Here is a 71489-nt window from a genome sequence, read left to right as displayed (position 1 = left end):
CGTAGCTGCCTAGACTTGGGTCGGTGGTCCGATCGGGACCCCCCCCGGTACATACGGCGCTCGTTAATCATGTGGGAGCGATCCAGGATGAGGGGGCGGCTATTCGTTTCTAGCCACCCCCTCGCGATCGGTCCCCGGAGCTGAAGAACGGGGAAAACCATATGTAAACACGGCTTCCCCGTGCTTCACTATGGCGCTGCATCGATCGAGTGATCCCTTTTATAGGGAGACTCGATCGATGACGTCAGACCTACAGCCACACCCCCCTACAGTTGTAAACTAGGTGAAACTATCTCCTATTTTGTAAACGCTATAAATTTTGTGCAAACCAACCGATAAACGTAAACGCTTATTGCGATTTTTTTTACCAAAAATATGTAGAAGAATACGTATCGGCCTAAACTGAGGGGGAAAAAAAAGTTTTTTTATATATTTTTGGGGGATATTTATTATAGAAAAAAGTTAAAAATTTTGAATTTTTTTCAAAATTGTCGCTATATTTTTGTTTATAGCGCAAAAAATAAAAACCGCAGAGGTGATCAAATACCACCAAAAGAAAGCTCTATTTGTGGGGAAAAAAGGACGCCAATTTTGTTTGGGAGCCACGTCGCACGACCGCGCAATTGTCTGTTAAAGCGACGCAGTGCCGAATTGTAAAAACCCCTTGGGTCATTTAACAGCATATTGGTCCGGTCCTTAAGTGGTTAAGAGATATTTGCAAAAGATATGGGCGCCGTAGACATCAGCGCAGGCGCACTGCAGAAATGGCGATCGTGACGTTTCTAAAGGAGATGGTGCAGTGACTGGTGCCTCCCGCGCGCATGGATTTGTCTTTAGTAAATAACCCCCATAGTAACCCCATAGACTCAATCAACTAGTGGGAACTACATCAATGAGAGCCCTTCCTTCCTCTGAATAGATAAACATGTTTTTAGGATGGAGCCCCTTTAGTAACTAGTATCGTATTCCATTGTGACCACAAGCAAATACGACAATACCCAAACAAAAGACAAAAGCTTCGGTTTTTCACACCTCCGATTAAATATGGATTTTCTATATAACGTTGAGCCACGTAATTTTCCACTGGGATTTCATCTCTCTGGTCGTCGGCGCGACTCCCGTCCTGAGAAAAGGGAACAGCGTTTATGTAAAGTTCTCATTATCCAAACTGTCACTTCACCCTTCTCCATAAAATAGAGCAGTTACCTTCCTCCAGTCCATAATGTCCTTCAACTTCCGGAACAGGAAAATCCCCTTCCCTTGTGACCTCGCCACCTGCAAGAGGAAGGTTTTTTTGTTTTTATTTTTTTAAAGAACAGCTGAATAAAAAAAAAATACTGCAACTCAAAATACAGCCAATGAAAGAGCAATTTCAGGCAAAAAATAAAAAAGAAAAGTTCACTTTTGGGTACATGTTGCACCTGTTTTTAGGGTGGAACATGTAACATGTTCTCGCTCCTGCAGTTAGGGTGAACATGTAATGGTGGAGATCAGCGACTTATAGCGAAACTGTGATAGTGCGGCGGGCAGTCTGACACTAACTGACACTTTGTTGGAACCAGTGACACTAATACAGTGATCAGTGCTAAACATATGCACTGTCACTGTACCAGTGACACTGGCTGGGAAGGGCTTAAACATCAGGGGTGATCAAAGGATTAAATGTGTGCCTGACCAGTGTTTATGTGTTTACTATGTGGTGCTTTTACTAAGGGATGAGCTGGATTTTGTTCCCAGCTTTGCAGGGAAAGAAAATCCAGCACATCCCCGCTGGAAGTGCCAGATCACGTACTAGGTGCGCCCCAGACCTGGAAGTGCCAGATCACGTACTAGGTGCGCCCCAGAACTGGAAGTGCCAGATCACGTACTAGGTGCGCCCCAGAACTGGAAGTGCCAGATCACGTACTAGGTTCACCCCAGACCTGAAAGTGCCAGATCACGTACTAGGTGCGCCCCAGAACTAGAAGTGTCAGATCACGTACTAGGTGCGCCACATACCTGGAAGTGTCAGATCACGTACTAGGTGCGCCCCAGACTTGAAAGTCACCACATCACGTACTAAGTGTGCCCCAGAACTGAAGGTGCCAGACCACGTACTAGGTGCGCCCCAGAACTGAAAGTGCCAGATCACATACTAGGTGCGCCCCAGAACTGAAAGTGTCAGATCACGTACTAGGTGCGTCCCAGAACTGGAAGTGCCAGATCACGTACTAGGTGCGCCCCAGAACTGAAAGTGCCAGATCACGTACTAGGTGCGCCCCAGAACTGAAGGTGCCAGACCACGTACTAGGTGCGCCCCAGAACTGAAGGTGCCAGATCACATACTAGGTGCACCCCAGACTTGAAAGTCACCACATCACGTACTAGGTGCGCCCCAGAACTGAAGGTGCCAGACCACGTACTAGGTGCGCCCCAGAACTGGAAGTGCCAGATCACGTACTAGGTGCACCACATACCTGGAAGTGCCAGATCACGTACTAGGTGCGCCCCAGAACCGGAAGTGCCAGATCACGTACTAGGTGCTCCCCAGACCTGGAAGTGCCAGATCACGTACTAGGTGCGCCCCAGACTTGAAAGTCACCACATCACGTACTAAGTGAGCCCCAGAACTGAAGGTGCCAGATCACATACTAGGTGCACCCCAGACTTGAAAGTCACCACATCACGTACTAGGTGCGCCCCAGAACTGAAGGTGCCAGATCACATACTAGGTGCACCCCAGACTTGAAAGTCACCACATCACGTACTAGGTGCGCCCCAGAACTGAAGGTGCCAGATCACATACTAGGTGCGCCCCAGAACTGAAAGTGTCAGATCACGTACTAGGTGCGCCCCAGAACTGAAAGTGCCAGATCACATACTAGGTGCACCCCAGACCTGAAAGTTCCAGATCATGTACCTAGTAGTAGTAGTAGTACTACTAGGTACGTGATCTGGCTCAGGACAGCCATACTGCCGCTGCAGAAGAACGGCATTATGTGGTCAGCAAGCGGTTAAACCCACCTACCAAAACTTACAGGCTTCATGATCCAGGTGATTCCAGGATTTTTGCGAAATTCCTCAACAAACAGATGATATTCAGAGGGCAGCTCGAAGGTCTTCGGAAAGAAGTCACATTTTGCTGCTTCCAGCCTCCCCGACTCCCTCTCGAGAAGCTTACGGAAACGCTTCAGATTTTTTACCATGAAGTTTTTGCGGGTCAGCTGGAGAAAAAAACGCAAAAGGAAAAACTGTAAAAATCCATCCAGCCAAACCATAAATTAAAACTCAAGGGCCCAGATTCTCAAAGGGCTTACGACGGCGCAACGCAATGTATGACGTCGTAAGTCCTAATCTGGGCCGTCGTATCTATGCGTCTGATTCTTAGAATCAGTTACGCATAGATATCCATTAGATCCGACAGGCGTAAGGCTCTTACGCTGTCGGATCTTTTTTTTTTAACAGAAAGAGCGCTGTCGGATCTTAAATGCAATTTTTTTTTTTTGCCGCTAGGTGGCGCTTCCGTCGTTTTCCCCGTCGAGTATGCAAATTAGCAAAATACGCGAATTCCCGAACGTACGCACGGTCGATGCAGTTACGACGTTTACGTTAGATTTGCGACGCGTAAAGTTGCCCCTTCTATATGAGGGGCAACCAATGTTAAGTATGGCCGTCGTTCCTGCGTCGAAATTTAAAAATTTACGCCGTTTGCGTAAGTCGTCCGTGAATGGGGCTGGACGCCATTTACATTCACGTCGAAACCAATGACGTCCTTGCGACGTCATTTAGCGCAATGCACGTCGGGAAATTTTAGGGACGGCGCGGGAACGCGCCTAATTTAAATGATCCACGCCCCCTACCCGGCTCATTTGAATTAGGTGGGCTTGCACCGGGGGATTTACGCTACGCCGCTGCAACTTTACAGGCAAGTTCTTTGTGAATAAAGCACTTTCCTGTAAAACTTGCAGTGGCATAACGTAAATGACATATGTTACGCCGCCATAGTATTACACCCATCTACGAGAATCTGGGCCTCTCTGTATTTTTTATTTTTTTTTTTCTCTTACAATTTTATTTTTTAGAATTTTTTGTTGCATATTAGTTCTTCTGTCACATGACATTAGAAATAAATTATCGGTATCGGCGAGTACTTGGAAAAAAAAAAGTATCTGTACTTGTACTTAAAAAAGCGTTATCGGTGCAACCCTAGTTATTTAGCTCCGTACCGAAATTCGCCCTTTGCTTTAAAATCACACGAGTAGAAAAAGTTCAGTCACCTCATAGTGGTTGCGGAAGTGACAGATGCGGACGTGTTCTTCCATGTAAATATGGTCAAAGTTCTCCCGCAGCCAACCGACATCGCACCAATAAAAGTCCCATTCGCCATCACTGGGGAAATATTTTTAAGTGGAAATTATAATTACTTATTACATAATGTAATGTGCATTGGATACTCTGCATCAAACTAGGCAAAGTACAAAATTCTGTGAAAAAAACAAAAAACAATAACACAATACAAATTGATAGCAAAAGGTAAAGTAGCCAGTACACACAATGCAGTTCCAACCAGCAGTGATAACCCCCACATTTGTTCAAGGCGCTAATCACAGGGGGCAGGGGTCTCAAACTGGTGGCCCTCAAAACTACAAGTCCCATCATGCCTCTGCCTGTGGGAGTCATGCTTGTAACGGTCAGCCTTGCAATGCATCCTGGGACTTGTAGTTTTGCAACAGCTGGAGGGGCCGCCAGTTTGAGACCCCCCTGCGCTAATGTAAAACTAGCAAAACTTCAGGGAACCAATGTGTAACCTGCAGCACAGACACTTCTGCTACTCACCGTTCAAAGTGGAACACCAGACAGGATATCTTTTTCTAGTTTTGAATAAACTTTTTTTTTTTTACAGTTTGTGTCTCCTTTGGGGAGATGCCGGCCTGGGTTCTTGTCTGAGATGTAAAAAGGAAATCTCCCCAAAAAGGTACGGAGATTCTATTTCAGGGGTGCTCAACCTTTTGAAAGAGCGAGGGCCACTTAAGTGATTTGGCAACTGGCTGGGGGCCACAATGAACTATGGTGTTTTACCTCCCCCCAAACCGCAAATGTAAACAAGCCCCTACTGTCCTTAGCTACCCTATAAGGCTGCTTTCACACCGACGTGCTGCGGTTTTGTCTGCATGGGTGGGTTAGGGGTGCAGTGCACAGGGCAGGACTTAGGGAGGTGGGGGCCCCTGGGCTTGAGTGTTGATTGAAGGCCCCCCCCTGCCGAGAAGTGGGGGATCGAAGTTGTTGAGCGGGGGGGTGCCGCTGACCGACAACCGATCATAGTTGTTGAGCGGGAGGGGGGGGGGGGTTTCGATCAAAGTTGTTGAGCTGGGGGGGGTGGCCATCAGAGTTAAGTGGGGGGCGCGGCACGATCACAGTAGCTAAGCGGGGGTGCCAATCGTGGTTGTTGAGCAGGGGGGTTGCTACCGCTGGTCGGACTTCTTACCTTTTCATCCACAACTGCATGGCTCTTCCTGCTTCTTCCTCCTCCCATGCTGCATGGATCTTCCTGCTTCTTCCTCCTCCCATGCTGCATGGCTCTTCCTGCTTCTTCCTCCTCCCATGCTGCATGGCTCTTCCTGCTTCTTCCTCCTCCCATGCTGCATGGCTCTTCCTGCTTCTTCCTCCTCCCATGCTGCATGGCTCTTCCTGCTTCTTCCTCCTCCCATGCTGCATGGCTCTTCCTGCTTCTTCCTCCTCCCATGCTGCATGGCTCTTCCTGCTTCCTCCTCCTCCTCCCATGCTGCATGGCTCTTCCTGCTTCTTCCTCCTCCCATGCTGCATGGATCTTCCTGCTTCTTCCTCCTCCCATGATGCATGGCTCTTCCTGCTTCTTCCTCCTCCCATGCTGCATGGCTCTTCCTGCTTCTTCCTCCTCCCATGCTGCATGGCTCTTCCTGCTTCTTCCTCCTCCCATGCTGCATGGCTCTTCCTGCTTCTTCCTCCTCCCATGCTGCATGGCTCTTTCTGCTTCTTCCTCCTCCCATGCTGCATGGCTCTTCCTGCTTCTTCCTCCTCCCATGCTGCATGGCTCTTCCTGCTTCCTCCTCCTCCCATGCTGCATGGCTCTTCCTGCTTCTTCCTCCTCCCATGCTGCATGGATCTTCCTGCTTCCTCCTCCTCCCATGCTGCATGGCTCTTCCTGCTTCCTCCTCCTCCCATGCTGCATGGCTCTTCCTGCTTCTTCCTCCTCCCATGCTGCATGGCTCTTTCTGCTTCTTCCTCCTCCCATGCTGCATGGCTCTTCCTGCTTCTTCCTCCTCCCATGCTGCATGGCTCTTCCTGCTTCCTCCTCCCGGGGCACCCTATTGGCCGGGGCTCATGGGCTTGAGCCCAGCCAAGCCCAATGGTAAGTCCAGCCCTGGCAGTGCATCTGCGGCTTTCCTGTGGGTTAGCTGCACTGGGCCATAGACTTCCATTATATCTTGTGGGTGTTGTGCATTTTCTGAAAGCGCAGCAACACGCAGGATATAATGGAAATCTATGGGCTCAGTGCAGTGTATGTATTAATTAACCACTCAACAACGGCCTATAGCAGATTTACTGCTACAGGGCGGCCGCTCTGTGCAGAATCACATATATAGACGTGACTCTTCACTTCCCCCTAGGGGGCGTGTGCGAGTACCGCCAAAGTGCCACTTCTGCTGTGATTAGTCACAGCAGAAGAACATCAGCGGGTGGCAGCCAATGAATGTCTGCCGATCATCAGGAAGAGACACAGGACAGAGCTCTGCATATGTAAACAAAGCAGAGCTCTGTCCTGACAAGGGAAAAGTGATGGATTTTCTTTCCCTGCAAAGCAAGGAACGAAAATCCATCACATCCCTTAGTAAAAGCACCACACATAGTACACAAAAACACAGGCTAGGCACACATTTAACCCTTTGATCTCCCTAGATGTTCAATCTCTTCCCCCGTGTCACTAGTACAGTGAAAGTGCGTATTTTTAGCACTGATCACTGTATTGGTGTCACTGGTTCCCACAAAGTGTCAGTTAGTGTCTGATTGCCCGCCGAAATATCGCAGTTCCCGCTACAAGTTGCTGATCGCCGCCTTACTAGTCTAAAAAAATAAAGCTTTCAGTGTATATACCGTATTTATCGGCGTATACTGCGCACTTTTTTGCCCTTAAAATCAGGGCAAAATCGTGGGTGCGCTATATACGTCGATACCCGCGCCGTGTTTGAACCACTGCGCCGACATATACCGAGCGCAGTACACTCGGGTATAGTCGGGCAGGCTCGGCTCCTCTCGCGGTCACGTCCTGTGCGTCCTGTACGTCCTTTACGTGAGAGGAGCCGAGCCTGCCCGACTATACCCGAGTGTACTGCGCTCGGTATATGTCGGCGGAGTGGTTCAAACACAGCGCGGGAAGCGGGGATTCGACTCGGAGACAGCGCGGGAGGACACCACGATGGCCGCAGAAGGACGCCGGACCAGACAAGGCCGCCGATGGACGCCCTTGCAAGACACCAAAACTGTAGGTATAAAACATTTTTTTTCCAGGAATTTCAGGGCTACATTAGGGGTGCGCGCTATACGCCGGAGCGCGTAATAGGGCGATAAATACGGTACTCACCATAGCGTGTAGATGCTAAACAATATACGCTTATTGGGATTCCACCCCCCCCCCCCCAACAAAAATGTAGCAGAATAAATATTGGCCTAAATTTTATAAACAAATTTGATATTTTAAATTTTTTTATTGGATATGTTTTATAGCAGAAAGTAAACAATATATATTTTTTTTCTGTCTTTTTTTGTTTATAGCGCAAAAAAACCCCCAAAAAAACGCAGAGGTGACTAAATACCGCCGAAAGGAAGCTCTATTTGCAGAAAAGAGATCACATACCTTTTTTTTTGGGTACAACGTTGCACCACCGTGCAATTGTCAGTTAAAGAAACGCAGTGCCGTATCGCAAAAAATGGCCTGGTCAGGACTGGGGGGGGGGGGGGGTTAATCTTACGAAGGTCAAGTGGTTATAACACTGATCTTTCCTCTTCTATTTTCTGCTGGCATCTCTCTCCAGGCTGCTAGAAAGGTCCCAGGGGGAGGTCACTTGGTGTCACTCCGCCTGGGGAAGGGGCCGGCGCTACAGAGGAAGTATCGGCTTATGCGGCTCCCGCTTCCTCCATGGCCGCCTGCTCCCTCCTCTGCTGGCGCCGACTCCATGCCACCTGATGCTCTGGGATGGCGAGTTGGCAATCTGTTGATTGCGACCTCGGCTTGCCATTCCAGAGCATGGGCTTCCCTGGTTTGAGGTCGCGGGCCACATCAGAGGGCTCTACGGGCCACTACGGGTTGAGCCCCCCTGTCCTATTTGTTCCACTCTATTCTGAAAATGTAATAAAAAGTTTTGGTTGCAATCTTTTTTAGTAAAAGAAAATTTCAATCGTAGCAGAAAACGTACTCCTTCACTTCCGTCCAGCCTGGCCGCTGTCTCAGCACATCTGCGATGGTGTTGATGAGCGCACATCTGTATCGGACGCAGGATCGGGGCTCCCTTATAGGAAAACACAATGAGAGCGAGTGAATGACCCGCAAGACCCAGTCCTAATGATATCACATGATGCATTCCTCCTTACCGATCCTTGGAGCGCTGGTATCCATACTGAGCTCTGGCTGCAACAACCTAAACAATAACATGGCAGTTAGTGATGGGCCAATAAAAAACACCTTGTTTTAAAACTTCCTAATGTAGATGGAGATGAAGAGGAGAAAGAAGGAAGTAAAAGAAAAGGAAGAGGGAAAGAAGATGAATAAAAATGGAGGAAAGATACGGAAAGGAAGATGGAAACAGAATGGAAAGGAAAAGAAAAAGAAGAGGGAAAAAGAAAGAAGAAAGGAAGAGGAAAAAGGAAAGGAAGTGGGAAAATAAATAGAAGAAGGAAAGTGAATGAAAGCAGGGAGTAAAAAGAGGAGGAATAGGAAAAGAAGGTAGAAAGGAATGGAAGAGGGAAGGGGAAAGGAAAGCAAAGAAAGAAGCACAATTGTAGAAAGGGGGAGGTGAAAAAGATGTAAAAGATACACAGGAGGGAAGAGGGAAAAGAAAACAAAGAGGGAAGAGGGATAGGGAAAGGATAGGAAGAGGGAAGAGGGAAAAGAAAACAAAGACGGAGGAGGGGGAAAAGAAAAAAGTTAAAAGAAAGAAAGTAAGAGGGAAGGGGAACAAAATAGGGAAAAGAATAAAGGAAGGGGAAAGGGAAAAATAATAGGAATTATGGAAGGGGAAAGCATAGGGAGAGTGCAGGGATAGGAAGAGGGAAGAGGGAAGAGGAAAAGGATAGGAAGAGGGAAGAGGAAAGGGATAGGAAGAGGGAAGAGGAAAATGATTGGGAGAGGAAAGGATAAGGGAAGGGAGAGGAGAGGAAAGCATGAGGGTGAGCAAAGGGGAAAGGATAAGGAGGAGGGAAGAGAGAAGGGGAAAGGATAAGGGGGAGGGAAGAGGGAAGGGGAAAGGATAAGGGGGAGGGAAGAGGGAAGGGGAAAGGATAAGGGGGAGGGAAGAGGGAAGGGGAAAGGATAAGGGGGAGGGAAGAGGGAAGGGGAAAGGATAAGGGGGAGGGAAGAGGGAAGGGGAAAGGATGCGGAAAGCATAGGAAGGGAGAAGGGGAAAAGGATAGTTAGAGGGAAGAGGAAAAGGATAGAAAGAGGGAAGGGGAAAGGTATAGGAAGAGGGAAGGGGTAGGAAAAGGGAAGAGGAAGGGGTAGGAAGAGGGAAGAGGAAAAGGATAGGAAGAGGGAAGGGGAAAGGATGCGGAAAGCATAGGAAGGGAGAAGGGGAAAAGGATAGGAAGAGGAAAGAGGAAAAGGATAGAAAGAGGGAAGGGGAAAGGGATAGGAAGAGGGAAGGGGAAAGGGATAGGAAGAGGGAAGGGGAAAGGGATAGGAAGAGGGAAGGGGAAAGGGATAGGAAGAGGGAAAGGATAGAAAGAGGAAAAGGATAGGAAGAGGGAAAAGGAAAAGGATAGGAAGAGGGAAGAAGAAAGGGATAGGAAGAGTGAAGAGGGAAAGGATAGGAAGAGGAAAAGGATAGTGAGAGGGAAGAGGAAAATTATTGGGAGAGGAAAGGATAAGGGAAGAGAGAGGAGAGGAAAGGATAAGGGAAGGGAGAGGAGAGGTAAGGATAAGAGAAGGGAGAGGAGAGGAAAGCATAAGGGTGAGCGAAGGGGAAAGGATAAGGGGGAGGGAAGAGGGAAGTGGAAAGGATAAGGAGGAGGGAAGAGGGAAGGGGAAAGGATGCGGAAAGCATAGGAAGGGAGAAGGGGAAAAGGGAAGGAAGAGGGAAGAGGAAAAGGATATAAAGAGGGAAGGGGAAAAGGGAAGGAAGAGGGAAGAGGAAAAGGATATAAAGAGGGAAGGGGAAAGGGATAGGAAGAGGGAAGGGGAAAGGGATAGGAAGAGGGAAGGGGAAAGGGATAGGAAGAGGGAAGGGGAAAGGGATAGGAAGAGGGAAGGGGAAAGGGATAGGAAGAGGGAAGGGGAAAGGGATAGGAAGAGGGAAGAGGAAGGGGTAGGAAGAGGGAAGAGGAAAAGGATAGGAAAATGATTGGGAGAGGAAAGGATAAGGGAAGAGAGAGAAGAGGAAAGGATAAGGGAAGGGAGAGGAAAGGATAAGGGAAGGGAGAGGAGAGGAAAGCATAAGGGTGAGCGAAGGGGAAAGGAAGAGGGAAGGGGAAAGGATGCGGAAAGCATAGGAAGGGAGAAGGGGAAAAGGATAGGAAGAGGGAAGAGGAAAAGGATAGGAAGAGGGAAGGGGAAAAGGATAGGAAGAGGGAAGGGGAAAAGGATAGGAAGAGGGAAAGGGATAGGAAGAGAGAAGGGGAAAGGGATAGGAAGAGAGAAGGGGAAAGGGATAGGAAGAGGGAAAGGGATAGGAAGAGGGAAAAGGAAGGGGTAGGAAGAGGGAAAGGATAGGAAGAGGAAAGAGGAAAAGGATAGGAAGAGGGAAGAGTAAAAGGATAGGAAGAGGGAAGAGGAAAATTATTGGGAGAGGAAAGGATAAGGGAAGAGAGAGGAGAGGAAAAGATAAGGGAAGGGAGAGAAGAGGAAAGGATAAGGGAAGGAAGAGGAGAAGAAAGCATAAGGGTGAGCGAAGGTGAAAGGATAAGGGGGAGGGAAGAGGGAAGTGGAAAGGATGCGGAAAGCATAGGAAGGGAGAAGGGGAAAAGGATAGGAAGAGGGAAAAGGAAGGGAAAATGAAAAAATGGATATAAAGAAGCAAGGGAAAAGGTATAGAAAGTGGAAAGGGGAAAGGGACAGGAAGAGGAAAAAAAAGGATAAGAAACAAGAGAAAGGGGAAAAGAAGAAGAATACAAGGAAGGGGAGGATGAAACGAGGAAAGAAGGAAAAGGATTAATCTATTAATTGAGACCTTTCTGATTTCATATGTGGTCACTGGGACAGGAAGTGAGGGGAATCTCACCACAGGGGGACACAGACAGCGACGGTGCTCCCTTACTATTCTCCTCAATATCTAAAATTTTAAAAAACAAATGACTGAAGTTGCAGCCAAGAACATTTCGCTTACTAAATATTCTATTACTGTGCAAACCCACATCCTTATTTCACAGATGATCAACCTTGTTATTATATACGGTCACCTTAAAGAAACAGCTCAGAATTCCCATCAGAGGGACATTGTTCCATTGAACCTCAATAAACGACTGTTGCTCCCAGCGATCTACAGCACTTTAAGCTGGCCATACATTATACAATTTTCTTATTCGATTTCCTTTAGGATTTACCTTCCACTATGTAGTAGAAGGGCCCGTCTGATTGCACTTTGTATAATGTATGGCCAGCCTAACAATCAGTATTTGGGTCTGGGCCATAATACATTCATTGTAACATTGCTGCTAGTCAGATGTGCACTATGGGAAGTATTTATGTCATGATGATGATGATGATGAATACCCCAAGTGACATCATTTAAGCTGGTCACATGACCCCATACAGCCAGTCATGTGACTCGCTCGTACTCTCTCCACACTCACATGCTATCTGATAACAGAAGGTCCGCTCACCTTCCCCCTGGACATCTCTCTCCTCCCGGGGCTCCCCGCTTATAGGAAAACACAAGCCCGTGCACTAGCGTGGCTACCCGGCTGCCATGGAAACAAGCCCGGCCCACCGCTCCTACACGCTTCGTGATTGGAGTTATGCCGGAAGTACGTCTCTGCTGCGGAGTCGTCGCCGGAAAGGCCGCCGCCATTTTGTTGGTTTGCCTACAGGGCTGTTTTTGGTAGCATTGTATTTTGGTGAAATCGGTATGTCATCTATGGACTAGAACGTAATAATAACTGATATTATTACGACCATCATTATTATTATTATGGTTACAGTAAAAAAAAAAAATTATAATCATAGTATAAATTCATAAACATTTAATTAGAATACAATATTAATCATACTCATATGATAAAATAAATAGTCATAGAATTAAACATTTTAATTAGTATACATTATTGCCCTGGCACCCATTAAATATACATAGAGACTATGAGCTAGATTCAGGTAGCTCGGCGCATAGCTTTGCCGGCGTAGCGTATCGAATATACGCTGCGCAGAGAGCCCATAGCAGTATTCACAAAGCACTCGCCCCGTACGTTGCGGCGGCGTTGCGTAATATGGTCGGCGTAAGCCCGCCTAATTCAAAGTAGGCAGGTAGTGGGCGTGCTACATTTAAATTAACCGTGACCCCATGTAAATGAAGGGCCGATCGAACGGCGCATTCGCGCGCATGCTCAGAATAACGTCGCATATACTCCCTAAGATACGACGGCTCAATGTAAACGAAACCTACGCACAGTCCCATTCACGTACGACTTACGTAAACGACGTAAAAATTTGACGGCTGTTCCGACGTCCATACCTTTGCATGTGTTGCGCCACCTATAGCAGGGATAACTGTACACCTTACGTAAATGGCGTAGATTACAGCGACGGGCGCAAGTACGTTCGTGAATAGGCGTCTCTAGGTCATTTACATATTCGGCACGTAAATCGATGGAAGCGCCCCTTGCGGCCAGCGTAAATATGCGCCCAAGATCCGACGGCGTAGGAGACTTACGTCGGTCGGATGGAGGCCAAATTCAGGTGTATCTAGTTAAGAGAATAGGGCGCATAGATATAACGGCGCATTTGTTCACTTACGCTGCGTATCTGTAGATACGCCAGCGTAAGTGTTCTACGAATCTAGCCCTATATATATCCCTTTTTTTAAAGGAGTTCCGAATATAATTCCCCCCCTATATATATATATATATATATATATATATATATATATATATATATATATATATATATATATATATAATGGGTGCCAGGGCAATAATGTATACTAATATAATTAAAATGTTTAATTCTATGAATATATGATAAAGAGTAAGCCCCTGTGCGTCAAAGCGTTTCACCGCTAGGCTTCGTCAGGACACATTCAGGGATCGTTGGAAAGGGAATACGATCCAGAGTACGATCCCTGAATGTGTCCCGTCTCCCTTCTTATCTATCTATCTACGGATATGGCCATATGAGTGCTTTCCTTCAATTTGCGGCCTTTAACCACTAGGCTACCGCCTGCCGTCAAATGACGGCGGGACTATAAGCCTCTCGTTCTGGGAGAACATCCTCGCCTTCTCGAGCCACTAGGGTGCAGGCGTCGCGTCACCCGCCACGTCACTGGAAACCCGATGCGCGTGTGCCCCCGGCGGCCGCGATGTCCACCGGGCACCTGCGATTGCCCAGTAACTGAGCAGGGCCGTGGATCTCTGTGTGTAAACACAGAGCTCCACGTCCTGTCATGGAGAGGAGACCGATGGTGTGCCCCTTGTACATAGAGACACTGATCAGTCCCCTACCCCTACCAATAGAATCAATCCCTAGGACACAGTTAACCCCTTCCTCGCCCCCCTAGTGTTAACCCCTTCCCTGCCGGGCACATTTATACAGTAATCAGTGCATATTTATAGCACTATTCGCTGTATAAACGTGAATGGTCCCAAAATAGTGTCCGATGTGTCCGCCATAATGTTGCAGTCACGATAGAAATCACAGATCGCCACCATTACTAGTAATAATAAAAAAAAAAAATCTATCCCCTATTTTGTAGTTGCTATAACTTTTGCTCAAACCAATCAATAAACGCTTATTGCGATTTTTTTTTTACCAAAAATATGTAGAAGAATATGTATCGGCCAAAACTGAGGGAAAAAAAATATTAGCTTTTTTTTCAAAATTGTCGCTCTTCTTTTGTAAAAAATAAATAAAAACCGCAGAGGTAATCAAATACCGTCAAAAGAAAGCTCTATTTGTGGGGAAAAAATAATTAAAATGTCATTTGGGTACGGCGCCGCATGACCGCGCAATTGTCATTCAAATTATAACAGCGCTGAAAGCTGAAAAATGGCCTGGGCAGGAAGGGGATGACAGTGCCCGGTATTGAGGTGGTTAAACATAGATGTAGGTTGGCTTGCAATGAGTTGACGTGTTGAGGTTGTAAAGCTCTGCGCAATCTGTTGGCGCTATATAAATCCTGTATATAATAATAATTTCTCCCTCTATTAGATGCGTCGGTGTGGATTTTTCTTCCTCTTTCAGTTTCTGAATTCTCAAGCTCTGAAAGAGGACGTTGGCACACATCTGCTTCCACCAGATGTGGGAAAGTACTGATATTTTTGCTTATGTGACTCCTGTGTGAAGCGGTGCCAGCAGCAGCTGTTTGCATGAAGACATGACAGAGATCTGCAGATAAAACACACAAGGATTTACTATATAAGCAAAGAAATAGAAAGATAAAAGCTTGAACAGATTTGTTCTTTAGCACAGTGGCTAGAACTTCTAACTTTCAGTACTGGGGTCCTCCGTTCAAGTCCTGGTCAGGATATTATCTGCATGGAGTTTGCATGTTTCCTCCATGCTTGTGTGGGTTTCCTCCCACACTTCAAACCCCGGTGATCTGCCGTGCTGGTTCCATGTATCATGGAAGTTCCAGCGCATGCGCGAACTGAGGTGCAGAGATGGTTCCAGCCATCGGGAAAGTTCCTTCAAGCACTGCGCAGGTGCAAACTTGCTGACGGAAATCCCCGAACGGCGGCCGGCATCCAGGGCGACGTGGACTTAGAGGAAAGTGGCCAGTCGGCCTCACGTCCTCGCTGCGCTCGGACGGCTCGCTTCGCTCGCTCGGCCTCCTGGCTCTTTTTTTAACATCCTCCAATCCACGGGGATGTTAAAGAATGAGCCTGGATGCCGGGCGAGGTTCGGGGATTTCCGTCGGGAAGTTTGCGCCTGCGCAGTCAGTGCAGGAACTTCCCCCATAGTGGAACATTCAGGACAAGTCACCGGCTTGGTAGGTGTCAACTGGCTTCTGTCCAAACCTGGCCCTAGTATGATATTCTACTGAGCACACCCAAGAGAGCTTCCTCACCATCTGCTCCAACAGTAGATAAAGTGGTTGTAAACCTCAGACATGAGAAATTAACAAAGTATATCCCTCTTTAGCAGTGGTTCTCAACCTGGGGGTCGGGACCCCCTCGGGGGTCGAATGATGATTTGCCAGGGGTCACCGAATCCTGTGCTGTTCCTGAAGCCCGCACCGCCCTCCCAGCCTTTTTGCCCACTCAGCCTCTTCGCGGCTGCCCATTCAGTTCACGGCATGGCTGGGGGGCAGAGACTAGAGGTCAGCTGACTGGTGAGGAATATGAAGTGGGAGGGGCTGGAGGAGACCCTATCTCCCGATTTCGGCATAGGTGTCACTGCGCCGAGACACCACAAAGGGGTTTTAATATTGTACAAGTGGAAAGGAACTCAGGGAGCTCTAAATTTTCATGGTTCATGGGTGCAAATTACTTGTCTTGCATTGGGTGCTGAGAACCCACGCTACGAAAATTATTTTACTGTTAGGGGTCCCCACAACTTGGGAAATTTTATCAAGGCACTAGAAAGGTTGAGAACCACTGGGCTAGAGTGTGTACTTGTCTCAATTGTCTCATGGCATTTTGCCTTGTCATGTACTGGAATAAACTGCCCAGTGCAGTCCCACCACATCTGGTGTGAATGGCGACTCAGGAAAATCGACCACTATGTTCTTCCTTACTTTATGACTAAGCCCCCCCTCAACTGTCATTTCTGTATCCAGTGATAGTGCACTTACCTGCCACTGAGGGAAGGATGGCAAGTAGGCAGTCAGCTGTGAAGTCTGAAATCTAGTAACAAGTCAAACTAGTTTCAGAGAAGCTCACAGAAGATTTTATATCCAAGAACAAACCCTATGGTCCATGCCCATAGGCGTGCGCACAGGGTGTGCCAGGTGTGCCTTGGCACACCCTAATCACCATGTGCTGAACAGCTTCCCCCTCGTGCTTGGGGGCTGGGGAATCTCTGCCCTCTGTCCCTTTCTTTGTCTCATAGGTGAGACGTCAGGGGTGTGTTCAGACCCCCGATATTTCACCAAAGCCCCCCAATGGGGCTCTTAAAAAAAAAAAAAATGTAAAAAAAATTATATATTTATATATATATTTATATATATATATACACACATACATACCCTGTTTCCCCGAAAATAAGCCCTACCCCGAAAATAAAACCTAGCGTTATTTTTGGGGATGGCTGCAATATAAGCCCTACCCCGAAAATAAACCCTAGTTAAAGTCGTTGTGAGAACGAACGTAATTCGTTTTGTAAAAAGATTATATAATGTGCAGTGTGTCTCCTTTTTGTAACTTTGTTTTGGAAAATACCTTACTTACAGTGCCGCTGGGCGCTCACGTGACCGGCCGGAGATCTTATCCTATCCAACGTCAGTGGTCCCTTCCTCTGCAGTGCTCAGAGTGGAGAAGAGCTACGGCGGGTCACTGTGCTGGCTATCATGCTTTAAAGGATCAGGATATATTTTTTTTCTTTTTGGGGTTACAACCACTCTAAGATCGTCATGATGACATGACTGTATTTGAATAAATGTAGATTATTGTACATACCGTAAATAAATAAGACATCCCCTGAAAATAAGCCCTAGTGTGATTTTTGTAGCCAAAATTAATATAAGACCCGGTCTTATTTTCGGGGAAACACAGTATATACATCATACACACACACACATTTTATATATATATATATATATATATATATATATATATATATATATATATATATATATATATATATATATATATATATATATATATATATATATATATATATATATATATACATACATACATACATACACAGTGGAACCTTGGATTACGAGCATAATCTGTTTCAGGAGAATGCTCGTAATCCAAAGCACTTGCATATCAAAGCGAGTTTCCCCATAGAAGTCAATGGAAAGGAAAATAATTTGTTCCGCATTGACTTCAATGGCATGCAATACCGCATTCGGCCAGAGGCGGGGGGGGGGGGGCTGAGAGCTTCGGAAACAGCTGCAAAGGCCCTTAGCCTGCTCGGCTGACCTTGGGAACGTAGTATTTCCGAACGGTATAGAACAGCTACGATTGGCGTCGCTCGGCTCTGGCGCACCCCCACCTTAGGCCAAACGCGGTACTGCACACCACTTTGGCCTGAATCCTGCTCGTTTTGCGAGACAACACTCGCAGACCAAGTTAGGATTTTTCCAAATACAGTGCTTGTATTGCGAAACGCTCGTTGACCGCGTTACTCGCAATCCGAGGTTCCACTGTGTATACATATATATATATAATAAAGAATTATTGTAAAATAAAATTGTCAGAAATAATAAAAAAATCAATTGCAAAAAAAATCTATTGTAAAAAAGTAATAATAAAAATAAATACTGACACCGTCCATTGCCCTACTGCCCTATATACACACACTATCTCACAAAAGTAAGTACACCCTTACATTTTTGTAAATATTTTTTTCTGTCTTTTCATGTGACACTTTGCTACAATGTTGTGTAGTGAGTGTATAGCTTGTATAACGGTGTAAATTTGCTGTCCCCTCAAAATAACTCAACACACAGCCATTAATGTGTAAACCGCTGGCAACAAAAGTGAGTACACCCCTAAGTGAAAATGTCCCAATTGGGTCCAAAGTGTCAATATTTTGTGTGGCCGCCATTAGTTTCCAGCACTGCCTTAACCCTCTTGGGCATGGAGTTCACCAGAGCTTCACAGGTTGTCACTAGAGTCCTCTTCCCCTCCTTCATGACGACATCACGGAGCTGGTGGATGTTAGAGACCTTGCGCTCCTCCGCCTTCCGTTTGAGGATGTCTCCCAGATGCTCAATAGGGTTAAGGTCTGGAGACATGCTTGGCCAGTCCATCACCTTTACCCTCAGCTTCTTTAGCAAGGCAGTGGTCATCTTAGTGGTGTGTTTGGGGTCGTTATCATGTTGGAATACTGCCCTGCGGCCCAGTGTCTGAAGGGAGGGGATCATGCTCTGCTTCAGGATGTCACAGTACATGTCGGCATTCATGGTTCCCTCAATGATCTGTAGCTCCCCAGTGCCGGCAGCACTCATGCAGCCCCAGACCCTGACACTCCCACCACCATGCCTGACTGTAGGCAAGACACACTTGTCTTTGTACTCCTCACCTGGTTCCCCACACACGCCTGACACCATCTGACACCAAATAAGTTTATCTTGGTCTCATCAGACCGCAGGATGTGGTTCTAGTAATCCATGTCATTAGTCTGCTTGTGGGATTTCTTTTGCATCTTCTTTAGAAGAGTCTTTCTTTTATTCAGTCCCAGGGAGTGTAAAGAGGACACGGGGCCACACAATGGCCCAGATTCAAGAAGCTATTGCGCCCGCGCAACCATAGGTTGCGCGGCGCAATAGCTGTTTTGCTCCCGCGTAGCGAATGCCCCTGATTCAGGAACATCGCTACGCGGACTGCAGCCTAGGATATGACAGACATAAGCCTCCTTATGCCTTCATATCTCAGGCTGCATTCTTGCGTTGGCCGCTAGGGGGCGCAGCCATTGTGATCGGCGTATAGTATGCAAATTGCATACTACCACCGATTCACAAAAGTTGCGCGGGCCCTGCGCACGCAAGGTACGGAGTTTCCGTACGGCGACTTTAGCGTAAGGCTGCTCCTTCTCATAGCAGGGGCAGCCAATGCTAAAGTATAGCCGCCCTTCCCGCTCGTGAAATTTAAATTTCACGTCGTTTACGTAAGTGATTCGTGAATGGCACTGGACGCCATTCACGTTCACTTAGAAGCAAATGACGTCCTTGCGACGTCATTTGCCGCAATGCACGTCGGGAAAGTTTCCCGACGGAGCATGCGCTGTTCGCTCGGCGCGGGAGCACGCCTAATTTAAATGATTCCCGCCCCCGGCGGGATCATTTACATTAGGCAGCCTTACGCCCGGCTATTTAGCATATCGCCCGCGCAATTTACGGAGCTACTGCTCCGTGAATCGCGGGCATATCAAAATATTTGCGTGGGCGCAGAGCAAAAATCGTTGCCCTTTGCCCACGCAAATATTGCACGAATCTACCTGAATCTGGGCCAATGAGATTGGAGGAGAAGCGGTTTGTGTGATTGGCTCACTGATTTTCCCAGAAGTCTGCACTAAGATACATGTCAGATTTTTGGCATCCCCCTGCAACAAAAATATCATTTTCTGTGAGATACTGCCAAAGGGGAACCACTTCTAAAGGGATGCAGACCCGACCACTTTCCTCATTAGAGCCCTGCAGGTGCAGCAGCTGATTGATAACTATAAAATCACACATGGACAGACTAACAGCTCTTCCTTCAGAATAACAAAAAGGTAGGAGTATGCAACACCGATTTTTTACAACCCCTGCAATGTACACAGGTCAACCAGAGGGGAATATTTTTTTTCTCAACAAAAGTGGAGTTACTCTAACAAAAATTTAAAAAGCAGTGGGGTAGATTCAGGTACCGCTGCGCACTCCTTACGGAGGCGCAGCGTCCCGTTTTTGCCCTGCGCCCCCGCAAATTATTTGCGCTAAGCTTCATTCACGAAGCAGTAGCCACGTAATTTGCGTGGGCGCTCCTCAAAAATGCCCGGCGTAAGGGCGCGTAATCTAAATGATCCCGTAGGGGGCGTGGATCATTTAAATTAGGCTCGTTCCCGCGCCAGACGTAGTGCGCATGCTCCGTCAGGAAACTTTCACGACGTGCATTGCGGCAAATGACGTCGCAAGGACGTCATTTGCTTCAAAGTGAACGTGAATGGCGTCCAGCGCCATTCATGATTCACTTACGCAAACAACGTAAAATTTAAACTTCGCGACGCGGGAACGACGGGTATACGCAGCATTGGCTGCCCCTGCTATTAGCAGGAGCAGCCTTACGCGAAACCCGACGTACGCAAACGACGTAAACTGCGTACGCAGGGCTCGCGTAGGGTTGTGAATCGGCGTTAGTATGCAATTTGCATACTATACGCTGACCACAACGGGAACGCCCCCTAGCGGCCAACGTAAGAATGCAGCCTACGATATGACTGGCGTAAGAGCCTTATGCCAATCATTTCTTAGGCTGCAGTCGGCGTAACGAGGTTCCTGTATCAGGAGCATTCGTAACGCCGGCGCAGGTAAGCAATTGCGCTGCGTAACTATGGTTACGCAGACGCAATTGCTCTTTGAATCTACCCCAAGGTTTTTTTCACCTTTAATCTAACCATTTTAATTTCCAGGTCCAGCGGACCTTTTAAGCCCTTCTACCAGCTACTTGCATAGAGGCTACGGAGACGTCCCTGGCGCTAAATTATCTGGTGATCTATTATATGATGCAAAACTAAAACCTTTCAAACTTTATTTAAACACAATGAATTAGGTTGTCACAATGACTGACTTGTTACCTGGCAGTGCTTGGCGTAAGTATGTTTGTATTGGCATTATTTATAACGGCAAGATTCCTCATGAGAATGGATTTCCCCAGGACTCCGCTAGTGTGAACTTCCTTGTTATTATCTACCCCCCCGGCTGTATAAAGCCACAGCCACCCCCCGGCTGTATGAAGCCACACCCCCCCGACTGTATAAAGCCACCCCCCCGGCTGTATAAAGCCACACCCCCCCAGATTAAACAAGGTAGGGGCCATGGTAAAATATTTGCACAGCACTCAGGTCATTGATACAATTTATTGATCATTGTAGCACATATGTGCAACTTTCTGAGATGGGAATAAGGGACACTTATTAGCAAAAGTATGTAGGCATGGGACACACCCCCCTGTCACGCCCTCTTAAAGGAGAATTGTACAAAAACAAAAAATAGTTAACCAGGCCTATTCTGGCACTTCTCCCCTACAATCATCATTTATTTGCTAGAAAATTAATCAGAACCCCCAAACATTACACACACACACACATATATATATAAACAGCTAAAAATAGCCACTGATTACTGTATTAAATGTCACTGGCAGGGAACGGGTTAACAATAGGGGGGGGGATCAATGGGTTAAGTGTGTGTTCTAACTGTGGGGGGATGGGAGTGACTGGAGGAGGAGACATATTGCTGTTCCTAACTCATAGGAACACACTATCTTTCTCTCCTCTCCTGACAGATCCCCATTCTGTCTCTCTTGCCCGTGTCATCTCTTGCCCGGCCACGCACATTGGGCCTCCCGCCGCGCAGCGGGCACGTCTGCCAAGGCTCTTAAAAGGGTGTTCCGGGCAAAAAACATAAATAAAAGCCAGCAGCTACACATACTGCAGCTGCTGGATTTTAATAAATGGAGACTCACCTGTCCTGGTGTCCCTCGATGTCGGCACCGCAGCTGATGTTTCCCATCAGCTGTCAGTTGCTGTCATCGCCATTGCGGGTAAGGGAACCCCTGCAGTGTAGCCTTTCGGCTTCTCGCAGGGAACCCTACTGCGCATGCCAGGCCCGGCGGCCAGGGGAGGAGGAGGAGGAGGAGGAGGGAGCCCTGCAGTGATGTCATGGCCGCGGCCGGACTCCCGGAAGTGGGGAAGGATACCTGTCTTTGACAGGTATCCTGTCCCCCTCCACCCCCCTGAAAGGTGCCAATTGTGGCACCGGAGGAGGGGGAGTAATGCGATGAGTGGAAGTTCCACTTTAGAGTGGAACTCCGCTTTAAAAAGACCCAACGTACCTGTACGTCGTTTTGCGCTGGAGAGCCAACCTGCCGACGTATATGTATGTGAGGCGGCCGGGAAGTGGTTAAAAATTTAAGGACGGTTGGGAGGTATGCTCTGATTGGACAGTGAAGGAGTGGCAGAAGGCTGATGATGTAATTTCTTTGCTCTTGTCAGCATGTTCTTTGTCAGTCCATGTGAATGCATACCTCCCAACTGTCCCCGATTTCGAGGGACTGTCCCTGATTTGCTGCAATGTCCCCCTGTCCCTCATTTCCTCCGCATTTGTCCCTCATTTTGGTCTGATCTATAGAGTTCTATATAAAATGCACTTTTTATCTATCAAAAAGTGTTTTCCAGTGCTAAACTCTTCGGGCCATATCCACGAAGATGTTACGACGGCGTATCTATTGATACGCCGCGTAACTTCTAGGTTGCTCCGGCATATCTTTGTTTTGTATCCACAAAACAAGATACGCCTGAAGCTGGGCCAGATCCGACTGGCGTACGTCTTAGTACGCCGTCGGATCTAAGGTGCATATTTATGCTGGCCGCTAGGTGGCGCTTCCGTCGATTTTCGTGTCGAGTATGCAAATTAGCTAGATACGCCAAACCACAAACGTACATCCGGCCGGCGCATTTTTTTTACGTTGTTTCCGTAAGGCATTTTCCGGCGTAAAGTTACCCCTGCTATATGAGGCGTACTCAATGTTAAGTATGGACGTCGTTCCCGCGTCGAATTTTTTAAATGTTACCGTTAAAAAAAAACATAATTTACGTTGGGTCAAAACGTATTAACATAAAATGCGCCCTTACGCCGACACAGTTACACTACGCCGCCATAACTTATGGCGCAAATTCTATCAGGATATGGAAAATACGATGAAAGTTACGGCAGGGTAGTGTATCTGAGATACGCTACGCCGGACGGAAAAATGCGCGGAGGTACGTGGATCTGGCCCTTCATCTGATTTCTAAATTTCTGCATTTGTAAATTCCAAAAGCCAATATAAAGGAATAGTAGTGTTAAAAAAAAAAAGCACTTGTGGGTGTTAACCAATCTTGTTTTTTTTTTTATTTGTACAATTCTCCTTTAAGGGGGCGTGACAAGGGGTGTGTCCTATGCCTGCATACTTTTGCTGATAGGTGTCCCTCATTCCCATCTCAAAAAGTTGGGAGGTGTGAGAATGGCCCCAATTACTGCCTCGCCCCCTCTCTCCTTGTGTAATTGCTGCTGTATTGAATGCAAGAGGCAAGAGGCGAGTCCATTTCAGGTCGTTTATTTTAAGTAAATAGGGTACAAGTCAAATAGCAGAGGAGCAAGAAAGTCATAAAAGTAAAATATATATATTTTTTTAAAAGGTTATAAAAGTTAAATATTTACCTACCTATATATATATATATATATATATATATATATATATATATATATATATATATATATATATATATATTTTTTTTTTTTTTTTTTTTTTATTATTACTATCTTTTTTTTTTTTTTTTTTAAGTATACTGTTGGTCGTAATTTTATTTAGCGCAACACGCAACTTTATTTCCCTGACTGTCTTTTTTTTTTTTCTGTGCAGAGAACTTGCTATGCGAAGATGGAAACTGAAAGCAAATTGCAGACGTAAGTATCAGTTTCACTCTTCGTCATAAGCGGGGGGGGGGGGGAGAAGACAGAAACTGATCGAGAACGTGAAAAAGGTAAGCAGAAAATAACTACAGGACCACAGGACATAATCTAATGGGAGTCAGTGAGGGGGGGCTGAGCACAAGGCGTTCGGGTTAAGGTGGAGTATAATAAGGGGGCCATGAATGGAGAGAAGCTGTGAGGATCAGAGGAAGAAGAGGAGGAGGAGGAGGAGGTCCAGTGCAAACTTCATTCCTGTTCAGACATGTGGAGACGAATTATTACCGACAGGTAAGTCATGGGAGAATATTCCCAACCCTGATCAGAACCTGTGTAATCAATATGTGTTTCAGGTTTAAAGGGCTGAGGTGGCAACCCTACGACTACACCCCCCCCACATAAACCACACAGCATGGGGGAAGCAGACTCACCCACGTGCCCTACGTGAAAAGTTGAAGTTGGTGAGGTTATACACGTGGTATGGGAGTGCCTGCACTATATCACCAAAAGTATTGGGACACCTGCCTTTACACGCACATTAAGGGCCAGATCCACAAACGAATTACGCCGGCGTATCTATTGATACGCCGCGTAATTTCGAAGTTCCCCCGTCGTATCTTTGTTTTGTATCCACAAAACAAGATACGACGGAATGAGGGATCGATCCGACTGGCGTACGTCTTAGTACGCCGTCGGATCGTAGGTGCATATTTACGCTGGCCGCTAGGTGGCGCTTCCGTCGATTTCCGCATCGAGTATGCAAATTAGCTAGATACGGCGATCCAAGAACGTACGTCCGGCCGGCGCATCTTTTTACGTCGTTTCCGTAAGGCTTTTTTCGGCGTATAGTTACCCCTGCTATATGAGGCGTATACTATATTAAAGCGGGGGTTCACCCTTAGAGGGCACTTTTCCCCCTTAGATTCCTGCTCGTTATTACTAGGGGAATCGGCTATTTATTTTAAAATATGTGCAGTACTTACCCGTTTACGAGACGCATCCTCTCCGTCGCTTCCGGGTATGGGCTTCGGGAATGGGCGTTCCTTCTTGATTGACAGTCATCCGAGAGGCTTCCGACGGTCGCATCCATCGCGTCACGATTTTCCGAAAGAAGCCGAACGTCGGTGCGCAGGCGCAGTATAGAGCCACACCGACGTTCGGCTTCTTTCGGCTACGAGTGACGCGATGGATGCGACCGTCGGAAGCCTCTCGGAAGACTGTCAATCAAGAAGGAACGCCCGCTCCCGAAGACCCATACCCGGAAGCGACGGAAGAAGATGCAGCTCGAAAACGGGTAAGTAATGCTCATATTTTAATATAAATAGCCGATTCCCCTAGACCGAACGAGCAGGAAGCTAAGGGGAGAATTTTTTTTTTTTTTAAATGGGTGAACTCCCGCTTTAAGTATGGATGCTGTTCCCGCGTCGAGTTTTGAAAATTTGACGTCGTTTGCGTAAGTCATTCGCGAATAGGGCTTTGCGTAAATTACGTTCACGTCGAAAGCATTGACTATTTGCGACGTGATTAGGACCATGCACACTGGCATACGTTCACGGACGGCGCATGCGCCGTTCGTTAGAGACGTCATTTACGTGAGGTCATGTTTTATTTCCATAAAACACGCCCACCTCTTCTCAATTTGAATTCGGTGCGCTTACGATGACAGATTTACGCTACGCCGCCGTAACTTAGGGCGCTGGTTCTTTGTGAATCCAGCCCCAGCCTCACTAAGTTACGGCAGCGTAGCGTATCTCAGATATGCTACGCCCGCACAAACTTACGGCGGGCTTTCTGAATCTAGCCCAACCTTTTTAGGCATGCCAGTCTTAGTCCGTAGGGTTCAATATTGAGTTGGCCCACCCTTCGCAGCTATAACAGCTTCAACTCTTCTGGGAAGGCTGTCCACAAGGTTTAGGAGTGTGTCTATGGTAGTACACAGGTTCTGTGGCTGATTAAAGAGGAAGTAAACCCTCTGAAAGTATTCCTAAAAAAAAACCCTGCAAGAGAAAGGCATAATGAGCTAGTATGCATAGCATATGCACCCACTTCCGGCCACACAGTCTCGGGCAGACTGCGGGCATGACGTCACCTCCCCCCCCCAATGTGTTCTGGGAACACTCGGCTCCCAGTACACAGCGGGAGCCAATCAGCAGGCGTTGCGCGACTCGCGCATGCGCCATAGGGCAGTGTTTTCCAACTCCAGTCCTCAAGGCACACCAACAGGTCATGTTTTCAGGCTTTCCATTATTTTGCACAGGTGATTTGATCAGTTTTACTGCCTTAGTAATTACCACAGCCGTTTCATCTGAGGGAAATCCTGAAAACATGACCTGTTGGTGTGCCTTGAGGACTGGAGTTGGGAAACACTGCCGTAGGGAACCGAGCAGTGAAGCCCGAGCGCTTCACTTCCTGGTTCCCTCACCGAGAAAGCCAGGGGGGGCAGCAGAGTGACGAGCGATCGCTCATCCTCTGCTGCGGACGGCGCTGGACTCCAGGACAGGTAAGTGTCCTAATATTAAAAGTCAGCCGCTGCAGTATTTGTATCTGCTGGCTTTTAATATTTTTTTTTTCAGCGGACGTCCGCTTTAACTTCTGTCCTTAACTTATTGGAGTCGCCGGCTATTTTTCTATTTTATCTTCTGTCCTAAAATAATATAGTTTGTAGTGACATTGTATTCATATTTTAAAAGTAATCTAAACTTATAAAAAAATAAAGTACATTTAAAGCAGGGATAGGTAACCTTGGCACTCCAGTTGCGATGAAACTACAAATCCCATCATGCTACTGGCTCTGGGAGTCATGCTGTTGCATAGCAGAGTGTTCAGGTAGATTTGCGCCCTCTTACAGAGGCGCAGCGTACCGTTTTTACGCTACGCCTCCGTAAATCATGTGCGCTACCCTTCATTCACGAAGCAGAAGCTCCGTAATTTGCGGGCGCGCTCCGTAAAAATGGCCGGCGTAAGCGCGCGTAATTTAAATGATCCCGTAGGGGGCGTGGATCATTTAAATTAGGCGCGTTCCCACGCCGAACGTAGTGCGCATGCCCTGTCGGGAAACTTTCCCGACGTGCATTGCGGTAAATGACGTCGCAAGGACGTCATTTGCTTCAACATGAACGTAAATGGCGTCCAGCGCCATTCACGATTCACTTACGCAAATGACGTAATTTTTAAAAATCGCGACGCGGGAACGACGGGTATACTTAGCATTGGCTTCCCCTGCTAATAGCAGGAGCAGCCGTACGCAGAAACCGACGAACGCAAACGAAGTAATATGCGTACGCAGGGCGCGCGTATGGTTGTGAATCGGCGTGAGTATGCAATTTGCATACTCTACGCTGACCACTACGGGAACGCCACCTAGCGGCCATCGTAAGAATGCAGCCTACGATACGACGTCATAAGAGCCTTATGTCAGTCATATCTTAGGCTGCAGTCGGCGTATCGAGCTTTCTGAATACAGGAAAGTCGATACGCCGGCGCAACTAAGCAATTGCGCTGCGTAACTATGGATACGCAGACGCAATTGCTTACTGAATCCACCCCAGAGTCTTTTTACAGCTACATTCAGCAAACTAGAACATTTATTACCGGTAACTACCCAAATTACGATTGTATTGCACAGTTTATGGCTTGGTGCTTGTACACGTAGGCCCGGATTCACAAAGGATTTACGACGGCGTATCTCCAGATACGCCGTCGTAACTCTGAGTGCGGGCCGTCGCAATTCGGCGCCTGATTCATAGAATCAGATACGCCTCACAGTTGCCTAGATACGAGCGGCGTAAATCTCCTACGCCGTTGTATCTTAGGGTGCATATTTACGCTGGCCGCTAGGTGGCGCTTCCGTATATTTCAGCGTTGAATATGCTAATTAGCTAGATACGCTGATTCACGAACGTACGTGCGCCCGGTGTATCAAGATACGTCGTTTACGTAAGACATACGCCGGCGTAAAGTTACCCCTCATAAAGCAAGGGTAAGTCATGTTAGGTATGGACGTCGGAAACGTACGAACAGCGTCGTATTTTACGTCGTTTGCGTAAGTCGTCCGTGAATGGGGCTGTGCGTAGGTTACGTTCACGTCGACTAAGCATTGAGCGGGCGTAATTTACTTTGAAAATTCGACGTGATACTGAGCATGCGCCGTTCGTAAAAAGAGTCATTTACGTGGGGTCACAACACATTTACATACAACACGCCCCCTAACAGACTAGTTTGAATTAGGCGGGCTTACGCCGTGTCAGATACACTACGCCGCCGTAACTTATAGGTAGATTCAGTAAGAGTTAGGCCGGCTTATCAGTAGATAAGCCGACCTAACAGAATCTACGCCGCCATATGTTTAAGTGTATTCTCAAACAGAGATACGCTTAAACATATCTAAGATAGGACGGCTTGCACCGTCCTATCTTAGGTTGCAATATTTCGGATGGACGCTAGGTGGCGCTTCCATTGCGGTCGGCGTAGAATATGTAAATTAGTAGATACGCCGATTCACGAACGTACGCCCGGCCTCCGCAGTACATTTACGCCGTTTCCGTAAGCCATTATCAGGCCTAAAGTTATTCCATCTATTAGATGGAATAGCAATGTTAAAGTATGGCCGCCGTTCCCGCTTCGAGATTCGAAATTTTTACGTTGTTTGCGTAAGTCGTCCGCGAATAGCGATTTACGTAGTTTACGTCCACGTCAAAATCAATAGGCCCGTGCGGCGTACTTAGCCGCAATGCACACTGGGAAATGTAGGCGCCCGGCGCATGCGCAGTAGAAAAAAAACCTCAAAAACGTAAGGTCAAGCCTTATTAACATAAAACACGCCCCCCTTACACACATTTGAATTCGGCGCCCTTACGCCCGCACGCTTTAGGCTACGCCGCCGTAACATAGCAGGCAAGTACATTGTGAATCATGAACTTGCCTAGCTAACTTCCGGCGGCGTAGCCTAAACATGCTAAGCTACGCCGCCGCAAGTTTAGGCCAATGTTACTGAATCTAGCTATTAGAGCGCAAGTTGTTTCTGAATACAGGACATGGCGCGCTAAGTTACGGCGGCGTAGTGTATCTGAGATACGATACGCCCGCCTAAAGATAGGCGTTTGTATGTGAATCTGGGCCGTAGAGTTCAACTAGACAGAAGCAAACCTAGATTTGTAAATCTGCAAATGTGATGAATGGAAAAAAAAAAAATCTGCATTTTCCATGACATATGTGACTTGCAACTCATCAATATGGTGTCAGTGACACTTAGGTTGAAAGAAACTTGCATAGATTTTTTTTCTACCCATTGTTCATGGAAACGAATGTTAAAATTCAGGACAGTATCAAATTTGGAAAAAATATACCGTATACACTCGAGTATAAGCCGAGGCACCTAATTTTACCACAAAAAATGGGAAAACGTATTGATTCGAGTATAAGCCGAGGGTGTCCATCTGCATGCCTTACTGTCCCTCACTGTGTCCATGTCCATGCCTCACTGTGCCCATGTCCATCCCTCACTGTGCCCATGTCCATGCCTCACTGTGTCCATGCCTCACTGTGCCCATGTCCATGCCTCACTGTGCCCATGTCCATGCCTCACTGTGCCCATGTCTATGCCTCACTGTGCCCATGTCCATGCCTCACTGTGTCCATGCCTCACTGTGCCCATGTCCATGCCTCACTGTGCCCATGTCCATGCCTCACTGTGCCCATGTCTATGCCTCACTGTGCCCATGTCCATGCTTCACTGTGCCCATGTCCATGCCTCACTGTGTCTATGACTAGACTTGTGTTTAACATTGGAGTCTATGGAAGTGGTGCCAAACTTTGAAAAATTGGTGCTCCCCGGCCATAGGTCCCCCAGACAACAAACTTTGCATACTTTTAGAGGAGAACTGGGGCTACATGTGTGCTGAGTCCCCAAAGTTACCAGAGAAATGACCGTTTAACATGGGAGTCTATGGAAGGGGTGCCCGACTTTGAAAAATTGTTGCTCCCCGGCCATAGATCCCCCGAACAACAAACTTGTAGAGGAAGAGTGGGGCAAGTTTGGGGTCGGCCGGTACCGGGTCCCCAAAGTCTGGAAAATCAGGCGCAAAAAGGTGACTCGAGTATAAGCCGAGGGGGGCATTTTCAGCATGAAAAAATGTGCTGAAAAACTCGGCTTATATTCGATATATATACACACACACATATATATTATTATTATTATTTTGATTATTTTTTTGATTTTTTTATTGAATTTTTTACGTCGTTTGCGTAAGTCGTTCGCGAATACGGATGGACGTAATTTACGTTCACGTCGAAACCAATGACGTCCTTGCGACGTCATTTAGAGCAATGCACACTGGGATATTTTACGGCAACACATACGTTACACCGCCGTAACTAAGGGCGCAAGTTCTTTCTGAATAAAGAACTCGCGCCCAAAGTTAGAGCGGCGTAACGTATCGGAGATACGTTACACGGGCCAGGCAGATACGCTCAGGTATCTGAATCCGGCCCAGTATATTTTGCTAGAAAATTACTTAGAACCCCCAAACATTATATATATATATATTTTTAGCAGAGACCATAGAGAATTAAAATGGCGGCCATTCCAATATTTTATGTCACACTTATCCACTTTTAAAGGGGCAGTTCACTCATTAACCACTTAAGCCCCAGACCATTTTGTTGCCAAAGGACCAGGCCCCTTTTTGCGATTCGGCACTGCGTCGCTTTAACTGACAATTGCGCGGTCGTGAGACGTGGCTCCCGAAAAAAAATGTAAGTTCTTTTTTTCCCACAAATAGAGCTTTCTTTTGGTGGATAAATTGCTGAACACTTCCTTGAGAAGGGTAAATAGTGTGTTTTGTGTGAAATGTGCCTGCCCTGTATGAGAGGGTTTGTGGGATGAATGAAAACAAGTGTCCCCCCCCCAGTGCTGCTTAATGGAAGTCTCTCGTTCCATTAAAAATTGATAAGGTACAAACTGCTATACAAGGCACTTAGTCATTTAAAGCTCGCTTCCAGACAAAATTCTTTTTTTTTCTTTTTATTGTGAGCAAAGTGATGTAAAGAGTTATAGCCCCTGTCAGGTTTTTAATGCTGTCTGGGTCTCTGGTGGGAAGATTTTTTTTCCTGCCACTTCCTGCCCCGGTTATTAATATTGCAGGCAGGAATGTGTGTGGAAACAGCAACCAAAGTCTAACCCCCCACCTACCACGATGTAAAAAGATCTTCCGATGTCAGCCTGCAGCCAGCCACAAGGGCCACAGGTTCCCCCTGTCCCCCTCTTTCAGAGGAAGTGCACAGAGCATGAGGTGAGGTTATAGACAGCCTGTGCCATGCACAGTGGCGGCTGGTGCTCAAAATTTTTGGGGGGCGCAAACGAAAAAAAAAAAAAAGAAAAAAATTGCAGCCTCACTGTGCCCATCAAATGCAGCCACTGTGCCATCAATTGTCACCACTGTGCCATGCCATCAAACGCAGCCACTGCGGCATCAATTGTCACCACTGTGCCATGCCATCAAATGCAGTCACTGTGCCATACCATCAAACGCAGCCACTGTGCCATCAATTGTCACCACTGTGCCATGCCATCAAATGCAGTCACTGTGCCATGCCATCAAACGCAGCCACTGCGGCATCAATTGTCACCACTGTGCCATGCCATCAAACGCAGCCACTGTGCCATCAATTGTCACCACTGTGCCATGCCATCAAACGCAGTCACTATGCCATCAATTCGCACTACTGTGCCATGCCATCAAACGCAGCCACTGTGCCATGCCATCAAACGCAGTCACTGTGCCATGCCATCAAACGCAGCCACTGTGCCATCAATTGTCACCACTGTGCCATGCCATCAAACGCAGCCACTGTGCCCCTCAATTGTCGCCACTGTGCCAATTGTCACCACTGTGCCCTTTAATTGTCGCCACTGTGCCCATTGTTGCCACTGTGCATGTCACTGTGCCCATTGTCACCACTGTGCCCATTGATGCCACTGTGCCCTTTGTCGCTCCAGCGCCCTCTGTGCCCTGTGGCGCTCCAGCGCCCTCTATAGACGCACCGCCACTGGCCATGCACTATAGCTTCCCCCCTATAAGGTATACAGCACTGATTGCTTTTTCTTTTAACATGCACTAAAATGTCTAAAGTTACACCACTAATGCAATGAATACTACTGCAGCAATGGCCCCGACCACTGAAGGCCTAATGGTGACCTCCAGAGTTAGGGACAGCTGACATCCGTCTTTGTAGAGAGGGTTACAAGGCATGGTGGGTGTAATGCAAGATGGAGTGATGGGCGCCAGATGCTTTTTAAATGCAAAAGAGATTTATTGTCTCTTACCAGATCTGTGGGAGAGAGGGTTAGGGCCAAGACACCCTTCAGTAGATGCAATGATAAAGACTCCAAGACTTGCTATACAGGGCAAGGCCTCCAGCCTGGATAGGTAGGACCGCTGCCTCCTATGGCAGCAAATCTTGTAACAGTCGCAAACGGTAGTCGTACCCAACGATTGGCGACACAGAATAGTTCTTCTCTTACACTACAGTCTCCCACTGTAGGTTTTCACTCACCGAGCTCCTAGTCTCTCACTAGACTTCCAGATCCGATCACCACAAAATCTCCTGAGCTCTTCTACAGCTAACACGCTGTATACCCCTCAAGTGTCACCCCTGCTGTCCTGCTGGGTCCCTGGCTTGGCACTTGATGCTCTTCAAGCGTCACCCCCGCTGTCCTGCTGGGTCCCTGGCTTGGCACTTGATGCTCTTCAAGCGTCACCCCCGCTGTCCTGCTGGGTCCCTGGCTTGGCACTTGATGCTCTTCAAGCGTCACCCCCGCTGTCCTGCTGGGTCCCTGGCTTGGCACTTGATGCTCTTCAAGCGTCACCCCCGCTGTCCTGCTGGGTCCCTGGCTTGGCACTTGATGCTCTTCAAGCGTCACCCCTGCTGTCCTGCTGGGTCCCTGGCTTGGCACTTGATGCTCTTCATGCGTCACTCCTGCTGTCCTGCTGAGTCCCTGTCTTGGCACTTGATGCTCTTCAAGCGTCACCCCTGCTGTCCTGCTGGGTCCCTGGCTTGGCACTTGATGCTCTTCAAGCGTCACCCCCGCTGTCCTGCTGGGTCCCTGGCTTGGCACTTGATGCTCTTCAAGCGTCACCCCTGCTGTCCTGCTGGGTCCCTGGCTTGGCACTTGATGCTCTTCAAGCGTCACCCCTGCTGTCCTGCTGGGTCCCTGGCTTGGCACTTGATGCTCTTCATGCGTCACTCCTGCTGTCCTGCTGAGTCCCTGTCTTGGCACTTGATGCTCTTCAAGCGTCACCCCTGCTGTCCTGCTGGGTCCCTGGCTTGGCACTTGATGCTCTTCAAGCGTCACCCCTGCTGTCCTGCTGAGTCCCTGTCTTGGCACTTGATGCTCCTCAAGAGTCACCCCTGCTGTCCTGCTGGGTCCTTGGCTTGGCACTTGATGCTCTTCAAGCGTCACCCCTGCTGTCCTGCTGGGTCCCTGGCTTGGCACTTGATGCTCCTCAAGAGTCACCCCTGCTGTCCTGCTGGGTCCCTGGCTTGGCACTTGATGCTCCTCAAGCATCACCCCTGCTGGGTCCCTGGCTTGGCACTTGATGCTCCTCAAGTGTCACCCCTGCTGTCCTGCTGGGTCCCTGTCTTGGCACTTGATGCTCCTCAAGCGTCACCCCCGCTGTCCTGCTGGGTCCCTATCTTGGCACTTGATGCTCCTCAGGCGTCACCTCCGCTGTCCTGCTGGGTCCCTATCTTGGCACTTGATGCTCCTCAAGCGTCACCCCCACTGTCCTGCTGGGTCCCTATCTTGGTACTTGATGCTCTTCAAGTGTCACCCCTGCTGTCCTGCTGGGTCCCTGTCTTGGCACTTGATGCTCCTCAGGCGTCACCCCCGCTGTCCTGCTGGGTCCCTGTCTTGGCACTTGATGCTCCTCAAGGGTCACCCCTGCTGTCCTGCTGGGTCCCTGTCTTGGCAGTTGATGCTGCTCAAGCGCCATCCCTGCTGTCCTGCTGGGTCCCTGGCTTGGCACTTGCTAAAGCTTTCCCACTTCTTCACCGTCCTCTGCTGGTGAGAGACTGCTCTGGGACTCAGTTTCCCAGCAGACACTGTGTTCAGTGTTGCGCTAATCTTTCATCCTCGGACAAGAGGACGTCCATGATAGGCGGAACACTGCTGGGAAAGTGCGAGGATGAGAGGACCTCCGTGATAGGCGGTGGCGGAACACAGTGTCAAACGCCTATCATGGACCAGGAGGAAGCCGCGAGTTTTGAAAAATGGACGCCCGCGACCTGACAGGTACACTGACTATCACGGAAGGAACAGGACCGGCAGGAGCTCCAGAGTATAAAAGAGAAGAGAGGCGCCTCTATGTGTAGCAATGTGTTGCTAAATGTATGCACCCGTCACAGGTTTTTGTTGCACCTCCTTATGTGTGTGCACTTTTTCCCTGCACCGGGTGAAGTTTTTGGGTTGTGTTTTGCACGCCACAGGCTTTTCAATAAAAAAAAAAAAAAAAATGTGTTGCTAAATGTTGTACCTTCAATACATGTAACCATATTGCTACACTTAGAGGCGCCTCTCTTCTCTTTTTATACTCAGTTGTGACATGACACTACTCTTATATCAAGTAACATTTTATCAAAAAATTTTGCTCGTCTTGCAAAATGCTCTCAAACCAAGTTACTCTCAAACCAAGGTTTTATTGTACTTTGGGACCATTCACATTTATACAGCGATCAGAGCTATAAAAATGCACTGATTAGTGTGTAAATGTGAATGGCAGGAAAGGGGTTAACACTGGGGGGCGAGGAAGGGGTTAAATGTGTATCCTAGGGAGTGATTCTAAGGGAGGGGACTCACAAGAGGGAGACCGATCGGTGTTCCTCTGTACTGGGAACACACCATCAGTCTCCTCTCCCCTAACAGGACATCTACGGTCCTGCTGTGTTCATGGGCAATCGCGGCCGCCGGGCACACGCATCGGGTGCCGAGTAACGTGGCGGTGTGCTCTCCCTAGAGGCTCGGGAAGAAAAAGACGTCATATGACGGCGGCCCGGAGGGACAAAAGGGTTCCTGCCGGCGTCATATCACGATGCGCGGTAGGGAAGTGGTGAAGCCAGAGGTTTGGCACTATAGCCAGGCAACTGGATTTTTCAGGTTCAGTTATTCAAGTCACCAACGGCAGCTTCCATGTTTCTTTCAGAATTTTTTTAAAATAAGAATTAATTTGTCCTTGTCCATCAAATTTTTTATGCTGAGGTAACACAATGGGCAAGAATGCCGGGCTATAGAAATACCGCTTTTACTTGCTAGTATAGGCTTGCATGTCATTATATAGCATCTAAAGGCTCGACAAACCCCGGGCGCCAGGACGCATTTGTGACTAGAATTAGGACGGGTTTGAACTTCTTTAGCTGGCTCCTAGATTCCAAGCAAATTGTCAAGCCGTCATAGACCTTACTGCATGAGAAAATCAAGGCTTCCAGAAGAAAAGTCAGCTGATTTAAGGCTGGTCGGTATAGGGTGAAGGACTGCTGGGGGGAAGGGCTATAGGATTCTAGATTACCTCCACAATCCTTCTTCTTTTTGTCTTTTCAGTGTCTTAAACGAGTAAAGCTGAAGAATTCAGACGCTTTGTCCAGATGTATCAGAAGCCTGCCCATCCTCTAAGACTAAAAGAGTGGCTGATACTTCAGATCGACAGCGGCAAGTACCCCGGACTTCACTGGGAGGATGGGCAGAAGACACGGTTCCGAATCCCATGGAAGCACGCTGCCAAACAGAACTATAGTGAGGAAGAAGATGCAGCTTTATTTAAGGTAGACCAACCCCCGGAACTTTAGAAATACCAGACTTACCTGGTCACCACAAATAGTAAAAGGTGAACCATGAGTCACATGATGTATGCCAATGACAGAATCAGAGATAGATCATGTGATCGGTGCTCCAGCACGGGGCCGCTGATAAGGGGGTAGCACCAGTCCTCCTGCACGGGACCCAGGCTCTATATCACCGTTCACCAAACTGAGGGCCTTTGCATGCCTTTATCCAGCTCTTGGGGCACCATTTCATCCACTGGCACCAACAATGGGGCCCTTTTCCTTCCTTTGACACCATCAAAAAGGCACAATTCCTCCCATTGACACCAACGATGGGGCATTACTCCTTCCACTAATGGGCCACTATTCCTCCCACTGACACCAACAATGGGGCACTATTGCTTTCACCAACACCAACACAATTCTTCCCACTGACACCAATGATGAGGCATAATTCTTCCCAACTGACACCAACAATGGGACACTATTCCTCCCACTGACACCAACAATGGGGCACTATTCCTTTTACCAACACCAACACAATTCTTCCCACTGACACCAATGATGAGGCATAATTCTTTCCATTGACACCAATGACTGAGCACTATTCCTCCCACTGACACAAACAATGGGCTACTATTACTTTCACCAACACAATTCCTCTCACTGACACCAACGATGAGGCATAATTCTTTCTATTGACACCAACAACGGGGGGCACTATTCTTCCAACTGACACCAACAATGGGGCACTATTTCTTTCACCAACACAATTCTTCCCACTGACACCAACAATGAGGCATAATTCTTTCCATTGACACCAACGACTGAGCACTATTCCTCCAACTGACACCAACAATGGGGCACTATTCCTTTCACCAACACAATTCTTCCCACTAACACCAACAATGAGGCATAATTCTTTCCATTGACACCAACGATAGGGCACTATTCCTCCCACTGACACCAACAATGGGGAACTATTCCTCCCACTGACACCAACAATGGGGAACTATTCCTCCCACTGACACCAACAATGGGGAACTATTCCTCCCACTGACACCAACAATGGGGAACTATTCCTCCCACTGACACCAACAATGGGGCACTATTCCTCCCTACTGACACCAACAATGGGGCACTATTCCTTTCATCAACACCAACACAATTCCTTCTGCTGATATCAACGGCATAAGCCTTCTCACTAACAAAGATAGGGCACAGTTTACTCCCACTGGATGCCAACATATATGTTGTGAATACATTTTTAGGATGCACTGTATGTCCTCAATCTCTTGGTACTCATGCAGCTAGAGCCACCTGTTACTCTACAGGGACGCATCTGGACAGGTATGCAGGTGTGGTTATGCAGTCCATTTGCACACTTGTCTGTGCTTGGTGCTGCACCCACATACCTGGAGGGGGCTGTCAGCTAGGCCGTACGGGGGCCCCATGATTTCTAAGAGCAGCCCTGCTCCAGAATTTCATCCTAAAAGGTTGAATACTAAAGCTATTAAAGGGACACTAAAAGTTCCTGTTTTAAAAAATTAAAATAAAATAACAAACATGTATACTTACCTCCACTGTGAAGCAGTGTCGGCAGCTGTCTCGGCTCCTCCACCCCAAGAACTAACCCCCTTCATGGGAGCTCTCTCCCATGGGGGTTAGTTCTTGCGGGCGTGCTACCGTGATACAGCCAGCTGCTATAGCCGCAGACTGTATCACTCAGCCCCTCCCCCCCTGCACGCCGCGTCATTGGATGTGATTGACAGCAGCACAAGCCAATGGCTGCGCTGCTATCAATCCATCCAATCTAGCCAATCAATGGCCAGACTGAGTGGAGAAGAGGACGTCGGGGACGAGCGCAGCTCAGGTAAGTAAAACAGGGGACTGGGAGGGGGCGTGAAAAAAAAAAACCCTTTACAACCCCTTTAATGATGCAACCGAGTGCTAAACATATTGCAGCCTTTTCAGCATATGAAATTATTTTTTAATACAAATCTCTCAAAACATAAAAAAAAAGTCCCCAGACAGACAGTGTTGATTTCACCACTGTTATACTTACAGGTCATGTCTCTATTGCTTCTACAGGCCTGGGCGGTGTATAAGGGAAAGTTTCGAGAAGGGTCTTCAAAGGCAGATCCTTCTGTATGGAAGACCAGACTCAGATGTGCACTAAACAAGAGCCCCGATTTCCAGGAGGTCCCGGAGAGCTGTCAGGATGCAGGGGAACCCTGCAAAATCTACAGGATCGTGGCCGAGCAGCAAGACAGTAGCAGTAAGTCATTTATGTGGACAAGAGGAAGGTCCTGTGATCTCATGTGGCCAACCTGGAGTCGTCGGGGGGAGCATAGAGTTAGGCTGCACTTCCAAAAATCCTTTCATTGAAGCTTCATATGACAAGTGGTTGACAGATGAAGCAGGGGACAAAGAGGTAGACGCGTCTACCTCTTTGTCCCCTGCTCCATCTGTCAACCACTTGTCATATGAAGCTTCAATAAAAGGATTTTTGGAAGTGCAGCCACCCAAAACTATTTCTTCATGTTACACAGCATGCGAGCTGGGCTAGCACCTGACTAGCATGTGTGTGGGGATTAAACAGAGACCCACTCACCTGGAGCAGCTTTTCTTGTTTCATAGAGTCGGGCTATAACTTGCACAAGCCTATCTCAGATAATGCCGAACTACGACTCAATAGCTGCATACACAATATTGTGATTCTGTTCATCCAGTTCTGCGATTCCCTGATCCCTGACACAGCAGATAACCATGAGAGTATCACCAGCTTTCTCAAGTACTGTTCATATTGTATTCCAGTCTTTATATTCTATACAGCGGGGAAGGGTTAGAACCACTGTCAGGATTTTAATATTGTTCATGACCTGGTTGGATAGATTCAGAGGCGGCTCTAGGCTTTGTGAGGCCTAAGGCAAAACTTGACATGGGGCCGCACTCACGCCCATGATGGGAAAAATAATTAAAGGACACGAGCCTCTTCACCACAACCCTGGCCGGTGGTTGTGGAGGTCTGTGGGCAGGAGGCTTATTGGAAACTGGAAGCCCCCTTTAACAAGGTGCCCCCCCAGATCCAGCTCTTTAATAACTAAGGGGCGTGCTGGGTCATTGATGTCACAAGGGGTGGTGTCACCGATATTCACTGGTTGTTAGGGACGCTGTCGGCCCCGCTCCTGAGTCAGGGCTCTTAACGCTGCCTGAGCACAGCAGCGTGGAGGTCCCCTGTCTCTCAAAACTGGGGTGATGCACTGGGTAAGTTAGGCGGCCGTAAGGCCCCTGTGAGTGCGAGGCCTTAGGCAACCGCCTAATTTAAGAGCCGCCTCTGGATAGATACCTCTCACTCATTATTTTGTCTGAAATACATCACCTGGACAGAAAGTGAGGGAATATCTCTGTGGTGGAGGGAGGGGCAATGAAAACCCTTCCCCCACTCTACAAAGGCTGTTCTTAGTGCTTTCTGCATTCCCAAAGGGGAGATCTCCCTCGTTCCCGTTTCGTCTGACACCCATTAGAAAGACAGGAAGTGATTATGGTTACAGGTAGGCTGGGCAAAGGGATTATCAGTGCGCTACACCTTCATTTTCCAAGCACAAGCTGGACCTAAAGTCTACAAGGAGGTCTATGCACAAGCTGGACCTGGAGCTCTAGTAAAGTCTACAAGGAGGTCTATGCACAAGCTGGACCTGGAGCTCTAGTAAAGTCTACAAGGAGGTCTATGCACAAGCTGGACCTGGAGCTCTAGTAAAGTCTACAAGGAGGTCTATGCACAAGCTGGACCTGGAGCTCTAGTAAAGTCTACAAGGAGGTCTATGCACAAGCTGGACCTGGAGCTCTATTAAAGTCTACAAGGAGGTCTATGCACAAGCTGGACCTGGAGCTCTAGTAAAGTCTACAAGGAGGTCTAGGCACAAGCTGGACCTAGAGCTCTAGTAAAGTCTACAAAGAGGTCTAGGCACAAGCTGGACCTGGAGCTCTAGTAAAGTCTACAAGGAGGTCTATGCACAAGCTGGACCTGGAGCTCTAGTAAAGTCTACAAGGAGGTCTATGCACAAGCTGGACCTGGAGCTCTAGTAAAGTCTACAAGGAGGTCTATGCACAAGCTGGACCTGGAGCTCTAGTAAAGTCTGCAAGGAGGTCTATGCACAAGCTGGACCTGGAGCTCTAGTAAAGTCTGCAAGGAGGTCTATGCACAAGCTGGACCTGGAGCTCTAGTAAAGTCTACGAGGTCTATGCACAAGCTGGACCTGGAGCTCTAGTAAAGTCTACAAGGAGGTCTATGCACAAGCTGGACCTCTAGTAAAGTCTACAAGGAGGTCTATGCACAAGCTGGACTTGGAGCTCTAGTAAAGTCTACAAGGAGGTCTATGCACAAGCTGGACCTGGAGCTCTAGTAAAGTCTACAAGGAGGTCTATGCACAAGCTGGACCTGGAGCTCTAGTAAAGTCTACAAGGAGGTCTATGACCAGTCTACCACTGGTCTTGACAGTGGTGCCTAGATCACAAGACTGGCTGAACAAAATTTCAAATGATTTGGCCCTAAAATTCAGCTTACATATGTTTTTACATTTTCTCTATTATTAAACCTATCATAGTAGAGTGGTGTTGTGATGGCTCCTTTGTATTGCAGATGATCCATACAAAGAAAGGTCTATGAGCCCCAGTAATGAATGCCCTCCAAGCTCTCCAGAAGACAAACTTCAGGTGATAATTCCACTACAATTACATTAATAATATTCTGTACAATTTGGCATTTCCTTTAAAGAATATTTGTCTTATAGATTGTGGAAGTGAGGAGAGAAGGATTTTCAGACAGAGATACTCCACCCAAACTACTGAAGTTGGAAAGCCACCAAATCTCAACAGATACAGGTTTGTAGGGATTTGTATTTATTTTTATTTTTTGATGCTTGTCTAAAGATTTGACCAATATCACACTGAAACAATAGGAACTCCATAATATGTCCTTGCTTGTATGTGAAAGTCTCTTGTTCTCTTTACCAATCAAGACGCTTCTTCTGGAACTTCTCATTTGTACTTTCATTAATTCTGTTACTTTTGTTCCCCTGAGAAGGGGCATCAGGTGTAGCCATTGTGAAAGACCCCCATAGTGACCATAAAGTGGCAGAAATATCAGAGCAAGAAGCATTTGTGCAACTGTCAACCTCGTCTTCAGGTGAGTACACCACCTTTGTTGTCATTGGCTGTTGGCATGCTTGTGGGCCTGACATATCTGAATATTCACAGCTGTTGTAAAGCAGCATCTTTATCTATGTTTGAACAGGTACAGCAAATTGGTCATTGCATTTCTGATTGGCTGGCTGAATGTGTCAAGAGTTTTGTTTGATGGAAAACCCTCATAGGAGCCATTTGACAACTTCTTGGATAGTTAAAGTGGTAGTAAAGTAAATTGTTTAAATTTAACCTACAGGTAGGCCTACACTTGCTTCGGCTTCAACAAGGCTCCGGAAAGGCTTTATTAAAGCTCTGTGAACACATATCAAAGCCCGTTATTAAATACAATGGTTAGCTTACAGTCCTGTTTACACCTTGCTTTTGCTCTGCTTTGGCGTTGCTTCAAAACAATACCCCATGTAGCTTCAGTAGTGCTTCAAAGCATCTTCAAAGCCTCCATAGAAGTCTATGGCAAAGCTGAAGCCCCACTGAAGCCTGATCAAAGCCCCACTGAAGCCTGATCAAAACCCCACTGAAGCCTGATCAAAGCCCCACTGAAGACTGATCAAAGCCCCACTGAAGCCTAATAAAAACCCCACTGAAGCCTAATAAAAACCCCACTGAAGCCTGATCAAAGCCCCACTGAAGCCTGATCAAAGCCCCACTGAAGCCTGATCAAAGCCCCACTGAAGCCTGATCAAAGCCCCACTGAAGCCTGATCAAAGCCCCACTGAAGCCTGATCGAAGCCCCACTGAAGCCTGATCGAAGCCCCACTGAAGCCTGATCGAAGCCCCACTGAAGCCTGATCGAAGCCCCACTGAAGCTCCACCGAAGCCCCACTGAAGCTCCATCGAAGCCCCACCAAAGCTCCATTAAAGCTCCACCAAAGCGGCACTGAAGCCCCACCAAAGCCTCATCGAAGCACCAAGCAAAAGCAAGGTGTAAACAGGACTGTAAACTAACCATTTTATTTAATGACAGGAGCTTTGACCGGCGGGTAGAGAGCTTTACCAAAGCGTGTCCAAAGCCTTGTTTTGAAGCAAATGTAAACTAGCCCTAAGGCTTATTCACATGGGGTGCTGCTGGTGGCGTCACTGCCACATGTGCTGTGAGGGGATGGCAAACCCGTGCTGTACCTTCAGAGGTCCGGTGAAGGTGGAAGCCATAACAGCGCTGCGCTGGAAGGCTCTGTGTGCAGGTAAGTCTGTCATCATGTGCTAGTATGCAGTGCATACTAGCACATTATGGCATAACGCTGCAGGGGGAGGTTTACTACTGCTTTAAGGTTTATGTAAATCCAATCACTTAATCTTATATAAGCTTTAATATGTTTAAAGGAGCAGTACAGCCAAAGCTTGTTTAGCTGTACTTCTCCTATGGATCACAGGAGTGCAGTTTGTTTTGCATTCCTGTGACCCGTTTTCACCAGAGACTGAGCTGAAGTCCGCTCTCTGCTGACGTCACAGAAGTCGGTCCACGCACCGCGTCATCACGACCACGGATCCCTGGACTGACACCCAGCTCAGCCTCTCAGTGAGCCGCTCAGAGCCTGAGCCGGCCGCCCAGTACTCCAGTGAGCAAGGAGGGGGCAGAACGGAGAGCGGTGACTGACAGTCAGCAGCTCTCTGCTCAGGGAGCTCTGAGAACAGAGTGATTGGCGGTGTTCAATCGCTCTGTGCTCTGTGCTCAGTGTTAGAGTCGACGGGGGACAGATGCAGTATTATTGGACCGATGCTGCATCCACTTAGGCAAGTATGATTTAAAAAAAAAAAAAAAAGGCCCATACATCTCTTTTAAGACATTTCAAAAGTTATACTCAATAGACATGCTGGTAGGTTAATTGGCTCCTGTCTAAATTGGCCCTCATATGTGTATGAATGTGAGTTAGGGACCTTAGACTGTAATCTCCTTGAGGGCAGGGGCTGATGCGAATGCACAATATATGTGTAAAGCGCTGCTTAAATTGACGGTGCTATATAAGTACCTGTAATAAATAAATACATTTTTAAATCCGTAGCTTTCATTGTGGCTATATAGCTAGATTCAGAGAGAGTTACGGCGGCGTATCAGTAGATACGCTGTCATAACTCTGAATCTACGCCGTCGTAAATTTAAGCATATTCTGCAAACCAGATACGCTTAAATTAGGCTAAGATACGAGCAGCGTAAGTCTCCTACGCCGTCGTATCTTAGGGTGCATATTTACGCTGGCCCCTAGGTGGCGCTTCCGTTGTTTTCCGCGTCGAATATGCAAATGAGCAAGATACTCCGATTCACGAACGTACGTACGCCCGTCGCAATTAGTTACGCCGTTTACGTAAGAGATACGGCGGCGTAAAGATAAAGCTGCTCCCTAGGTGGTGCAGCCCATGCAAGGTATGGACGTCGGAATAAGCCTATCTTTTTACGTTGTTTGCGTAAGTCGTACGCGAATAAAGAGATTTTTAATACAGCTTACCTGTAAAATCTTTTTCTTGGAGTACATCACGGGACACAGAGCGGCATTCATTACTATATGGGTTATATGGAGTACCTTCAGGTGTAGACACTGGCAATCTCAAACAGGAAATGCCCCTCCCTATATAACCCCCTCCCACAGGAGGAGTACCTCAGTTTTGTAGCAAGCAGTATGCCTCCCAAAATGGTCCTCAAAAAAAGAGGGGTGGGAGCTCTGTGTCCCGTGATGTACTCCAAGAAAAAGATTTTACAGGTAAGCTGTATTAAAAATCTCTTTTTCTTTATCGTACATCACGGGACACAGAGCGGCATTCATTACTATATGGGATGTCCCAAAGCAATGCTTACAATGAGGGGAGGGAGAACATCTCCAAGACAAAAGGATTTAATTTAGAGATATACTCAAATCATAATAAATCCAACTTAGTTGAGAAAAATAAAAATTTTTAAATTTAACTCGAACAAGAGGAGCCCCCGGAATCCGAGGGTCTCAAACTGCAGCCTGCAGCACTGCCTGCCCGAAGGCAGTATCAGTATTCCTTCTTACGTCCAACTTGTAGAATTTTGTAAACGTGTGGACAGAAGACCAGGTTGCCGCCTTGCAAACTTGAGCCATAGAGATCTGGTGGTGTGCTGCCCAGGAGGCGCCCATGGCTCTAGTAGAATGAGCCTTTAATGATACTGGAGGAGGCAACCCTTTCAAGCCGTAGGCCTGAGTGATTAATTGCTTAATCCACCTAGAAATGGTGGACTTTGCAGCTGCCTGCCCCTTCTTGGGCCCATCCGGTAGAATGAACAGCACATCTGTCTTCCGGATCTTCTTTGTAGCTTTAAGATAGGCCTTCATGGCCCTGACAATATCCAAGGTATGCAGCAACCCTTCCTTTCTGGAAGTAGGTTTAGGGAAGAAGGATGGTAATACCAAATCCTGGTTCAAATGAAAACTGGATATGACCTTCGGAAGGAAGGAAGGATGAGGGCGGAGAACGACCCTGTCCTTATGAAAAACAAGATATGGTTCCTTACAGGATAAGGCTGCCAGCTCCGAAACTCTTCTTGCGGAAACTATGGCAACCAAAAATACTAACTTCCTTGTCAGTAGAACCAAAGGAATATCAGCCAACGGCTCAAACGGTTGTTTCTGTAAACTTTGACAGAACAAGATTTAAATCCCACGGACAAAGCGGGGATTTAACTGGAGGTCTAATACGTAAGACCCCTTGAAGGAAGGTCTTAACCAGCGAGTGGGTGGCCAGCGGCCGCTGAAACCACACTGACAGAGCAGAAATCTGTCCTTTGATTGTGCTTAATGCCAATCCTTTATCCACTCCTAGCTGGAGAAAACTTAATACTCTATCGATGGTAAATTTGCGAGAAAGCCATCGCTTGGACTCACACCAGCCTACATAGGCCTTCCAGACCCTGTAATAAATCACCCTAGAGACCGGTTTCCTGGCTCTGATTAGGGTAGAGATTACTTTCTGAGACAGACCTCTACCCCTGAGAATCAGGGATTCAGCTTCCAGGCCGTCAAATTTAGATGCCGTAAGGCAGGGTGGAGGATCGGACCTTGCGATAGCAGGTCTGGCCGTAGAGGAAGAGTCCAAGGGTCTCCCACTACCATCCTTAAGATTAGTGAGTACCATGCCCTTCTGGGCCATGCTGGAGCTACCAGGATGACTGGTATGTGCTCCACCCGGATCCTGCGCAGCAGGCGGGGTAGTAACTGGAGCGGGGGAAACGCATAAAGAAGTTTGAACTGATGCCAAGGGCAAACCAACGCATCGGTTCCGCAGGCCATCGGATCCCTTGAGCGGGACATGAACCTGTCTAGTTTCTTGTTGAGTCTCGATGCCATGATATCCACGTCCGGCACTCCCCATCTTTGGCAGAGTGCTTGAAAGACTAGTGGATGCAGAGACCATTCCCCCGGCCATAGAGTCTGGCGGCTTAAGAAGTCCGCCTGAAAGTTGTCCACTCCTGGAATGAATATTGCCGATATGCAGGGCACATGAGCCTCTGCCCATAGAAGAATCAAGCTCACCTCTCTCTGAGCGGTTTGATTTATGTGTGCCACGGCCGTGGCATTGTCTGATTGAATTCTCACCGGGAACCCCTGCAATTTTGACGTCCAAGCCCTGAGGGCTAGTCGAGCAGCTCTGAGCTCCAAGATGTTGATGGGCAACTGCTTCTCTGGCTTTGCCCAAGTACCTTGGCGAGTGCAACCATCCAAAATTGCTCCCCAGCCCGTCAGGCTGGCGTCTGTGGTCACTATCTTCCAAGCCACTGGGCTGAAAGACCTCCCCTTCAGTAGATTCTGAGGGTCTAACCACCAACACAGACTTTGTCGGACTCTTGATGAGAGCGGCAACGGGATATCCAAGGCCTGTGGCCTTCTGCTCCATGCTGACAGGATGGCTGCCTGTAGGATGCGAGTGTGGCTCTGGGCGTATGGTACCGCCTCGAATGTGGCCACCATCTTGCCTAGTAACCTCATACATAGGCGAATAGTCGGTTCTTTCTTGCTTAGAACCAGTAGGATTAATTCCTTGATGGCTTTTACCTTCCTCAGAGGTAGGAACACTCCTTGTTGTTCTGTGTCTAATCTCATGCCGAGATATTCCAACTGCTTTGTGGGCTGGAAAGCTGACTTTTCTCGATTTAGGACCCAGCCGAACCTCTCGAGGTATTGGACCGTGAGGGCCACTGCTCGCTCCAAGCCGGGAGACGAGTGATCTATGACTAGGAGGTCGTCCAGGTATGCTAGGATCGTGACCCCTTGGATCCTTAGTTTGGCTAGGATTGGAGCTAGGACCTTCGTGAACACCCGGGGGGCCGTAGCCAACCCGAAGGGAAGCGCCACGAATTGGAAGTGACGCGAAGCCACCATGAAGCGTAGATATCTTTGATGTGGCTGATAAATTGGAACATGAAGGTAGGCATCCTTTATGTCTATGGACGCCATGAAGTCGTCCTTCTGGAGTGTGGCAGCTGCTGACCGCACGGATTCCATCCGAAATGAGCGGATCTTTAGATATGCATTTACCATCTTTAGGTCCAAAATTGGCCTGACATCTCCATTGGATTTTGGGATGATGAATAGGTTGGAGTAGAAACCCAGCCCCTGTTCCAGGACTGGTACCTCTACTATTACTTCCTGGGAAAGTAGATGATCTAATGCCGATCTTAATGCGGCTCCCTTTTCCGGATCGTTTGGAATCCTCGACTTCTGGAAATGAGGAGGAGGAAACCTTAGGAAATCTAATTTGTAGCCTGTGGCCACGGAAGACCGTACCCACTCGTCGGGAATGCTGGCTTCCCAAATCTCTGAAAAGAGTCGCAGCCTTCCCCCCACCTTCGTGGGTGGGGGCGCCCCTTCATAAGGTTGGCTTGGGGGCTGGTTTTGCTGGTTTGCGAAACCACTGCCTTTTGCCTCTAACAGCCTGTCCTTGTGATCTGCTGTTGAAGCCGAAGTTTGCTTTTGCAGGAGGCCGTCGATACTGCTTGGCATTAGAGGGCCCCTGCCCAGGGGAATACTGTCGTTTAAACGCAGGTCCCTGAACCTTCTTCTTAGTTGGCAAGAGAGTACTCTTGCCGTTTGAAATGGTCTGAATGTATTTATCTAGGTCTTCTCCGAAGAGTCGTCCTCCATGGAAGGGGAACCCTACCAGGAGCTTCTTGCATGGGGGCTCAGCCTCCCAGCTTTTTAACCATAAGAGTCTTCTCATATGGATAAGGGATAACGATAAACGTGACGCTTGCTGGATAGAATCCTTGATTGCGTCTACCGTAAAACATATGGCCTTAGGGACATCCGAAAATTTTTCTGCCTGCTGGGCCGGAATAAGTTTAAGCATCTGCTTAAATTGATCCGATAATGCTTGAGCGACCCCAATCGCAGCCACAGCTGGCTGTACTACTGCCCCTGCAGTAGTGAAGGAGTTCTTAAGTAGTGCTTCCAAGCGCTTATCAACTGGATCCTTGAACACCTGTATGTTTTCTACAGGGCATGTTAACGATCTGTTAACACATGAGATGGCTGCGTCCACTGCAGGAGTAGCCCATCTTTTGGAAAATTTTTCTTCCATAGGATATAGGACAGAGAACCTTTTAGGTGGTAAGAAGATCTTATCTGGCTTGTTCCAATCTTGGAACAAAATTCCCTCTAATAGAGGATGGATCGGAAACACAGCATTGCTTTGAGGCGCCCTCAGTGAGCCCAAAGCTGAAACCGTCGATACCTGGAGATCTGGTACTGGCAAGTTGAATGTCCTATGGACCAAGTCCGACAATCCTTGAATCCACCAGCTCTCCCTCAGGGAGACTGCCCCAGACTCCTCTGTATCCGGGTCTTCGATCCCTGAACCTACTTGGTCCGTGTCCAAGAGGTCGTCCAATTCCCCTGAGGAAAGGACCTCCTCTTCTGAGGGTCCGCGCTCGGGCGACGGAGATCTATTCCGCTTACTGCCCCGCATAGCTGCGGATATCATTTTTCCCATGCTTTTCTGCATCTCTTTTAAAGAGGTGAGTAATACCTCCTCCGTGACCATCTTAGGGTTGGACTGACCCGCGTCAGCTCCAGCCCCAGATCCCGATGGCCCCAAGGCTCCCTGTAGGGAAAACAGCGGCATACCATGGTACAATACCGAGGTACACCTGCTACCTATTGGTATTTGGAACTATAAAAGTTAATTGTCCAAACACCTGTTTGGGGGATAAAAAAAAATGCTTCCTCTCCCCTAGATGACTTTTTTTTTTTTTTTTTTTTTTTTTTTGTTTCAAATCCAGGAAAGAAAAAACATTCTGTCCCCCTGAGTAGTATTGCAAAGAAAAAACTATGAGATGGAAAAGAAACAGCCTATTTCTAGGCTTGACAAAACAGTCCTCTGAAGACTGCAATATCCTTTCTGGCCACTGTGTGTCCTCGGCGCCCCGTGCTGCCACTCTGGTCTATGTCCTCAGTTCCAAAGTATTGATGGAACAAACAAGGAAGGGCCGCCCCTTCCTTTAAGCCACTGACCCGCCCTTCCCCCCCAGCAACCTCAAACAGGAAATGCCCCTCCCGACAGGGGGAGGGGGGGGGATTTTGGGAGGAAGGGACCTCTCTGTTCCAGCAAACTGCGGCCTGCAGCCTGGAACCATGAGGAGGCCAGCGTTTTGCCTGCTTGCAGGCTCTGAGGAGGAAGACTGAATGGAGCATCGCCTGGAGGCCTGCAGGTAAGCAAAGCTCTCTGACACACACATATATTTTTATATAACACAGGACTACAAGGGAGGTCACATCTTATGGGGAATAATACATATAGAGCCATCCTATCTTTATGATATGTGACTAGTTTGCCAGATGCAGTGCATAACTTTAGGCATGTCCCCTGTGACCCCCCAGAAAAAAACCTGCTAAGAACCAAGTTCCGCAAGTTTTCCCCTCACTTACCTGCTCCATGCCGCAGGACTTTGCCAAGCAAGAGGCCCAATCTTCTAGACCTTCAGGCCCTGGGTTCCTATGAAGGATCCACTGTCCTGGGCCCATATAGCACCCTGGCAACAGAAAACTTTAGGTACCCAAAGGTTTCTAAGTTCTGGGCCCAGGGTCCAGCTCTCTAAAAAGAAAAGCATTATGGGCTATACCCCAAGGGTTTGGGGTCCGGTTACTGACCACTTTAGCGCTGAGGCTTTTTTGGACAGAACCGGTAGCTCACCTAATCCCAAGGATGCGGAGGCAAGCTAAACCATGACTAACACCTAAGACACTGGCGTAAAAACTGAGGTACTCCTCCTGTGGGAGGGGGTTATATAGGGAGGGGCATTTCCTGTTTGAGATTGCCAGTGTCTACACCTGAAGGTACTCCATATAACCCATATAGTAATGAATGCCGCTCTGTGTCCCGTGATGTACGATAAAGAAAGGGCTGTGCGTAAGTTACGTTCACGTCGTAGGCAGTGTTCGACGTATCTTAGGCATTCTATCCGACGCATGTGCACTGGGATACGTCCACGGACGGCGCATATGCCGTTCGTTGATAACGTCATTTACGTGGGGTCATGCTTAATTTCCCTAAAACACGCCCACCTCTTCCTCATTTGAATTAGGCGCGCTTACGCCGGCCCATTTACGTTATGCCGCCGTAACTTAGCACGCAAGTGAATACAGCACTTGCCTCTCTAACTTGCGGCGGCGTAGCGTAAATACCATACGCTACGCCCGCACAAAGTTACGCTGCCCTACCTGAATCTGGCTAATAGTCACACTAGCCAGCATGGTAAAGTACAGTGTTCACCATGTGGGCAACTGACAATATGAGCCTTGGCAGGGAGCACATCGCACTGCTTACTTTTTTTTACTTTGAGTGATACTGAGATGTAATAAAAGGATGAAAAGAAAGGAAAATAACTATTATATTTGAAATAAAGAAAAATAGGAGTTTATGTTACAAAGTGATTTGGCAAACTACCGTAACTGTTGTTCATTAAGGGTGTACATGTACTTTAAATCTTAGATTTTTTTTTTTATGGTTTACTTTGTATCTTTTTTTTTATGGCAGATTTCTGGCTTCACATACGCCTGTACTACCAGGGCAAACTGGTGAACGAGGTCACCACACAAACGGCTGAAGGTTGCCGCATTGCCTCCCAGTCATCATGCCAGTGGGAATACAACTCATATTCACCTATGCTGTTAGAGGAAATCCCTTTCCCTTCTCCCCAAGAAGTGATGGGTAGCCTGAAACCCGAGGTCTACCAGGTGCTCAAAAAGCTGCTTCGGCACCTGGACAAAGGGGTGCTACTGTGGGTGGCACCGGAAGGGGTGTTTATAAAGAGGCAGTGCCAAGTACGGGTATACTGGAGCAGCCCCTCGGCCCCACACAAAGATCAACCCAACAAACTGGAGAGAGAGAAGACCTGCAAGGTGCTGGACACAGAACAATTCATGACAGGTGAGTGGCTGACCTAAAGGGAAACTAATGGCTTAGGGTCAGGTTTAGGCTTAGGGGTTCCACCATTAGTGTAACTTGCGCAATATGTCAGCCTCCTGGCTTACTCACTTGCCACACGGCTGCTTCAGGCCTCAAGCCTAGGCCTTAGGTCAGGGGAGGGCTGGCAGCCTTAGGCCTGTGGGGAAAGTCCAGTGAAGTGGCCCATTGAACCGTCGAATGAGCTCACCATCCGGTCCCAGGGAGTTGTAGTTTCCTCTGCGCTGCTCTGTTTTCTACCCACCGGGAGCTTGAGCGTGGACTACAACTCCCAGAATGCAACAGCTAATGGCAAGCCGCTGTGGCCATGCCCCCGGCCCAACTTCCTAGTGCAGAATAAAAAAAGATGGTAAAGGGCAGAGGCTGCCGACCATTATGAACATAAGTTAGAGCGGCCTGGGCGGCAATTGCCACCCTGCCCCCCAGCCCAGCCCTCCCCTGCCTTAGGTCTGCTCCTCAGACTAACACAAAGGTTTCCTTTCAGACGTAGCTTACTCATGATCAGCTCCTTGCTGCCCTCATGGACTACCTCTGCCTCCTGCAGACATGCACACTCTGGCTGCCCCCATGCAGCCCCTCTGACTGCTAGAGAGGATGGGAGTCCTCCCTCACGACTGTTGGGTGGAGCCCTGAGCTCAAATCTCAGGTCTATTATGATGAACCCAGCCCACACCTGTGCAATCGGCATGCCTTCCTCTCCAAATATCTGGCTTAGGCCCCTTTCACACTTGTGCTGCCTGAAAGTCGTGTAACTTTGCCGGGACTTTGATGCAATTTGAAGCAATGCCTGTGTAATCTTGAGGTCTATCAAGTCTCATCAAAGTCAGACCAAAGTAGTGCAGGGACTACTTTGAAGCCGCACAGATGTGAATGACATACCTCCCAACATTTAAAAAGTCCACTGCGGGACAGTTGTTGAGCGGGGGGTTGGAGATCGAAGATGTTGAGCGGGGGCGAAGTTGTTGAGTGTGTGGGAGGGAATCGAAGTTGTTGAGCGTGGGGGGGGGGGGGTCGGGGGTCGAGGTTGTTGAGCGGGGGGAGGCGAAATGGATGTCTCTCACCTTTGCACAGAATGTCAGCAGTCGACGCGCCGCAGTACTGCCTGTAGAGATCAGGTACAAGGCAGCAGGGTACAGAGTACAGGGAGGCAGCAGGCTCCTCCAATAGTACGGCTGCCTTTCAGCTTCGCCCGCCTCCTCCTGTAGTACTGCTGCCTTCAGCTATGCCCGCCAGCTCCTATAGGCTGCCATTCAGCTCCACCCGCCTCCTCCTCCAGCAGTACTGCCTATTCAGCTCCGCCCGCCTCCTCCTACAGTACTGTTCCGGGGGGGGGGGCTCGGATCCTCTCAGTGCGGGAAATTTAACCCTTTTGCGGGACTGCGGGAATATGCAGTCAGTGCGGGATAATCCCGCAGAATCCGTGCTTGTTGGGAGGTATGTGAATGATACTCAGTGGAAATCCTGGGGTACGACTTGTCATGCAACTTTGCAGTCCCAAGTCGTGGGACAAGTCGCACTAGTGTGAAAGGGGCCTTAAACTGATAAAATAAACCGTAGCACAGGCTCGCCTCTCTACAACACATAGACAATTTTTCAGGAGTCAGCGGCAGGGATGGCCAAATCTGCGTGGCTACACTCAGGAGACTGGGATAAGACTGCGTCCACAATGCCGCTTCTTAAAGGGGACGTATATATACGTCCTTTTGCCTGCCCGCGCCATGCTGCAGATGCATACCTGCGTGCGGCGGGCGGCATTAGGTTAAAAGGGGTTGTAAAGGTAAAAAGTTTTTTTCCTAAATAGCTTCCTTTACCTTAGTGCAGTCCTCCTTCACTTACCTCATCCTTCCATTTTACTTTTAAATGTCCTTATTTCTTCTGAGAAATCCTCACTTCCTGTTCTTCTGTCTGAAACTCCAAACAGTAATGCGAGGCTTTCTCCCTGGTGTGGAGTGTCGTGCTCGCCCCCTCCCTTGGACTACCGGAGAGTCAGGCCGCCCACTAACACACAGCTCCTTTCTATATCTGCAACGTAGAGTGTCCTGACTCTCCTTTAGTCCAAGGGAGGGGGCGGGCACGACACTACACACCAGGGAGAAAGCCTTGCATTACTGTGTGGAGTTACAGACAGAAGAACAGGAAGTGAGGATTTCTCAGAAGAAATAAGGACATTTAAAAGCAAAATGGAAGGATGAGGTAAGTGAAGGAGGACTGCACTAAGGTAAAGGAAGTTATTTAGGATTTTTTTTTTTTACCTTTACAACCCCTTTAAGTGATATTTATTTACAGTGAAGCAAACTCCATCCAAACATCAGCACACAGCAACACATAAAAATACAAGTGAACCAAGAACCCAGTGATAGAATACCTGCCTACTAACAAAGAGGAAGCCTAACAACTAACTATATACAGTACTGTACACTATATACAACATGTATAACACAGAATAGCAGGGGAAACTGGAGGTGCAGGGAGCAGATGGCAAAGGGGAACCAAAACTGGGAGATCAGGTACAAGGCAGCAGGGTACAGAGTACAGGGAGGGAGCAGGAACAGGATAACAGCTAGTAGTATCAGGCAGCAAGCAAAACACTGGAGCAAAAGGGCACTAAAAGTGGAGGGCCTAGATTCCTTCCCAGCAGCCAGCATCAGGAGGACACTGATTACTGGGATCTGCTGGCTGCTGGGAGACACCAACCGGTTGGACACTGAAATTAGAACCCTCTGCCCAGGGAACCAAGGTGCACCAGCAGGAGATCCAGGTCCACAATTAATCTACAAATAAGCATTTTATTAATAGCAATGATTCCCAGATCAATAAGCATTAGTGCAAGAGAAAGCAAAGCAGAAACAGCTTGCTTTGCAGCTTCCTTGGTCTGGCTGAAACCTTTCACTGCTAAGGCGTTCCAAAATTCTAAGCAGTGGCCTCTCTGCCTGTCACTGGAAACACTACTTCAAATTGTAGGATGTAGCTGTTGGAACTTTTGGTAAGATGTGGAAGCAGGAGCAAAAGTGCGGCCCCATGCTCCAGGGGGCCCTTGCGGCCCCCATGTACTGCATAAGAGAGCGGCGACGGCATGTAGAGGAACTGATCCCTCAATGTAGCTGCTGAATGCATGCTTCTCTCCTCTCCCTCCCGCAGACATTCAGCGGCTGCAGGAGGGAAATTGAGGGCATTGGTTTCTCTATATGCCTCTCCCAGCACCTCCCTGTCCCTATGCCGCTGCCCCGAGTCCCTTAGTGCTTCCCTGAACCACCCTCCCACCTCCCGCTGGCTGCTGCGAGGGATCTGTCAGGATTGAAAGTGAGGAAGGGGCTGGTAAATGTGTAATTTACCGGCCCCTTCCTTGTCTTATTAAATAGAGTTAGCGATCGGTACCATGTACCTGTGTTTATTTTTGCTTCAGTTTATGAACAGGAAGCTCTATACAGAGCTATTCTTGGTCATTTATTCTGTGCAGCTGAGACTGCAAAGAAAGAGACTGATGAGTCTGTCCTCAGTCCCTTTCTCTGTGTCAAAAGTGAGACATCAGGGGTCTGTTTAGACCCCTGATATTTCACCAAAGCCCCCCCCCCCCAACAGGGGTCCTAAGAAATAATAAAAAATAAAATAAAATAAAACATAAATAAAAAACTACTGACACCAGTGGCTGAACTACCAGGGTCACAAAGGTCGCACTTGCGACTGGTCTCTGGTGTTTCGCCACTGTGGTTGGGACCTCAAGGCGGCAGGAAGGTGGCCTGCTGCAGGACCATAATGGGAGTAAAGGGCCCTGGGATCAGTGGGGAGGGCCCCAGTCTGGGGCCAGGGGGACCCCTTTGTGGTTTCTAGTTACACATCTGTGTGGAAGCAGTCTTCTTCTTGCAAGGTTGTTAGCTTACCGGTTGCCTTCTATATCCTTCCTCTCTGTTCTAGAAATGGAAATGTTCATGACACACAAAGGTCCAGAACCCCAGTACCAGATCCAGCTGTGCTTTGGAGAGGAATACCCCGAGTCATCTGGAAACCCCAACAAACTGATAACAGCACACGTGAGTATGATGGCACCACCTGCAAGCTGTAAAAAAAATATATATATTTATTAATGCGTACATAAACAACTGGGAAAACAAGATGAGTAACAAAAAAAAATTGTGCTGACCATAGAAACCGCCCAGCTTCCATATTTCTAGGTCACCTGTGCTAGAAGAACAAAAAGACAACTGCCACTGCTGACATCCTTTTGAAAATAGTAGTTGCCATAGCTTGAGTAGCAAAGTCTGCCCCCTTGCTGTGAAGAAGTGTGTAACAGTCACCACCGTTTACGATATTCCCATTCCATCAACCACGACAGCTTATCTGACACTCCACAATCTAGCAGACACGATCCATAATAATTCCCTCAGAGAGACGAGACATACGCTCTGTGTTCTGAGTCAATTGTATGAATGCACTTTAATGGTACACTCTCAGATTTTTATGCAGTTACAGTTAATTACAGGGACAATGAAACTCTCCACCCACACATCACACAATGGGGGGCTTCAATACACCTTCTCTTAGACAATGACATTCAGTTGAGCTAATCATTAGTCATCCCCCAGATGTCCCGTCTCCGCAATTAGAGGAGGTAATTACTACAGCTTGACAAGTCACATGCCACATATAAAACAGTATTAGCATACCTAATGAGAGGTCTTAGGAGCCAGGCTGACTTAACACCTCAAAAGCATGTGTCCTCACATTGAATGAAAACACTCCACTGACCTGGTGGGGTCAGAATAACCACTTGTAATATCTCAAGATATCCTGCAACATGAATTAATAGTAATGTCCCATCTCATGTAATTTATAATTAATATTTCCCAGTCATCCTATGCCCAAAAGGGGCACAGGATGGCCCTAGACCCAAGAGTCATTAGTGACGCTGGCACAGGAGTACCCCACATCCTTCAAAAGTCTCTGGTTGTCACGGGTCATTCCATTACAAAGGGTATTTTCTCTTTGTGTGGAAGTAGCGGTCTCTCTGCAGAGGACCAATGTGTCTTCTACAATGTCAAATCGATAGCAGGGACCACAACCTTTTTTTTTTTATTATTAAATGGAGCTTTGTCCATCTGCATTAAGTCTAGCGGATTGAGGAATCTAATGAACGGAAAAGAAAATCTATATGTGTATGGCCAGTTTAGAATTCCTTGAGTCAGCTGAAAGTCCTTTAATGAGGTTGGTGCACCGGGAGATGTCTGCATTGCTCATGGCAATCATTTTCCCACTGCTGTTTCTTTTTGCACAAGAAATGCATGCTATCATCTGATTGGTTGTTATGGACTGCACCACACAATGACCTTACTGTTCCCTCATTCCACTAGGACCTGGTCTCTACTGATCTTCTCCCATCTCTTCTCAGGTTGAGCCGGTGTTCGCTCGGGAATTTCTTGAACAGGCAAAGATGAAACTGAGGAGTGAGCCTGCAAGTCCAAATCTACGTTCACCTAGTCCTGTATGAACAGATACGTTCTACAGTGGTTATCTCCAATGTGAATTGGGTTGCCAGGGCCTGCTGGGAGTTGTGGTTCTTCAACAGATTATGTAAGACAGTTTACCAAACATCAGCCTAAACCACCTTGGTTCTCTTCATGATCTCCTCTGTATGGGACCCCTAAACCGCTAAACTGGCCTTCCCAATTTACCTTCCAATACCCTTTGTTTATTGGAGCTTTCAAATTCTCTATGTAGATCAGTGGTCTCCAAACTGTGACCTGGGGGCCAGATGCAGCGCTTTGCTTGCTTTTATCCAGCCCTTGGGGCCTTATTTCATTCACCGACACCAACCAAGAGGCACAATTCCTTCCAATGATGGGGGCAATTTCCTTCCAATGATGGGGGCCAATGACACCAATGATAGAGCACAGTTCCTCCCTGTGACACCAACGATGGAGTACAATTCCTCCCAGGGATGGGACACAATTCCTCCTCATGACACCAGATATTGGGAACAATTCCTCCCAACTACACAAATGATGAGGCACAATTCCTCCCAACGACACCAGCGATGGTGCACAGTTCCTCACAATGACACCAACAATGGGGCCCAATGACAAAAATTATGGAGCACATTTCCTTCCAATGATGGGGGCCAATGACACCAATGATAGAGCACAGTTCCTCCCAGTGACACCAAAGATGGAGTACAATTCCTCCCAATGACACCAGGGATGGGACACAATTCCTCCCCATGACACCAGATATTGTGAACAATTCCTACAAATAATGGGGCATAATTCCTCCCAATGAAACCAATGATGGACCCTAATACCGCCCAATGACACCAACAATGGGAGACAGTTCCCCCCAATGACACCAACGATGGAGTACAATTCCTCCCAATGACACCAGCTATTGGGCACAATTCCTCCCAATTACAAAAATGATAGGGCATAATTCCTCCCAATGAAACCAATGATGGAGCCTAATACCTCCCAATGACACCAACAATGGGGCACAATTCCTCCCAATGACACCAGCTATTGGGCACAATTCCTCCCAATGACACCAGCAATGGAGAACAATTCCTCCCAATTACACAAATGATGGGGCATAATTCCTCCCAATGATGGAGCCCAATACTTCCCAATGACACCAACGATGGGGCACAGTTCCTCCCAATGACACCAACGATGGGGCCCAATTGCTCCCAATGACACCATCAATGGGACACAATTCCTCTAAGAGACACCAGTGATGGGGCACAATTTTGCTCAAAAACACCAACAATGGGGTACAATTTCTCCCAATGACACTAGAGCTGGGGCACAGTTCCTCCCAATGACACCAGGGCTGGGGCACAATTCCTCCCAATGACACCAAGGATGGGACACAATTTCTCTCACTGATACCAAAGTTGAGGTATTTTTTGATCCTACTGATGCTGTGAGATTTTCTACTCCCGAAGGCCACAATCCGGCCGCCCTCAAGTCTGAAGGACAGTAAACTGGCCCTTTGTTTAGAAAGTTTGGAGACACCTGATCTAGATGAATAAAATGCTTGTATTGAAGAGTGTAAAAACTCCTCACTAGATATTTATAGCGCTACCATAAATCCTGAAAAACTTTAGTATGGGAAAATAAAAAAAACTGTTCAAAAAATAAACCTGAATTGTACAACCTACTTTGGATGTTCAACCTGACCCTCCAGTTCACCATACACGTTACAATCTGACCACAAAGTCTTTGTACAGTGAACTTTAGATCTACCAAAACTATATAATATAAGGACCTACCGAAACTATCCAAACTGCGCCCAATCATGCACGCCCCTGTACTAGGTTGATCTAATGGAGATTTTGTAGTCAGATTTTAATGTGTTGTAAACATCATAACTTTATAATTAATAAGTAACCTTTATAATACAATGAACACTTAATCTGACCCTGAAACATCCTATAAAAAACACCTATTCTGACTGTGATACACCCTACACTAAACAACCAGTATAAGCCATATATACACCCTACCCTACACCAGTGGCGGTCCCTCCATAAGGGGTGCGGAGGCGTCGCCCCCCCCAATCCATGCGCTCCCCCCCTAATCTACGTGCAGGGCACCGGACTCATGGATTTCAATGTGTTTTATTTTTTTTAAGCACATGATTAGAACCTGACGCACTAATTGGCTTAAAAAAAGGGTGGGATTTGGGCGCAGAGCACTGCGCCCTGAGCCCACCCAGCTGTGCGACAATAGCAAATTAATATCCGCTATTGTCTTCCTGATTCTCCTGCTGGCCAATCAGGAAGCGGGTCCTGAGACCCGATTGGCCAGGGAGTCTTAGGTCTCCCGGCCAATCGGGGCTCAGGACCCACTTCCTGTTCGGGCCAGGAGGAGAAGCAATGCCCCAGGAGCGAGGAGTAGCTGGAACGAGGGGGAGCAGCCTTACCCTGGATCCTCATTATCTGCCTCCTAAGGTAAAGAGGCCTCTGATCGCGACCTTCCCATCCGTCTCCTGGGGGAGTAGTGGCGTTGGTTTGCCGCCAGCCGCCACTGCCCTACACGAACTCCCAGACCTTATACACTTATCCTTGGAGTCCAATCTGACTACTTGTACATTCTGCAGTAAATGCCTTATTTTCCTATCATATAACCCATATTGAAGTTTTTACCTGACCTTGACTTGCCATATACTGAGAAGCTATAGGACTTTATACTATGTGTGCCGTTCCTTGTCCCTATGCTGTGAATTTGCATATAACCCATTGTTGTAAATATAAAAGCCTTTTTTTTTTTTGCAATGAATACAATTCTTTTTGTTTTATTTGTAATAACTACCAAGATTCGCACTTGGCTGGTTGAGATTTGACATAACGGTGTCATTGACTTAAAGCGGAGCTCCACCCAAAATGGTGTCTGCCTCCCAGTATTTGTGACTGCAGACTTTCATCCTTCCATCTGCGGATTGGATGAACACGGACACACGGTCTGTGTTCATCCGATCCCCCCACCGGGACCACCCTGTCATCCGCCGGCTCAGTTGGGATCAACGGAGCGATCCCAGCTGAGCAAACGGAGGTTCACGGGGCGGATCATTACTGATCCGCCCCGTGTGAAAGGGCCCTTAGTAAATCTCGCCCTTTGCAGACAAGACATAGCAAGTCAATAATGGGAAAAGTATCAGCTGCAAGTAAATCAGAGCAGGGCTGGAACAAGGGATGGGCGGGAGGGACGGCTGCCCTGGGCACAATGGTTTACTGTAGGGATGGGGGCACCTTCTGTTACATGGCTGACAGGATTAAAGGGGTTGTAAACCTTCCCATTTTTTCACCTTAATGCATCCTATACATTACGGTGAAAAAACATCCGATAATTGCCGGCCCGACAGCCCAACCCCCCACCCCTCCCTGTTTACTCACCTGAGCCCTCGAAAAGTCCCAAGTCGAGAACGCACTTGATCTTGGCCCGGTCTTCTCGGCTCTTCATTGGATAGATTGATAGCAGCGCAGCCATTGGCTCCCGCTGCTGTCAATCAGATCCAATGACGCGGGGGGTGGAGCCGAGTCCGGCATTCGTGTCTATGGATGCCAAATGCTGGACTCGGGAGCACGCCCGCAAGGTTACCCCTATTGGGAAAGCACTTCCCAGAGGGGGGTAATCTGATGCGGGGAGGAGCCGAGACAGCCGCCGAGGGACCCCAGAAGACGAGGTTCGGGGGGCCACTCTGTGCAAAATGAGCTGCACAGCCGAGGTAAGTATGACATGTTTGTTATTTTTATTTTATTATTATTTGAACCTTTACAATCACTTTAAAAGACAGAAATTATTTTTTACAAACAAAACAAAAAAACAGACCAGATGTCCTATACATAAATGTCCATTTATTTCGTAAATTCTGTACAGTTTTCATGTTTTACAGTAATAAATTATTGGCAGTGAACTGGCATTTGGCAAACATCTCATATATTACTCACAATGTGCATTTCATATGCAATCCTTCAATCCATTCGAAATCTATAATGCTGATTCAATCACAGATTAGTAATGAAATCATCCACTATGTAACATTTCTTTATCATTTAGAGAAAAAAAAAAAAAAACACATTATAAAAATGTACTATAGTCACCCATTTACAAAGTCAGTTATTAGTGCAAATTCAGTATCACAAAATGTAAAAGGCAAAACGGACTTTGGTACAGCAACTTGCAAAATAGGAGCCTATAGCAATTATAAAATTAGGTTGGTTCTATATGGAGTAATAGAGATCGAAATCTGTGTGTGTGTGTGTATACATATATATATATGTATGTATGTATAATATATATAATATACACACACACACAGTATGACACAAAAGTAAGTACACCCCTCCCATTTCTGTAAATATTTTCTTCTCTCTTTTCATGTGACAACACTGAAGAAATGACACTTTGTATCTACAATGTTGTGTAGAGAGTGTACAGCTTGTATAACAGTGTAAATTTGCTGTCCCCTCAAAATAACTCAAAACACAGCCATTCATGTCTAAACCGCTGGCAACAAAAGTGAGTACACCCCTAAGTGAAAATGGCCAAATTGAGCCCAATTAGCAATTTTCCCCCTCCCCGGTGTCATGTGACTCGTTAGGCCGGGTACACACGGACAAACATGTATGGTGAAAGCGGTCCGTCGGACCGTTTTCACCATACATGTCTGCCAGAGGGCTTCTGTACGATGGTTGTACACACCATCGTACAGAAGTCCGCGCGTAAACAATACGCGGGGCGTGTCCGCGGTGTCGCCGCGTCGATGACGCGGTGTCGCCGCGACAATGACGCGGCGACGTGCGCGGCCCGCCTTTAAAATGCTTCCACGCATGCGTCGAAGTCATTCGACGCATGCGAGGGACGGCGGGCGCCTGGACATGTACGGTAGGTCTGTACTGACGACCGTACATGTCCGAGCGGGCAGAATTCCAGCGGGCTGTTTTAAAACAAGTCCAGGAATATTTGTCTGCTGGGAAAAGGCCCGGCGGGCAAATGTTTGCTGGAATTCGGCCCGCTCGCGCCCACACACGACCAAACATGTCTGCTGAAACTGGCCTGCGGGCCAGTTTCAGCAGACATGTTTGCTCGTGAGTATGGGGCCTTAGGCCCCATACTCACGACCAAACATGTCTGCTGAAACTGGCCCGCAGGCCAGTTTCAGCAGACATGTTTGGTCGTGTGTGGGCGCGAGCAGGCCGAATTCCAGCAAACATTTGCCCGCCGGGCCTTTTCCCAGCAGACAAATATTCCTGGACTTGTTTTAAAACAGTCCGCTGGAATTCTGCCCGCTCGGACATGTACGGTCGTCAGTACAGACCTACCGTACATGTCCAGGCGCCCGCCGTCCCTCGCATGCGTCGAATGACTTCGACGCATGCGTGGAAGCATTTTAAAGGCGGGCCGCCCACGTCGCCGCGTCATTGTCGCGGCGACACCGCGTCATCGACGCGGCGACACCGCGGACACGCCCCGCGTATTGTTTACGCGCGGACTTCTGTACGATGGTGTGTACAACCATCGTACAGAAGCCCTCTGGCAGACATGTATGGTGAAAACGGTCCGACGGACCGCTTTCACCATACATGTTTGGTCGTGAGTACCCGGCCTTAGTGTTACAAGATCTCAGGTGTGAATGGGGAGCAGGTGTGTTAAATTTGGTGTTATCGCTCTCACTCTCTCATACTGGTCATTGGAAGTTCAACATGGGCCCTGATGGCAAAGAACTCTCTGAGGAGCTGAAAAAAAAAAGAATTGTTGCTCTACATAAAGATGGCATAGGTCTAGGATATAAGAAGATTGCCAAGACCCTGCTGGCACTGGGGAGCTACAGATCATTGAGGGAACCATGAATGCCAACATGTACTGTGACATACTGAGACAGAGCATGATCCCCTCCCTTTAGAGACTGGACCGCAGGGCAGTATTCCAACATGATAACGACCCCAAACACATCTCCAAGACCACTGCCTTGCTAAAGAAGCTGAGGGTAAAGGTGATGGACTGGCCAAGCATGTCTCCAGACCTAAACCCTATTGGGCATCTGTGGGACATCCTCAAACAGAAGGTGGAGGAGCGCAAGGTCTCTAACATCCACCAGCTCTGTGATGTCATCATGGAGGAGGGGAAGAGGACTCCAGTGACAACCTGTGAAGATCTGGTGACCTCCATGCCCAAGAGGGTTAAGGCAGTGCTGGAAAATAATGGCGGCCACACAAAAAAAATTACACTTTGGGCCCAATTTGGACATTTTCACTGACTTTTGTTGCCAGCGGGTTAGACATTAATGGCTGTGTGTTGAGTTATTTTGAGGGGACATCAAAGTTACACTGTTATACAAGCTGTACACTCACTACACAACATTGTAGCAAAGTGTCATTTCTTCAGTGTTCTCACATGAAAAGATAGAAGAAAATATATATTATATATATATATATATATATATATATATATATTATATATATATATATATATATATATATAAAACCTTTCTTATGTTTTGGATGGCATAAGGCAGGGCTTTAACCACTTTCAAGGTTTTATTGCAGCCTGAAGAGTGGCAGTAGAGATTTCCCCTCTCTTTATGTCTCGTGAAAACGACGGCAGATGGGACATAGCAGAAGTAAAAACGTAAGTAATAAAAAACAAGAATTATTTTGTAAAACTGAAATGTAAATCAAGCAAACCTTTGACGCAAAAAACCTATAAACCTTTTTGGCCTCACATGACATTATAATAACACCAGTAGCGTTAGCTGTAGAATGAGTTCCGCAGCATTTTTTTTTGCAGTGGCGTTTTTCATTCTTTTGTTTTTTTTTTTTAAAAAAAACTATACTCCCACAAGAGCTTATAGCTCCAAAACACTCATAGACGCTGAATAGACACTTTTTTTCAGAGTAATGCCGCGTACACACGATCGGACATTCCGACATCAAAACCGTGGATTGTTGGCTCAAACTTGTCTTGCATCACACAAATGTTGTCGGAAATTCAGAAACGTCAAGAACGCGGTGACGTACAACACTACGACGAGCCGAGAAAAATGAAGTTCAATTGATTCCGAGCATGCGCAGGATTTTTGTGCCTCGGAATTGGCTACAGACGATCGGAATTTCCGACAAGAACTTTTGTTGTCGGGAAAAAAATGAGAACCAGCTCTCAAACATTTGTTGTCGGAAATTCCGACAGAAAATGCCCGATGGACATTCCGAACGTGTCTACGCGGCATTAGAGCGTTTTTACAGCTGAAAAACTCCTCTTCAAACACACTAGTTCTGGAAGGGGGGGGAGGTTTCCAGCCAGAAAATGCCCCTGAAAAAAATGCTGATAAAAGCCTATAGGCTAGATTCACAAAGAGTTACGCCGGCGTACCAGTAGATACGCCGTCGTAACTCGGAATCTAAGCCGTCGTAAAGTTAGTCGAACAAATAGCTGGACTAGTCAATGTTAAGTATGGCCGTCGTTCCCGCGTCGAAATTTGAAAAATTTACGTTGTTTGCGTAAGTCGTCCGTGAATGGGGCTGGACGTAATTTACGTTCACGTCGAAACCAATACGTCCTTGCGGCGTACTTTGGAGCAATGCACACTGGGATATGTCCACGGACGGCGCATGCGCCATTCGTAGAAAACGTCAATCACGTCGGGTCACGAGTAATTTACATAAAACACGCCCACCTCATCCTCATTTGAATTAGGCGCGCTTAGGCCGGCCCATTTACGCTACGCCGCCGTAACTTAGGAGGCAAGTGCTTTGTGAATACAGCACTTTTCTCTCTGACTTACGGCGGCGTAGCGTAAATACGATATGCTACGCCGCCTCAAAGATGCGCCCATCTACCTGAATCTAGCTATATGTGTGCATGGATACATAGGATAACATGCCGGAGAGTTAACTGGCTGCAGAAAAAAATGCCTGCAGCCAAAAACAGGAGCTGTATAAACATCCAGTATGCATGAGGCCCTTATGTTTTTGGTGGCATGGGGCAGGGTTTCTCAACTCCAGTCCTCAAGGTGCCCCGACAGGTCATGTTTTTAGGATTTCCCTCAGATCAAACAGTTGTGGTACTTGCTAAAGCCTCGTACACACACGATCGGATTTTCCGACGGGAATCGTGTGATGACAGGCTGTTGGCGGAAAATCCGACCGTTTGTACTCTCCATCGGACAATTGTCTGATTTTTCCACGGACAAATGTTGGATGGCAGGCTTTAAAAATTGTGTGTGCGCACAAGTCCGTCGGACAAAAGTCCAAAGTACAAACACGCATGCTCGAAATCAATGCTCACCAAACACGACATTAGCAGAGGGTGGCGCTAAAGAGCTGAAAAATCACGTAGTACGTAATCACGTTCGTGTTTGTTGGTCGACAATTGTGTGCCGTTTGTATGCAAGACAAGTTCCTGGCCAACGCCCTTCGGGCAAAAGTCCTACGCTTTGTCCGCGGAAAATCTGATCATGTGTACCAGGCTTAAAGACCCGTACACACGATCAGATTTTCCGACAACAATTGTGTGATGGACGCGTTTTGTCGGATAATCCGACATAAATCCACCTGAATAAAATCCAAAGTACAAACGCGCATGCTCCGAACCAATGCTAACCATAAGAAAACATTAGCAAAAGTTGCCCAAAGAGCTGAAAAAACACGCAGTTTTGTGAATGTTGGCTGAGAAAGTTCTGCCGTCTGTATGCAGAACACGTTCACGGCCAACGCCCTTTGCACAAAATTACACGGATTTGTCCGCGGAAAATCTGATCATGTGTACCAGGCTTAAAGACCTGTACACACGATCAGAATTTCCGACAACAATTGTGTGATGGACGCATTTTGTCGGATAATCCGACATAAATCCATCTGAATAAAATCCAAAGTACAAACATGCATGCTCCGAACCAATGCTAACCATAAGAAAACATTAGCAAAAGTTGCCCAAAGGGTGGCGCTAAAGAGCTGAAAAAACTGAGCTGAAAGTTCTGCCGTCTGTATGCAGAACACGTTCACGGCCAACGCCCTTCGCACAAAATTCCACGGATTTGTCCGCGGAAAATCCGATCGTGTGTACGAGGCTTAAGAGTTTCAATTTGCATGCAATCAGGCAGGCCCTTGCACTACATGTTTTTGGTAAATCTGAAGACAAAAATCTGCAGAAAATCGAACAGTGTGTATGGGGCCTTAGATAGAAAATCAGGGTGGATGGGACATAAGTATAAAACATAGAAAGATAAAAAAACAAATAAAAATGTAAACCTAAGCAAGCGAAACGTTACAAAAGTTGGATTATGGCTTATTCCACATTATGGCTTATTTCATCAACGAGCTGCAGATCTCTGTTAGTTCCAAGTTATCTTAAAAACACATGCAAGTTGTCTCTTGACATTCGGGTGAAGTAGTAGTAGTGGACTCGAATCCTATTCTCTTCACTGTTTTTAGATTTGTCCATCACAGCTGACCAGCAACTGGGATTACCAATCACAAAACAGTAAAGTAAGCAGGCTTCACGTAGTGGGAGGCATCAGGAGGAAAACCTGTGCGATATGCATCTCTGTCAAGAGACAGCCTAGCTCAGTGATGGGGAACCTTGCATACCCGAATTTCCCGGGATTTAGACCCGATTTTATCGTTTCCCTGGAAACGTCCCGGGAAATCCTTTTTTTCACGATTTTTCGCCCCGCCGCTAGAGGTCCGAGGCCGACGGAGACAATGGGGTTGGTTGACTAAAGGAAAATAGATTGTGCACTTTGAAAAGTGCAGTTGCACGCAAGAGAGAGCAGTTGCTCCAGAGCTTAGTAAATGAGGAAACGCTCTTCTGAATTCCATCATCCAATCGTATGCAAGCATGAAGGACGTTTTTTAAATTTTGCTTGCACCTGATTAGGTATTCTTTGTAAAGTGAAGCTTTACCTCATTTACTAAGCTCTGGAGCAACTTCACTTGCAGAGTGCAACTGCAAAGTGCACAGTCTATTTGCCTTTAGTAAATAAACCCCAATGTGTCCGCGGGCCGCCATTTTCAAGAAGACCAGAAGAAGTAGAACACCGGCCGGGTGGCAACAATAGAAATTGAGCTGCGGCGCCGCTGGGGACACCTGATGTAAGGAGGGGCTCCGCTGGGGACACCTGATGTAAGGAGGGGCTCCGCTGGGGATGCCTGATGTAAGGGGGGGCTCCGCTGGGGATGCCTGATGTAAGGGGGGGCTCCGCTGGGGACTGCCTGATGTAAGGGGGGGCTCCGCTGGGGACTGCCTGATGTAAGGGGGGGCTCCGCTGGGGACTGCCTGATGTAAAGAGGGGCTCCGCTGGGGATGCCTGATATAAGGAGGGGCTCCGCTGGGGATGCCTGATGTAAGGAGGGGCTCCGCTGGGGATGCCTGATGTAAGGAGGGGCTCCGCTGGGGACGCCTGATGTAAGGAGGGGCTCCGCTGGGGACACCTGATGTAAGGAGGGGCTTCGCTGGGGACGCCTGATGTAAGGAGGGCTCCGCTGGGGACACCTGATGTAAGGAGGGGCTTCGCTGGGGACGCCTGATGTAAGGAGGGGCTTCGCTGGGGACGCCTGATGTAAGGAGGGGCTCCGCTGGGGATGCCTGATGTAAGGAGGGGCTCCGCTGGGGACGCCTGATGTAAGGAGGGGCTCTGCTGGGGACGCCTCATGTAAGGAGGGCCTTTGCTGGGGACGCCTCATGTAAGGAGGGGCTCTGCTGGGGACGCCTGATGTAAGGAGGGCCTTCGCCGGGGACGCCTGATGTAAGGAGGGGCTTCGCTGGGGACGCCTGATGTAAGGAGGGGCTTCGCTGGGGACGCCTGATGTAAGGAGGGGCTTCGCTGGGGACGCCTGATGTACGGAGATGCCCCGCTGGGGACACCTGATGTACGGAGATGCCCCGCTGGGGACACCTGATGTAAGGAGGGGCTCCGCTGGGGACACCTGATGTAAAGAGGGGCTCCGCTGGGGAGACCTGATGTAAAGAGGGGCTCCGCTGGGGACACCTGATGTAAAGAGGGGCTCCGCTGGGGACACCTGATGTAAAGAGGGGCTCCGCTGGGGACACCTGATGTAAAGAGGGGCTCCGCTGGGGACACCTGATGCAAGAAGGGGCACCGCATTTTTCTTTCCCCACTATGTCACACCTACAAATGAATGCCCCACCCCCTAATTATAATAATGCTCCGCCCACAGGCAAAGAAATGTCCCTATAATTTTTTTTTCAATGTTGGCAATGATGATCTTGGCACCCCAGATGTTTTGGAACTACATTTCCCATAATGCTCATGCACTCCGCAGTGTAGTTGAGCATCATTGGAAATGTAGTTCTGAAACATCTGGGGTGCCGAGGTTCCCCATCACTGATTCCTAGCTAGACGTCAGAGCAAAGTACATCTATGTGATCAAGCCCTTTAAGGATGAGTCCCTTACATGATTCACCAAATAAAGACTGGGCCAATCCGCTTGAATTCACCATAAAGTTATGTCTTCAGAATTATGAAACCACATTCACTTGCTAATACTTTTAGCGTTGACTTAAATAGTTGATTTGCTGTGTCATGGTGGCGGTGCACAGACAGGTGCCAGCCGTATGAACCCTGAAAATGTTTTAAGGTATCTGGTAACCAACAAAGAGAAAAGCAGTAGGTTTTCAGAGGTATTTTTTAAGAACAAATGTAATAATAATAATTCAGAATTTTGAAACTGCAAAACCTTTTTGAGGCAAGTCCAAAATACTGCAAGTACAAGAAGATAAAAGAAGGGTCATTATAGCTATAAAAAAAAAAAAGATATATCAAAACTTCCCGGTTGCTTTTTATTTTGCTAGTAAGGTGAGACAGGAGGAGCTCCCAGTCTTCAGAAACCTGTTTGCTGCCTTCACTGCAAAGATGTTCTTCTGTTGGGGACAAAAAAAAGAAGAAGAGGATTGTCAATAGTTTGGTGAAGGCTGGAAGCGATGTGATGATGCTGTGGGGTCAGAAGAATGTAGAGGGGAGTGACTGATAGAAAATTGAAAGCCGTATAAGCTGGAAGGCTGAGAGAAATATAGAAATATGAAAATTAGAACTACCAATATTAATACAGTGGAACCTTGGATTACGAGCATAATCCGTTCCAGGAGAATACTTGTAGACTACTTGTACTAGTAGAATAGGGTGACCAGACGTCCCCTTTTTCCGGGGACAGTCCCCGGATTGAGGACACTGTCCCCGAACCAATATTTCTTCAGTTTCGAGTGCATTGCCCATCCAGCTCTGCTCTCATGTTCTTCTACCTTGGCTCAAGTCCCGGCCAGTCACCTGCCTGCCTATCTCCTTGCCTTCCCTGGCGGAGTGATCTTCTTCCGCTCCCCACCCAGTAGTAACCAGGGCTCGGAGAGTAAGACGCTGATTGTCGCCATTACTAGTAAAAAAAAAAAAATATATATGTCCCCTGATTTAAATTTTTTAAATCTGGTCACCTTATTGTAGAAATATTGTACTTGTAGAATACTTTGTGTGGAACTCCGCTTTAAGGACGCTGGCTTCCCAGCCTAGCTCCTTAAAGCGGGGGTTCACCCGAAAAACACATTTTTAACATTAGATTGAGGCTAATTACGGGAAGCACAATCGGGTGTTTTTTATTTAAATCAATGCAGTACTTACCGTTTTAGAGATAGATGTTCTCCGCCGCTTCCGGGTATGGTCTGCGGGACTGGGCGTTCCTATTTGATTGACAGCCTTCCAACCTTCGCATACAGCGCGTCACAAGTTGCCGAAAGTAGCCCAACGTCGGTGCGCAGGCGCCGTATAGAGCCGCACCGACGTTCGGCTTCTTTTGGCAACTAATGACGCGCTTTATGCGACGGTCTGATGCCTGTCAATCAAATAGGAACGCCCAGTCCCGAAGACCATACCCGGAAGCGGCGGAGAACATCTATCTCTAAAACAGTAAGTACTGCATTGATTTAAAAAAAAAAAACACCCGATTGTGCTTCCTGTAATTAGCCTCAATCTAATGTTAAAAAAAAAATTCCGGGAGAACCCCCGCTTTAACAACCAGCTTTTACTGCACCCTGGTTGGGCGCAGTGCATTAAAGGGCATTTGGCGGGTTGAACACCCTGGGCAGGGAAAAGACATCGTCTTGCTCATCGGGTGGCTGTATCAGTCTCATTCCGGGACACTGTATTGTCCTGGAATGAAGGTGCCCGGGACAGACCTGCAAAATGCAGGACTGTACCGGGCAATCCGGGACATGCGGTGACCTTAGCTGTTACCCCAATGCAAACTCCCCAGAAGACTAGTATAATTTTGTGTAGTACCTTCCTCCAGGACCTTATAAATCCTACAGGCATCTGACAATTGTTGTCACCCCACAATGCTTGAATAATATTTTAATGAATGCTATAGGTTTTTAAAAGGTTGCAAAGGACTTTTAAAATTACACAAAAAATTTAAAATTGTAGATCTGCTTTTAAAAAGGAAAGGTATGGAGATATTTCAGCTTAGGAAAACCAGGGTTGGTGACCTGAAGAAGTCAAGTCAAGCTCTGGACAGGTGTGACTTTTGAAATGACAGCAAAATGTTAAAGATGTAGATCTGCGCACTCGGCTAGGCTTGGCCATGCTCGGCTCCACCTGCAGCCACGCAAAGAGGACCCGAGAGAAGCCGAGCCGAGTGTACTGCGCACTCGGCTAGGCCCGGCCACGCTCAGCTCCGCCCGCAGAGAGGAGCCGAGAGGACCCGAGAGAAGCTGAGCCGAGTGTACTGCGCACTCGGCTAGGCTCGGCCACGCTCAGCTCCGCCCGCAGAGAGGAGCCGAGAGGACCCGAGAGGAGCCGAACACACAGGAAATCCGGTTCCTCTCGGCTTGGCGCCAAATCCAAAAAAAACAAACTCCGCTGCAACCCCGGGCAAGGTGCGGATGGACTCGCAGACGGACACCGGACCCCGTGCAACGCCGCAAACGGACACCTCCAAAGCCGCAGACGGACACCCACAAGGCCGGAGAGACCCCGCGCAAGGAAGCCGCAAACGGACACCCACAAGGCCGCAGACGGACGCTGGACAAGGCGGCAGGGCAAAAATGTACGTTTTTTTTTTCTCCTTAAACTACCTTTCTAAACTTGGGGTGCGCGTTATACGCCGATAAATACGGTAATGCCCGGAGACCCTGGAGAATGTATCTATATATCAGGGATATGCAATTAGCGGACCTCCAGCTGTTGCAGAACTACAATTTCCATGAGGCATAGCAAGACTCTGACAGCCACAAGCATGACACCAGAGTCAGAGGCATGATGGGACTTGTAGTTTTGCAACAGCTGGAGGTCCGCTAATTGCATATCCCTGCTATATATGTTTCTATACTTTACTATACCCCTTTTACTTGTATCGAGATAGTCCAGTAGACCCCACTTCGGAATTTTGGTTGGGGACCAAATAAGTCCGATTTCTATATCTCAAATGTTTTGGATGAAGGTACCATAGATCTACCACATATTACATATGTTTACTAGAGGCTATATTGTAGTTTCAAGCTCTGGACAGGTGTGACGTTTGAAATGACACTAAAATGTTAAAGATGTAGATCTGCTTTTAAAAAGAAAAGGTATGGAAACATTTCGGCTTAGGAAAACCAGGGTTGGTGACCTGAAGAAGTCAAGTCAAGCTCTTGACAAGTGTGAGGACTGAATAAATAAGGCCTGAGCAGATGCAAAGCTTCGAAAAGATAAAGACTGTCAAGTGGCGAGGTTTGATCAAGGAGCAGAAGGGGGGGAGGGGGTGGGATTGATGAAAAGAGGAAAAGGAGGTGGTCTTCCCATTGATAAAGATAGACAGGTGTTTGGGTTGGTAATAGGAATGTCCAGATGGGCAAGTGTGGAGGTTGAATAGATAACATTGGGAGAGGGGCGGAGTTTGGACAAATGAAGATGGACAGGTGTGAAAGGGTTTGTAATGGATCTGTACAGGTGGAGAGAGGTCGAAAAGGTTGGCTGGGTCGAGATGGAAAAAGTATTGAGGTCTTGTATGTTATAATGAATGTGTGATAGATTCGAATGGTTTTGTATCAAGGCAGGATTAATTAAGATGGATCATTGTAAGTAGAGGTCAGAGGTTAATCAGTATAAAAATTGAAGCAATTAAAACACGCTGAGGACAGATTGTTATTTTTAAAAACAGTTACATTATAATATTTATTTCTTGTTTCATAAAAAAATAAAAAAAAACAAAAAAAAAACACACATAAGTTAATGGATGAATTTTGAAGACACGGCTTTATTTAAAAAAAAAAAAAAAATCTCACCTTCCAGCGTCTCCTCATCATGTATTTGCGCAGTTCAATCTGTGACTTCAATAGTCGGTTACAAAGTTTGGCCTTTCTTGCAAGGTCATTGAGCCAGGGATGTTTAAGGCACTGACCTGCACCCATCCTCCCACTGACAGACAACAACAACAAAAAAAGATCATTATGAACACTAATAATAGCAGAGAAGAAAGTCATGGCTGCTGACATTGTGGACAAACTCAGAAAATCACCCTGAGATGCTGGTGGATTGTCATTAACCACTTGACCTCCGGAATATTTACCCCCCCCCCCTCCCCTTCATGACCAGGCCATTTTTTGTGCTATTTAAACTGACGGTTGTGCGACGCTGTACCCAAATAAAATTGATGTCCTTTTTTCTCCACAAATAGAGCTTTATTTTGGGGGTATTTGATCACCTTTGCTTTTTTTATGTTGTGCGCTATAAACAAAAAATTACCAACAATTCTGAAGAAAAAATTAAAAATGTACTTTCTGCTATAAATGGTATCCAATAATTTTTATTTGTTTTTTTTATTAATTTCTTCCGCAATTTATTCCATCATGTACTATGCTACATATTTTTGGTAAAAAAAAAAATGATTGGTTG

At 47.5% G+C, this 71489-nt stretch overlaps 3 protein-coding genes across 6 annotated transcripts in view; 1 reads left to right on the top strand and 2 right to left on the bottom strand.

Annotated features, from left to right (window-relative positions):
• Nucleotides 1-12150, bottom strand: part of TTLL9 (tubulin tyrosine ligase like 9) — a 28500-nt gene extending 16350 nt beyond the window's left edge. The window contains exons 1-8 of the mRNA XM_040330314.1: nucleotides 12046-12150; nucleotides 11394-11495; nucleotides 8605-8651; nucleotides 8430-8522; nucleotides 4257-4368; nucleotides 3018-3203; nucleotides 1207-1275; nucleotides 1033-1123 (exon numbers count right to left, since the gene is read on the bottom strand). Of these exons, the coding sequence (XP_040186248.1) occupies nucleotides 1033-1123; nucleotides 1207-1275; nucleotides 3018-3203; nucleotides 4257-4368; nucleotides 8430-8522; nucleotides 8605-8651; nucleotides 11394-11495; nucleotides 12046-12060 (715 nt within the window). The 5' untranslated portion in view covers nucleotides 12061-12150. The remainder of the gene's footprint in view (nucleotides 1-1032; nucleotides 1124-1206; nucleotides 1276-3017; nucleotides 3204-4256; nucleotides 4369-8429; nucleotides 8523-8604; nucleotides 8652-11393; nucleotides 11496-12045) is intronic.
• Nucleotides 12151-23647: 11497 nt separating this feature from the next.
• On the top strand, nucleotides 23648-56013 carry LOC120918637 (interferon regulatory factor 4-like). 4 transcript variants are annotated; one of them, XM_040330326.1, is made up of 9 exons: nucleotides 23648-23693; nucleotides 35290-35510; nucleotides 37602-37788; nucleotides 40153-40226; nucleotides 40304-40394; nucleotides 40597-40698; nucleotides 49698-50090; nucleotides 54039-54154; nucleotides 55510-56013. In XM_040330326.1, exons 2-9 carry the CDS (start codon nucleotides 35334-35336, stop codon nucleotides 55606-55608), a joined length of 1239 nt encoding a protein of 412 aa, XP_040186260.1. In that variant the 5' UTR covers nucleotides 23648-23693; nucleotides 35290-35333; the 3' UTR covers nucleotides 55609-56013. The 4 variants fall into 4 exon arrangements, with proteins under 4 accessions (XP_040186260.1, XP_040186259.1, XP_040186262.1 ...); XM_040330325.1 differs by lacking the exon at nucleotides 23648-23693 and adding an exon at nucleotides 23718-23770; XM_040330328.1 differs by lacking the exon at nucleotides 23648-23693 and adding an exon at nucleotides 23782-23987 and having other exon boundaries at nucleotides 40606-40698.
• A 10867-nt stretch (nucleotides 56014-66880) lies between these two features.
• Nucleotides 66881-71489, bottom strand: part of MYLK2 (myosin light chain kinase 2) — a 64672-nt gene continuing 60063 nt past the window's right edge. Inside the window, exons 11-12 of the mRNA XM_040330662.1 lie at nucleotides 70880-71012; nucleotides 66881-67489 (exon numbers count right to left, since the gene is read on the bottom strand). Of these exons, the coding sequence (XP_040186596.1) occupies nucleotides 67409-67489; nucleotides 70880-71012 (214 nt within the window). The 3' untranslated portion in view covers nucleotides 66881-67408. The remainder of the gene's footprint in view (nucleotides 67490-70879; nucleotides 71013-71489) is intronic.

Source organism: Rana temporaria, chromosome 12 (assembly GCF_905171775.1).
Source record: "Rana temporaria chromosome 12, aRanTem1.1, whole genome shotgun sequence".
NCBI lineage: Eukaryota > Metazoa > Chordata > Amphibia > Anura > Ranidae > Rana > Rana temporaria.
This window is presented reverse-complemented; position numbering and strand designations above follow the sequence as displayed.

Coding starts and splice junctions, on each gene's coding strand:
- LOC120918637 (XM_040330326.1), top strand. CDS start 35,334: ATGTATCAGAAGCCTGCCCATCCTCTAAGACTAAAAGAGTGGCTGATA. Junction 40,227..40,303: donor CTCCAGAAGACAAACTTCAG/GTGATAATTCCA, acceptor TTTGTCTTATAG/ATTGTGGAAGTGAGGAGAGA. Junction 40,395..40,596: donor CCAAATCTCAACAGATACAG/GTTTGTAGGGAT, acceptor TCCCCTGAGAAG/GGGCATCAGGTGTAGCCATT.